At 36.8% G+C, this 72,089-nt stretch overlaps 3 protein-coding genes and 1 non-coding gene across 6 annotated transcripts in view; 1 reads left to right on the forward strand and 3 right to left on the reverse strand.

The window, feature by feature from the left end:
• Positions 1-9,917: 9,917 nt before the first annotated feature.
• On the reverse strand, positions 9,918-35,691 carry vax2 (ventral anterior homeobox 2). The gene is made up of 3 exons (XM_039658357.2): positions 34,609-35,691; positions 31,459-31,646; positions 9,918-14,981 (listed from the first exon to the last, which is right to left on the reverse strand). The coding sequence occupies exons 1-3, from the start codon at positions 34,856-34,858 to the stop codon at positions 14,505-14,507; spliced, it is 915 nt and encodes a 304-aa protein (XP_039514291.1). The 5' UTR covers positions 34,859-35,691; the 3' UTR covers positions 9,918-14,504.
• A 6,695-nt stretch (positions 35,692-42,386) lies between these two features.
• On the reverse strand, positions 42,387-63,424 carry adisspb (adipose secreted signaling protein b). 2 transcript variants are annotated; one of them, XM_089130964.1, is made up of 7 exons: positions 63,267-63,419; positions 60,197-60,450; positions 59,440-59,538; positions 51,683-51,816; positions 49,046-49,184; positions 45,940-46,065; positions 42,387-44,019 (listed from the first exon to the last, which is right to left on the reverse strand). In XM_089130964.1, exons 3-7 carry the CDS (start codon positions 59,456-59,458, stop codon positions 43,919-43,921), a joined length of 519 nt encoding a protein of 172 aa, XP_088987090.1. In that variant the 5' UTR covers positions 59,459-59,538; positions 60,197-60,450; positions 63,267-63,419; the 3' UTR covers positions 42,387-43,918. The 2 variants fall into 2 exon arrangements, with proteins under 2 accessions (XP_088987090.1, XP_088987089.1); XM_089130963.1 differs by lacking the exon at positions 60,197-60,450 and having other exon boundaries at positions 63,267-63,424.
• A 1,583-nt stretch (positions 63,425-65,007) lies between these two features.
• The window catches only part of LOC148998523 (uncharacterized), a 7,411-nt gene continuing 329 nt past the window's right edge, over positions 65,008-72,089 (reverse strand). Inside the window, exons 1-5 of one of the 2 annotated variants that reach the window (XM_089130971.1) lie at positions 68,134-68,212; positions 66,192-66,267; positions 65,841-65,933; positions 65,400-65,600; positions 65,008-65,283 (exon numbers count right to left, since the gene is read on the reverse strand). In XM_089130971.1, coding sequence (XP_088987097.1) covers positions 65,204-65,283; positions 65,400-65,600; positions 65,841-65,933; positions 66,192-66,267; positions 68,134-68,205 — 522 coding nt within the window. In that variant the 5' untranslated portion in view covers positions 68,206-68,212 and the 3' untranslated portion in view covers positions 65,008-65,203. Of the gene's footprint in view, positions 65,284-65,399; positions 65,601-65,840; positions 65,934-66,191; positions 66,268-68,133; positions 68,213-72,089 lie in introns of those variants that run through there. The other variant, XM_089130977.1, reaches the window with a different exon arrangement.
• Positions 69,277-69,349, forward strand: trnak-cuu (transfer RNA lysine (anticodon CUU)). Its single transcript has one exon. It is a non-coding gene; the product is annotated as a tRNA-Lys (tRNA).

Here is a 72,089-nt window from a genome sequence, read left to right on the forward strand (position 1 = left end):
CTACTGTTCTAGTTTTATCGTTCTGTCATTCTAGTTCTATCATTCTATCTGTCATTCTGTCTGTTGTTCTATCGTTCTAGTTCTATTGTTCTCTCTGTCATTTTGTCTGTTGTTCTATTGTTCTAGTTCTTCATTCTATCTGTCATTTTGTCTGTTGTTCTATCGTTCTACTTCTAGCATTCAATCTGTCATTCTGTCTGTTGTTCTACCGTTCTAGTTCTCTGACATTTTGTCTGTTGTTCTATCGTTCTAGTTCTAGCGTTCTATCTGTCAGTTGTTCTACCGTTCTAGTTCTCTGTCATTTTGTCTGTTGTTCTATCGTTCTAGTTCTAGCGTTCTATCTGTCAGTTGTTCTACCGTTCTAGTTCTCTGTCATTTTGTCTGTTGTTCTATCGTTCTAGTTCTATCGGTCATTTTGTCTGTTGTTCTATAGTTTTAGTTCTGTCATTTTGTCTATTGTTCTAGTTCTATCGTTCTCTCTACCTTTTTTCTGTTGTTCTAGTTCTTTTGTTCGATCTGTCATTCTGTCTTTTCATCTACCGTTCTAGATCTATTGTTCTCTCTGTCATTTTGTCTGTTGTTCTATAGTTTTAGTTCTGTCATTTTGTCTGTTGTTCTACTGTTCTAGTTTTATCGTTCTGTCATTCTAGTTCTATCATTCTATCTGTCATTCTGTCTGTTGTACTATAGTTCTAGTTCTATAATTGTTCTATCGTTCTATCTGCCTGTCTGTTGTTTTATCGTTCTAGTTCTCTGTCATTCTGTCTGTTGTTCTACTGTTCTAGTTCTATCGTTCTGTCATTTTGTCTGTTGTTCTACCGTTCTAGTTCTATCGTTCTATCTATCATTCTGTCTGTTGTTCTACTGTTCTAGTTCTCTGTCATTCTGTCTGTTGTTCTACCGTTAGTTTTATCGTTCTGTCATTCTAGTTCTATCATTCTATCTGTCATTCTGTCTGTTGTACTATAGTTCTAGTTCTATAATTGTTCTATCGTTCTATCTGTCTGTCTGTTATTCTATCGTTCTATCCATTTCAAAATTTTAAACGAGGAGTTATCAAAGCAACATTTAAAATTAGTCTTGCGTTGAATCATTAGAATCATGTTTGCTTAACTCAGAATAGCCAATTAAGTGCATGATCAAACAGACATGAACTTTCACGCAAGCATGCTAGAAAGTTTAACTTAAATGGATGTTAGAAAGATAAATTGATGAGTGTCAGATAGACTTGAATGCGTTCCTTCTGTAGTTAACGAACAGAAAACTCTGATCCATTAGTGATTAGTTCATACCACTGATCACAAAGAACTGTTGAAATGCAACAGTTGAAATGCACAAAGAACTGTTGAAATGAAATGAGTTGGTAGAGTAATGTCAATGCCAAGATGGCAGCGTGAAATCACAGCCCAGACTGGAAAAAAAGCTTTTGAAGGGATGTTGTGTAAGGGGAAACCGGTTCAGTATAGTGCATGACACAGCACTGTGCAGAAGAAGCTGAAAGAATACAAGGATGCAAGATTTAATTGATTTTGAACAAATGTTAGAGGACACAAAGCAAATCCATGGTCTCTGTGGAGGAGTCTTGATCGCACAGATGGAGAAAAAGCGTCCTTGGCTTTTATAGTACGACTTCAAGTGAAAATTGGGGTCATTGGGTCAAAAAAAATTGAATGGATTTAGGTGAGGAATTGACTTGTTCACAAAGAAAAAGTGACAATCAATGTTTTATTCATCACACTTTTGTTAACGTTTGCAGAAAGCCATGCAAGAACTTTTTTTTTATCAGAAAAATTAAATTATTATTGCCGTATTGTGGACTAAATGGGAGAAACAGAATAGGCTTATAGAAAGTGCAGCATTAGAGATATGAAAGGTTCAAGACACTGATAACTGAGAGATATTTTCCGGGCTAAATATTATGTGGATAATTTGCCAAGAATTTATGATTAATTCCATCTTAATTGGACCTCTCAAGTGCATTTTTACATGTACGTCAACTTTTGCGTTTCTTTTTATATTCCGAGACAAAGTTCACTGAACAGTTGCAAATAATAGGATTTCACGTATAAATTTCAGTATCATTTTAGCGGTTGCCTCACACGCTCAACAAAGCTTTTATAGTACCTAATTAAAGACTCATTAAAGTGCAGACTGCTTTGTGAAGGGCCACCAAAAACCTTGTCTCCATTGAGCCACCAATATCAGGAAACCGCTTTAGTTTCTATAGTCTTGCTGAACAAACAAGGTCTTTTCACCGGGTGCTCTTCATATTAATGCCGTCATTCTCTCTTCAGCTCTCAGGAGATTTGGGTTGTTGAAAGAGCAGCTGTCTGTACTCTGTTTCTCGTTCCCGTTCTCTGTGAAAGTGCTTCAAGTTTGGAGAGGTGCTCATCTCACCGTGGACCAAACCTTTAAACTCAATCCAACCAGACACACATCTGTCTCGATGAGCCATTAAACAAAAGCAAACAAGTACACAATTCTCTGCATGGTCTGTTTGTTGATGGACATCTCAAATAGTTGACATCTATGAAATGATTTAGATGTAGAAATTTGAGTAAAACGCGCAAAATGTAAAGATTGAAGAGCTCCGCGATTATTAATCGTAAAAAGATTGCAATTTCGACACCCATGAGATCTTATTCCTAAATTCACCTTAAAACATTGACAAACACACTGAAAAGTGATTATGCGTCTTGATAGCACGCAAAAAATGGAAATACGAATTGGCGCGTCATACACACGCTACTTCATGAGATCAGTCAAACAATTCTTACAATACTTCAAATAATCACAGAACTGGCAACATGACATCATGACTTTTGCGTAAACATATACGCCAGTTTCGAGTCAAATGGCGTGTTATCTCGACGCATTTTGAGCTACGTGTATGCGTGTATTTCTACACCATTAACGTCCGCGTCATTCCGCGTGTCCGTACACGCCGTCAAATGTCCAACCAAAACATACATCTACCTCTGGGGAGCTATGTTTTTTTTCCTAGGATGGTAAGGGAACAGTCATAAATGCCATTAACCCCAGTGACGGTTAGGTTTAGGGACGGGGTTGAGGTAAGTCATATATTTATACAGTAATAACGTTAAGTCAACGGCGTTCATAATCATGCTGAAAAGCGATTATGCGTGTTGATAGCGCGCCAAAAATGGAAATACGATTTGGCGTGTCATACACACGCTACTTCATGAGATCAGTCTGGAAGTGGATGAAAAGTTATTATTTCAGACAAAATACAGTAAATCACCTTTTGAAAGTAGCATCACTGATTAAATTGTTCATTCTAGAGATTCGTTCAAAAACGCTGATTCATCATCTTGGTGTGGAATTTTTAATCTTACATTGATCAGTAGTGAAGATTAGGTGGTTTGAGCCATGTGTTTCTATTGAACCTACTCATTGAGTAAAACATACATATGTACGTGCTTATGTGACGTTTCAGGAACACATGGGACAGGACCTCTCCGTAGGGGCCGTGTCTTTAAGTAGAGACTAAAGAGCAGTAAGGACCTTATCTGGGTGCGTGAATGGGACAGCGGGTGAAGAGGAACCTTGAAAAGTGTATAAAAGCTGTCTCATATGTCTTCCTGGAGGCGTCTCACTCACTCCACAGGTAACTGCTGTGTTGGCGACTGGGCCTATTCTTGCAAAAAACAAATACTTCTCTTTCTTTATTAATTTTACTCTGAGGGCCCTTTTTTAACGAAATTCACGGTATAGATACACACTCTCATATGAGCGGCTGTCGTCCCGCTGGCCCCAAAACATGTCTCTGTTATATTGCCACTCTAAAAACTGCTGGGTTGTTTCAACCCAACTTTGGGTCAAATATGGACGTACAGCCATTGGGTTAGATTTTTACATGACATTTTTAACCCAATATTTTTGGTTTGTACATGTTTGACCCAAAGTTGGGTTAAAACAACCTAGCATTTTTTAGAGTGTGTCATTTTCTTCCGGCACTTTGCAACAACGCAGCGAATTTCAGCATGCTTCTAATAACAACGCCAGACATCTTTATGTTTTATGTGGCGAGAGAAAGTCACGTAAACCACAAGAAATCTGATCTGGAAATGAATTTCCAGAAATGCTATTAAAAAATGCTGGGTTGTTTTAACCCAATTTTGGGTCAAATATGGAAGAAACCCAATTGTTGCATTATAGGGATAGTTCACTTTGAAATTAATTTTTGATATGTTTTATCTTACCTCAAGGGCATCCAAGATGTAGGTGTCTTTGTTTCCACAGTATTTTCAATTTTGACATTTTTAGGTCAAACCGTTCTTGTCTGTCAGTCATACACTGGAGGTGAAGAGGGTCCTCAATCGGTCCACCTCAAAGAGCATGCATAGAGAAGTCAAAATTAAACATGATTTAATGACTGGTAAATGTAAGTACACATTGATGGCCTAAGACACGAAACGAGCGGTTTGTGTGAGAAAACGAACAGTATTTATATCGTTTTACCTCTTGTATTCATAGCCATGACAAAATGATCTGACGGCACGGGCGCTTCGGTCTGCGTCACTCTTTGTTTATACAGAGATTTCGGAAGTTATACCTTTCACTAAACATTTTTAGATATACGGGAAACCGCAATGGAAGATGATTTCGGTATATCTAAATATGTTTGGTAAAAGGTAAAACTTCCGAAATCTCCGTGTAAATATTGAGTGACGTCACACGCAAGCGATCACTTCCGGCGTCACATTGAACTGATTCAGTTCGGTTCAGTTGGACATTGCACGTCCATGTGATTACACGAGGTAAAAACGATATAAATACTGTTCGTTTTCTCACAAAAACCGCTCGTTTCGTGTCTTAGGCCATCAATGTGTACTTACATTTACGAGTCATTAAATCATGTTTAATTTGGACTTCTCTGTGCATGCTCTTTGAGGTGGTGACCATAGACCTCCATTATATGACTGATAGACAACAACGGTTTGACTGAAAAATGTCAAAATTGAAAATACTGCGGAAACAAAGACACCTACATCTTTGATGCCCTTGAGGTAAGATAAAACATATCAAAAATTAATTTCAAAGTGAACTATCCCTTTAAAAAAAAAAAGTTTTATAACAATTTATAAATGTAACCCAACAGCTGGGTTTGTCCATATTTGACCCAAAATTGGTAGCTTGAAACGGATTTGTAAACGCATTGTGATTTTTATTTATTTATTTTTTTTTATCTTTTTTTGCCGTCCACACTTGCTAAATCTGATTGAATTTCAATTTGAATATGCACAAAAAATGGATTTGGACTGACAGCTGGACGAGGCTTACGAAACCCAAACCTCCTCCATGTACAATGACGTCATGTGACCCTTTTCCAAGAATTTCCTCCACTTTGAAGGGTTATGCAAGTTCGGTTTCACCTTTGTTTCCTTGCAGACCGAGTAGAGTGGTTGTTGCTGCGTTTATTTCTGCTGTGTAATACACCGGACGGGTAATCCATATCGAGTTATCGATATGATATAGTTTATCACCCAGCCCTTGTTATGCGATACAGTTTTATAAGGTGTCTGAGTGGTTTTTAGTACATCACTATTACTTCAATGGATATGGAATATGGTTCACATATTCCTCTTTGCTCATTGAGACCAATCTTTTCCCATGCGACAAAAACACACGATTTGAAATCATGTCCTGAAGTTTAACACTTAGGGTTAGGGGTTTATTCGAGATCATTCTCTCCTTCATTTCACGCCTCTCTTTCTGTGGAATGCAGCATCGCTCTTTCATGGCGGGGTCAGGCGCTTGCGTGAAGTCTGTCAAAACAAGCAGCCTTCATCTTTTCTGAGCTGAAGAAATCGGCTCATGCTAGGGGGCTCTGCTGAGTCGGCCGGGCCAGGGGTCTTCCTGTAATTAACCCTTAGCGCTCCCTCCTCTCTCGCTAATCCCGAACCTTCACAGCTGAACCCCCCCTCAACGTAACCTTTGACCCCGCGCACCTCTCGATGGGTCACATGACTGGTGCAGGTGTGGAGAGGACCCCGGCCCCGTTGCCCCCCAATTAGCGACCCTAATTAGTGACGAAACCTCCTGCAGGGTCACTGAACAGGGTCTAGGGCGCGCAGACGGGTAGAGAAAGGGGGGCAGAGAGAGAGAGAGAGAGAGAGAAAAGAATCAGAAAGGAAAGGGAGGGTGGCGGTGGTACAGTGATGCGTGGTTAAAGGCGTGAAGGCCAAAGCGGATTTTACACTGAAAAGGAAAATATTGCAGTTGCTGATGGACAGAGTTGCTTTAATGGGTCTCTCTCTCTCTCTCTCTCTCTCTCTCTCTCTCTCTCTCTTTCTTCCGCCAAGGTGCCGTTTGAGCTGTTGCCGAGCTGTACTTCTATTGAGTGTGGATTAAAAAAAAGTTATCTTTAATTTTTCTTTTGAAACGCTCGAGATTTTGAAAGTCCAGTGGTATTATGCCATTTTTCTAAAAGGTTTTTGTCATTTATTGATTCTCCACTCCCTAATGTCAGTTCAAAACTGTTGTTTAGTTGAAAGATTATCTTGTGGCCGAATACTGGTTTTAAGATTTGAGGGTTCAGTCATTTCAGTTTGAAATAGTTTGTGTTGCTCACACAAGGCAGTAAAATATATATTTCTAATTTGAATTAATTAAATGTATGATGTATGTTTTATCTGCTCGACTGTATGCCACCTTGTGTACAGTAAAATAAATGTACTGTAAAATACTGTAAAAATGTAAAACTACTGTAGAATAATTACTGAGTTTTTATTCAGTGAAACTAAGCTGTGCTTATAGGAAAGTACTGTGAAAATTGTTGCATACAAACATATAATTTGAATATTATTAAATAAATAATTTATGTATTACATAATTTACAATATTCTATATTCTATTGGATAACAGTAACATATATTCCCGGAAATCCCTGTGACACATCATATGACTGATTTTTTTTTATTCATTTGTTCGTTTTATTTATTTTATATGTTATGTAGATCATTTAAGTTGGTTGTCATCTAATGTGTCATGTTTTGTGTTGGAGAAACACTGTACAATGTCTGTAAACTGAAACTTGAAACTTTACAGTAAATATTAAACAATGTTCATCTGGGTGTTTTAAGAACCTGTTAAGAAAGTTTATAAGGAGGAATGTAAAATTTATTGCGTAATACTTTAATGTTTATCAGGTTTTTTTCATTTTTTCTTGTGATATGTTTACAAGCTGCTTAATTCAAAAAATTTAACTAGAACTAAAAATGAAGATTTATTTAAACTAAACCCATAAAATATTCCCATGACGGGAATGTTCCCAGCGCCTGACAGAACCCGTATATAACCATTTCTTTCTAGAAGTTCATTTAACAGAACTTTTAATGTTTTTAAATATCATTTAATGATATTTTTTGTCTTTTTTTGCAGCATTAAAGGCACGCTTACTTTGAAATGTTTTCTGGATGGAAAAGAAGACTTGAACAACACAGTTTGGGGGTGAGTAAATAATGACTATCTGTATTTCTGGAAGAACGGTTCCTATAATTAGAATAACATAATATGCATTTTTCTTTAAATTGTTTAGAGTTTCAACCCTACAATTTTGTTAACAAATCTCGCTCTAATTTAGCGATTGCATAGCTTAACTGGTGGGTTATGAACAGAAATGGCCCTTAGGTCTGTTTTATAGGTGTACTTTAAACAGTTTTGGTCTGGTGTTGGGTCGCCTCTTCATCTCCAATATAAAACCTGGATCTTTGAATGAAACCACTTCTTAAAGAACACTGTTGCTATGTATATATATATTTTTTACGCACACCAGAACCACCAGGCCACCCATCCAGTCCCCACTCCCTCCATCCATCCACTCCCGTGAAGAAAAGCCGCCAATCATTTTAATTGGCACCCTGGAGGTGATTGTCCAGGCGAGACTCTGAAAGGGAGAGCAGCGCAGGGAGGAGATGGAGGGGACTAAACATGTGGTTAAACATATTGTGTCCGCTTGTCCACCATTTCCTGAAGAAATAACTGCGCCACCCCCTCATCTCCAGAAAAGAGGGAGAAGAGCTAGAGGAACAAGTTTATTCCTGATCAGCCTGAACTCATATAATAAATATCAACAACGGTATTATTAAAAGAAAAGGAGCAATGTCTCATGTTCTCTGTACACCATACTGTATTTAACATAACTTTTATAGGGGGGGTTGACTGCTTTTTCTTTGCATGATTCTGTTTATGGGGTGCAATAAAACATATATTCATGTTTTTTCTTTTTTTAAAAGTCTTATTTTTCATAAACTTCACCTTTACTGTAAGCCGCGCTCTCCTCTGTCCTCGAACGAGAGGTCGACTTCCTGAGTCTATGAAACCACTCCCTCAGGAACACGTAGTGGGCTCAGATTGGTTAGTTTGGGCCGGTGTGTGGTGATTGGCTAAACTGTCGCTCACGTTGTCCGGAAGATTAACGCCCATTACCTTTACGGGCGAAACGGGCATGCGCTCAGATGTAAATAATGGCGTCGAACTGCAGTATCAGTATGAGGCAGAATCAGACCGAGAAAGCGGCGATAAAGGGAGTCCAGAATCTCACCACACACGGCTCTTACTAAACGTTTCTGAATGATAATTAATTTGCTACATTTTTTAACTTTATAGACGTTTGTTTTACACAATAGCATCTGACTGGCAACAATAGCAACTGACTAGCTACTAATGTTATACTCAAACAGCGTTGGCATTAGTTTACGTCCTTGATCAAATCGAAAATAACGTCAAAGCATATATACATGAAAAATACGTTTAAAACATTAGTACTTATACAAAATTCTGGTCCATAATGTTTGTACGCGCTTGTTGTAGACACAAAATAGCATAACTAGTAGCCTAGTGGCTATAAAGCCAGCGCTGGCATTTGAAAAAACTAAAACACAAGAATTATACATGCAAATGCATTTAAAATGATGAAGTCTTAGCCTACTTACAGGTTGTGGCCCAAGAACTGCTGCCTCTGGTTTTAAAGTCGGAACTGCTTCATCATGTTTTAGTAACAGTTTCTTGTTGAATCCAGCGTTGAACTCGTGGAGATTCTGGAAGCTGTCTTCCGTAAATGTGCAGCACAGAAAGCTAGATTACGATCGTCATTAACATAATCAAACATAAATTGTATCCATTGTTGTCGAAGTACAGCGTCCTTGGGAAGCCCGAACACAGAAGACCTGACAGCAGGTGAACACAACACACGTATGGTATGGCAAGTGTGCGCATGCGCTTTTTTGCATATTCTGGAGGGAGGGGTTGATGCAAATATGTGGGTTAGTGATGCCTAAAACCCAGCTGTAGTCCCAATCGAGTCGTTTTTGCAGGCAATATAAAAGACGATATCTCTGCTTACACTGAACTTTCAGCACTGCAACTTTACAGATAATGTTCATGCACCAACAGCATTACAAACTATTTAAAATGAAAAACGTGAAATCGCAATCAACCCCCGTTTAAACCGAATGTATATAGAACTTTTTGGCCATAAATAATTGTGTGTGTGTGTGTGTGTGTGTGTATACATATATATATAGATATATAGTGCTGGGCAACGATTAATCGTGATTAATCGCATCCAAATTAAAAGTTTGTGTTTGCATGATACATGGGTGTGTACTGCATATAATTATTTTGTATATATAAATAGACACACATGCATGTATATATTTAAGAAAAAATAGTTATTTATATATGAAATATTAATATTTATATATAATATAAATATAAATTATTTATATATATATATATATATACACACACACACAATACATGCACATATTTCTTAAATAAATACATGCATGTCTGTGTATTATATTTAAAATATATATACAGTATATAATCTAGTATAGATGGATATGAATCTTTAAGATTTATCAACGAGAGAGTCACAAGAAAGACACAAGTGTAGGCAAATTACATAGACATATATTTATATGCATATGAATAAAAACACATGTACATATTGTACAATATCTTGGCTTTTTAGCCAAACCAAACCATGAGAAAGGCTATTTTGCCACAGAACACAAACGTCTTTAAATAAGTGCAAATAGTTAATGAGACAAAGAATTGTAAAGCATTTATATTTTTTTCCATTCCATTTTTTTTCTCTGTAAGATCACATAATACAACATGAAAATACTGTGCAAAGACTCATATATGTACATACTGTTTAAGTGTTTTCTTTATTCGTGAGAAGCTGGTGCCATTATGTAATTTATCATTATCATCATCATTTGATGTGACACGGTCACACAAATGCTGTACTGCCAAAAAGCTCATGGCTTGCTTTACACAAAATCTTTGTGCCAGAACAAGAGCACCGACTCTTTAACAATGGAAGGAAATGTGGAAGTGAGATCAAATAAAACATCTTTCCACTCAATCACAGCAAACTCAAACCACATTTTACAATCATATCTGTGGCGATGTTATTCATATATACCGTCTTTGCTTGTTCGTCATACTGTGAAAACATATTTCAAGCGCATGTTCCATAATTAAAGGGTTGAGTTTTTGTTTTTTAATACGGTGATGGTACAGTTCTCTCTTTAAAGCCGTTTACAAAGTATCTGTGAAATGCTTCATTTAGTTGTTTTCACTCAATAATACTGTGGACAAAACGACTCAACATTTTGAGAGATATCAGCGATGTGTGATGTGTAGGGGTATGTTAAGGCCTTGTAAGCCTGCGCTAATGTTAGTGAACTGGTGTCTGTCTCCGCGGTGCAGGCTGAATGAATTATATATGATGCTTATAGAAAATAACCATGTTCGACAACAGCACTGTTGTGGGGATTTTCATACACAAGTTAAGATTAATGTGCAGTCAAGCTGCATAAGAAGCTAAAATCACGTCCATGTTTTCAGAAAGCAGTGGCAGAGCAATGCAATCATGTGCAACATCTGTTCCAGCTTGATAGCAAAGACAATTCTGTCATCATTTACTCACCCTTGTGTGTCAAAACTGCATGACTTTCTTGCTATTGGAGCATTTACTATACACCACCAGTTCAAATTTGGAATAATATTTTTAAAAAGAAGCCTCTTATGCTCATGGGAAGTACAGTAATATTGGTGCAATTTGAAATAACCGTTTTCTATTTGAATATATTTGAACATGTAATCTATTCCTGTGATTTTCAACATCATTACTCCAGTCTTCAGAGTCACATGGTCCGTCAGAAATCACTCTAGTATGATGATTTGCTGCTTAGTAGTTATTAATAATGTTTTTTTTTTTATTATCAATGTTTCCATGCAAGTATATTAAATGGGGACTGCACTTTCAATCTTCAAAAAGACTGTCAGAGGTTTTGGAATATAGTGCGTCAGTGCATTCTATAATGTTGCTCATTTGTGTTCCATAGAAGATCCAACATTCCATGGAAGTCAATGCGGGTTAAGAATGACACAACGGTGAGTAAAAGACACGCTTATTATTTTGGACTTAAAGGAGTAGTTTTGCTGATAATTTACTCACCCCCATGTCATCCAAGATGTCCATGTCTTTCTTTCTTCAGTCGAAAAGAAATTAAGGTTTTTGATGAAAACATTCCAGCATTTTTCTCCATATAATGAACTTCAATGGGAACCAAACGGTTCAAGATCCAAATGAGTTTCAAATTTGAGCTTATAAAACTTAAACTTTTTTTTTAATCTGGAATCATTTAAAGCCCTTTGAGCAGTTTGCACTGAAACTGTCTTTTGGACCTTGAACCGTTTGGTTCCCATTGAAGTCCATTATATGGAGAAAAATGCTGGAATGTTTTCATCAAAAACCTTAATTTCTTTTCGACTGAAGAAAGAAAGACATGGACATCTTGGATGACATGGGGGTTAATAAATTATCAGCAAAAGTTTTTTTAAAAGTGAACTTCTCCTTTAACTATTCCTTCAACGTCCAACCTATGATACGGTCAGAGAATAGTGATGAAAGTACAGTGATTAAGGGCATTCACTCTGACAGTGATTTCAAGGGTCAAAATGACATGCTGTAAGTGGCAGCAACTGTTGAGCAACGATGTTAAATTGAAGGATATGAGTTGAGAGTCAATGTTACTGCGTTCACCCGAGAAACTTTGCATCCAACCTTTTGAGTTCATAGTGAGGGGATGCAAAGGTTTTGCGAAAGAACGCAAAAGCATTCAAATGTTTTTTCCCCCTACGCATCTTATATTTTTTCCATCACCATGTCCCTTTATGGGCACCATAGAGTCGAGGTAATAAAATAATGCTGGTTATTAATTCTGCAGTCATATAAAGCACCAAACTGACCCAATGACTGCATAATAATTAACATAATTCCAAAGTCATAATTTGGGATGGAAAAATGTCGAAATTTCACTACTAAGTACCAAATCAATGTACTTATTTGTGAGTTTCTAATAGCTTTGATTCAGTTTCGGGTTCCATACTGCAATATAGTGCATTTAAACTGCCACTGGTGTCTGTATTATGTGATCAGTGTGAAACTGATCCAATGCACGCACAATTCATAATTAAACATAGTTTAAGATCTCCAGGGTAGGGTTGCACCAACCATTTATGAGCTGGAACGTAAAATCCCCACATAGAGGCTTAGTAACTACTAGCTAGTTTGTAGCTAATTCGGTTGCACCATTTGTTCTTAAAGGCTGAACTGCCTTTCATGCAAGAAATAAATACGTATACTTTTGACTTTCGAGATCTTCGACTTTCGACAGTAGCTAGCAGTTCGTAAACGCTCTGTAAAAGTAGCTATAATGCGTAGTCGCATAACATGACGTTTACCGTCTATGATCCAATAGCAGCAGAAGTTTAAAGCTGTGTTTCATCCTAACTTCTTTTGCCTCACGTAATAACGGTAAAAACAAGTTAACATTAAATACGATACTATTTAATCATGAAAAATATTATAGGTAGGCTATTTTATACGTACATAACATCGAGAAAGTCTATTTGAAGGATCAATAAATAAAAACGGATACAAAAAAACATAAGAAATGGCATTTATTTGTCATTTAACATGCACAACACGGACCGATTAGCCCCTGTATGTAGCTTGTGTTTGTGTTGAAGAGCTGCTAACAAATTATGTTGATGTAATGTAAAACAAGAGCTTATTGATTGCAGTTCAGTTTATTATTATTATTAATCCAACTGTTACTCCAGGTTAGAGGCTTAAATATGTAGTTCATATGTAGAGTATGCACAACTTTGCGCCTATTTACGTCAAAACAAGGCAATGTTGTATTTTACACACACAGTTGGTGCAACCGTCCCCAGATGATGAAAGACTCAAAGTGGAAGTTTTTTGGAAGTCAATAATTAGCCCTTCAACGTCAAATACATTTGGAAACAAGAAGAGGAAGCATTTTAACTTGGGGGAATGTAATGTTGAGCCAGTGGATTTGGGCATCGCTAACACTCTCAACTGAGAATTTCATGTGTTACGAAGAGGAAATATTTTGAAAGGGTGAGCAGTGCGATTATGCATTGCATGTTGATGCTATTATTAATTTTTCACACACTTAAATTGTATGCAATTAGTGTAATTATAATTCTGTCCATTGAACTCTCAATGTTACCATCGCCAAGGTCCAATATGAAGTAAATGCCACAAAAATTTGTCAGTGCCTTGTTATTGTTATTCACTCAGATAATTCTCTCATTCTCATACTTTCATACAGACACACATTTATATCGACAAGAAGCTCCTCTAGCCTATTAATTTAGAGCAGCATAAAAACGTACCACTGTTGACCAATGTATTTTTTTCGTCCATTTTTTCTTTTTTTTTTTTAAAACACCCATTTGGAAACAAACCTTCGAAATAATTTTGCCTTAGTTACAGTTACATTTACAGAGTTTTCCATCATTCACAAACAAAAAAGGCCAGTTCACACTAAGAATGATAACTATAATGATAGTTTTAAAATCATTATAAATATAAAAGAATAGCATGGCACACACCATAACTATAGCAATTTCGGCAAAGGAAAGCGATATTGTTGGAATCACTTTCAGAATGATTTATAAAAACATTGACAGCCAATCAGATTCCACCCTGCCTTACAAAGCTCGAGCATTTAAAGCGGCAGACGACAAAACTGCAACGCGTTTATAATAAACAGATCGTAATCGTGCGGACGCTACTATAGCTATCGCAATAGTTTTCGTTCTTGGTGTGAAAGGGCCTTATAGGTCTGAGGCTTTCGTCACCACACATGTAATGCAAAAATGAAAAGAAACCTGTGGACGACAAAATTTACCGAACACAGCGATGCTTAATTACAGGCTTCATCCCAAACGCTCCTCCTTACCGAATGATGGAGTCCGACTGGCCTAAATTTGGTTGTAGGCACTAGCGCTAGAGAGGCCACTGCGTCGTTCCATCTCTTTCTGTCAGTTTGCAAACCTCGGCTCCATCCGACCGGCTGTTCGCGGCACAGGTGAGACCCCTGAGACAGGTTGAGTTGGGGAAGGTACCAGTAGGTAGGCGAACACTTTTAGGAAACCGTCTTCTTCCCGCCTAACTCACCTTCCTTCCGCTCAATCCTCATGTAGGGCTCGAACGCTGAGGATCCGCACCCGTATCCCGATGGGAGTTCGTGATGGGTGCCGCCCAGGAGAGGCATGGTAAAGCAAAGTGAGGGTGGTGGCACTCCCAGACGAGGCGAAGGTGGAGTCCCACCTAAAGAAGACAGCGACAGTCCGAACGTCCCACCGTTTCCCGACCCGGGAGCCGTGGTGGTGCTACTCACCCCCGAGGAGGTGGACACGGACGGGCTGGCCAGTAGAGAGCCATTGCCAGGGTGCGTGTGAGCCAGCAAAGGGTTTGGGGGAGACAGGAGGCGGCCTTGCTCCAGGAGACGTAGGATGTTGCACGTGGCAAGGGATTCGGAGGTGGACGACGAGCGCTTGTCCGTGTCCTTGGTCTGGTCCTTCTTCTGTTTGGTGCGGCGGTTTTGAAACCACACTTTCACCTGTGAAACAAGAGCGAAGTTTTTGAATATATCCACACTACTTTTCAGAGGAAGCAATTTGTTAGACACTAACAGTTTCGAACTCGTTAAAGCTACACTGCGTGATTTTTACCCCCATCTAGCGGTGAAAAGGTAAATGACAACACTATCTCACAACCAATTCGTACAAATTCGACGAATGAATAAAAAGTGTCTAATTCGTACGACCTCACTCGTACGAATTTGTACGATTTGTCTAAACCCACGTGATGGTTAGGTTTAGGGGCGGGGTCAGGGGTAGGTCATTCGTATGAATTCATACGAGTTGGCCAATTCGTAAAATATGTACGATTTAGCAAAATCGTACTAATTCGTACGAGTGAGGTCGTATGAATTGTTACGATTTAGCCACTATTTAAAGGACAACTCCGGCGCAAAATGAACCTTTGGTCTAATTACACATTGCTACCTAGTCAACCGTTATCTGAGATTTGTTTTCATGATTGCCGAATGTAAATAGTTTTATCTCTAAAAACAGTTTAGCCTATAGTGCTAGTATAATGCTAGTATATAGGGCATGGAGTAATGACTAATAAAAATCGCTTGTTATTACCACTAACAAGGCTCAAAATAGCCCCACACCAACACGACAGCATAACAAGGGCCCCTACATTCAAACCGAAGCATTGAGAACTTTGTCAGTGTCCATAGAGTTTAATAAGAAGATATTTTATAGACACAGTCAACTTCGCGAATACAGGAAGAAGCCATCTTGGAAAAATAGTCTCTACCAGTCGATCTACGAGCGCCGATCCAAGTGCGCTGAACTGTGCAGAATCTCATATGGTCCGTTGTTTCCAGAAGAAACACAAACACAAATCGTTTACTTCTCTTCAATATGTACACGTAGCCTACTGTTCGCGCTCACCTTATCACCTTCACATCTCACCAGCGCACTTGGATCGGCGTTCGTAGATCAACTGGTCGAGACTATTTTTCCAAGATGGCTTCTTCCTGTATTCGCGAAGTTGACTGTGTGTATAAAATATCTGCTTATTAAACTGTATGGACACTGACAAAGTTCTCAATGCTTCGGTTTGAATGTAGGGACCCTTGTTATGCTGTCGTGTTGCTGTGGGGCTATTTTGAGCCTTGTTAGTGTTAATAACAAGCGATTTTTATTTGTCATTACTCTATGCCCTATATACCAGCATTATACTAGCGTTATAGGCTAAACTGTTTTTAGAGATAAAACTATTTACATTCGGCAATCATGAAAACAAATCTCAGATAACGGTTGACTAGGTAACAATGTGTAATTAGACTTAAGGTTCATTTAGCGCCGGAGTTGTCCTTTAATCATTCGTCGAATTCGTACGACTTGGTCGTGAGATCGGGTTGTATATGACCATCCAGTGAATATTAGTTTCTGTTCCTCTCAATTCCGATTTCGTTTTAACTCCTACGGTGGCCAATGTAGTCCAAGATTAACATGGCTTCCAGTTCGACCTCGTCCATGAGTGTTAACTCAAACGTAAACGCGAAAGGCGAAGCTTGAATTAACGGGTATGTCCCTCTTTGGCTAATGTACATTCGAGATGGAGGGGCAACATGGCGACCGACATTAGAAACCCTTACCTGTATGTATTTTCAATGGCATATTATACACTCACGAGAATACTTTACTACTTGAACGAAGTAAATATACATTAATGAGCACACATATTTTTTAAAGACCTAAGAAGAATAAACTAAAAGAGTTAGACTGTGTAGCTTTAAGAATCACCAAGACTGCATTTGACGTGATGCGTAACACGAAAATGAACCTCATTGGTTCTTGCTGAAGCTCAAACGTGATGCGTAACATGAGAATGAACCTCATTGGTTCTCGCACGTCAAGTGAACATGCTTGAGCATCCGTTTACCACGACTGATGTGTGAGTTGATGAATGTTTATATGTGAATAAAAGTCTAAATTCAATCGATATATAAAGAGATTGTGTCTCCGGAAAATTTGGACTAACCACTCAATTCATATGGATTTCTCTTTATAAACTTTTTGAAGCATCAAAATGTAGTTGTGCGGCTGTCAATGGAGAGAGAGAAAGAAACCTCTCAGATTTCATCAAAAAGATCTTCATTGTGTTCTGAAGATGAGCGAGTCTTATCGGTTTGGAACGACATGAGGGAGAGTAAATACTGACAGAATTTTCAATTTTTAATTTGTCAAATGATCACAAAATTAACAACACAACTTCCTACATGGTTTGAGGTCCCATTTATGTCTATCATGTATCGTACGAGTTTCATCCGTGGGTTCTGCGTTTGGAAAAAACGTGCCTTCGCAAGCACCACTGATTTGGGATCGTCTGTTCAGCAATATTGACCCTTGGGATGTCACAGCAAGGCTTCTCTTCATAAGTGAAGATCAATGAAGCATGTTGAAAAGTGCACTGAACTCATGTTAAACCTCTGCTGACCTCAGGTTAAAAAGTGCACTGAACTCTCCATGTCCTTGTCCTGCATGTTTAATTGATACAGTGCTACTTTACTGCAGAGTGTATTCTGGGTCGAGATCATAGAGAAAATCAGGCCAAATGAAAAATGCATTTCCTCCTGACCGGGTTTTTACCTGTCACCTGCTGCTTTGACCCACCCTGGGGACCGTAAAGTAGGACTATACATGCGCACAAACGCATCAACACATCGTGAGCTCTCAGAAATGCACATTCACACTCATTTTCTCACTCTTAGTGTTTAGAGCTCAAGTACATCAGATGATTGAGGTTCAGATCCCACTTCTGTGAACCACGGCCATCGAGCAGAGCACTTAACACTTGTCCGCTCTATAAGACACTTTTGACGCTTTTCTCCGTGCTCAAGAAAAAAAAAAGATTTTATCTTTGCTACAAGTGCTTTAGATTCATGGACATACAGAACAATAGCCTGTATGTGTGTGTGTGTGTGTGTGTGGAAAACTTGCTTGAGGTAATATGAAACTATATTCACTTCTTAGAGTGAAATAGAATATATTCATGAGAAAACTCTATAGGATGGGACTTTGTATCCATTGATTGAACTTAAAAAAAAGGTTTGAAACACCACCAAACCTTGGTTGAAACTTAAAGGAGTAGTTCACTTTAAAAAAAAAATGCTGATAATTTACTCACCCCCATGTCATCCAAGATGTCCATGTCTTTCTTTCTTCAGTCGAAAAGAAATTAAGGTTTTTGATGAAAATATTCCAGGATTTTTCTCCATAAAATGGACTTCAATGGGAACCAAACAGTTCAAGGTCCAAATGAAAGTTTCAGTGCAAACTGTTCAAAGGGCTTTAAACGATTCCAGACGATGAATGAGGCTCTTATCAAGCGAAACGATCGCTCATTTAATAAATAAATAACAAAGTTTAAGTTTTATAAGCACAAATGCTCGCCTTGCTCAGTTCTGTGACGCGTGTTCGTGACTCTCCTGTTCGAACTTGTTCATCAAAATTAACAAATCTTTTCTCGAAGGGTCCTAGATAAGACCCTTATTCATCGTCTGGTGTCGTTTAAAGCCCTTTGAAGATGCACTGAAACTCTCATTTGGACCTTGAACCGTTTGGTTCCCATTGAAGTCCATTATATGGAGAAAAATCCTGGAATGTTTTCATCAAAAACCTTAATTTCTTTTCGACTGAAGGAAGAAAGACATGGACATCTTGGATGACATGGGGGTGAGTAAATTATCAGCAAAAGGTTTATTAAAAGTGAACAACTCCTTTAAGAGTCCTTGATGACGTAATTTGAAAAGGAACATTATTTCATAGGAGAAGAAAAAATGAGGATTTTTTTGTTTTGTAATTTAGTATAACACGCCCTTATGAATCTTCAACCTACTTAATAAATGTTATTCCAAATTTATATATCCTGAAATAACAACAATATTAAGTAGCACTTCTGTATTCAACACTGAAAATAAATGTTTCTTGAGCAGTAAATCAGCATATTAGAAGGATTTCTGAAGGATCATGTAAATTACATTTTAAAATATAAAATTATTTAACGCATAAAGGCAGCCCTGGTGAGCAAAAACCAAACGACACCAAACTTTTGAGGGTGTGTGTGTGTGTGTATTTATCCCTCTTGTTGGTATGAACTGCATTCATTAGGACGCTATAAGAACGTTTGACCCCGGGTCCTGTATTGTTAACGTGTGTATGAGTGTCTAGTGTTGACCTCCATGATGACAGCAGCTCTTGTGCTCGCAAACGCACACAGGAAATTAATTTCAGTTCCTGTAAATCCAGAAAGTCGCTAACAGATGAATAAAACCTGGACTGTTTCGCAAGCAGTAATACAGCTGAGGTCTGTAACACTGAGATCATGGACTCAGTGTGGCCATTAGTGTGAGGATAATGAGATTGTGTAGTGATCCCTTAGAGCTTACGCCAGCTTGCTGATGCTATGGGCCCTATTTTAACAATGTAAGCGCATGGTATAAAACGCACAAAGACGAGTCCGAATCCACTTTTGCTAGTTTAACGACGGGAAAAATGGTCGGCGCTCCCGGTGCGTGGTCTAAAAGTGTTGTCCCTAATAGGTAGGTGTGTTTTGGGCGTAACGTTCAAAAAAAAGAAAATCCTGAATTTCCCTCTCACATTCCCTTTAAAAGCCAATGGCGGATTCGCTATTTACATGACGAAAATTGCAAGCAACACTTAGTTCACTTTTAAAAAAACTTGGACCAGCAGCCCATGTGCGCACAGATGCATTTGCTATTTAAACAACGTGGCGCAGGACGTGAAAATGATGATAATGTGGTGACGTTGAATTCCTGAGAACGTGCTGTAGTTCGTTTATAGCCTAATTTTAGCTTTTTACCTCTGGCAACTGCATAATGATTTCCATTAGCTACACGAAAGTAGTAATAGTAGTCCTTTTTTGATGGATAGATGGGCTTTTTGGAGCTTCAAAAACTTAATTCATTCCCATTATGAAGCTAGGAAGAGCCAAGATATATATTCTTTTATATAACTCAGATTGTGTTTGGATGAAAGATGAAAGTCCTATGGCTTGAGAGTGAGTAAATTATGGGATAATTTTAGGGTAATTACAATTTTTGGGTGAATTAACACTGTAAAACATTAATGTATTTGATAGTATACAAATTATGTATTTACATGCTCACCTTCTTTATATTTAAAAGGTTTTATTCTTATGTCTATAACATGTTTGCGGTGCTTAAAGGGACAGATGTTGCGGTTTAGCCTATAGTGGGCGGAGCTTAACTGGCCCAAGAAAACCCAGCCCTAGAACAGCATTCAGCTTTACTGCGATTTTAAGGAGGGTAAAAAAGAAAAAAAAAAAAAGTTTAATAGAGGAGAGAAAAGACGAAAGCAAATCTCTTCAATCGTACATCTACACTATTGGAATGAAATCCCCTTTAATGAGATGGAGGGTTCACCACTGGGGCAGAGATTACTGAACGCAGGATCTGGATGACCTGGATTTGGTCTCTCGCCCGCGGCGACCCAATCCACTCCGCTCCCGAACTCCGGACCGGCACAATGCACTATAACCTTCTCTGTGTGCTTACGTGTGTGTCGTTCTTCTGTGTATGTAGGCATGAATGATGGTGATTTTGTGCACTCTAGTCAGGGCAAATGGTGTGTAACGGGACACAAATGAAAATGAGGTTGCATGTCTGTTGAACAGGGCTCATTCATGAAGCATTGTAATAAAAATTGTACCTTATTTAATTTGCACATGAACTGATGCATTTTATGTTAATTTTAAGTACATTTCATGCGTCATGATTGAAGTCTCAGGAGTTTGTATTTTATATCCCTAAATTTAAAGTATACGCATACAAACTTAGATAGATAGATAGATAGATAGATAGATAGATAGATAGATAGATAGATAGATAGATAGATAGATAGATAGATAGACAGATAGATAGACAGATAGATAGACAGATAGATAGACAGATAGATAGATAGATAGATAGATAGATAGATAGATAGATAGATAGATAGATAGATAGATAGATAGATAGATAGATAGATAGATAGATAGATAGATAGAGACAGACAGACGGATGGATAGATGGATAAACGATAGATAGATAGATAGATAGATAGATAGATAGATAGATAGATAGATAGATAGACAGACAGACAGATAGATAGGCAGATAGATAGATAGACAGACAGACAGATAGATAGATAGATAGATAGATAGATAGATAGACAGATAGATAGATAGATAAGACAGACAGACGGATGGATAGATGGATAAACGATAGATAGATAGATAGATAGATAGATAGATAGATAGATAGATAGATAGATAGATAGATAGATAGATAGATAGATAGATAGATAAGACAGACAGACGGATGGATAGATGGATAAACGATAGATAGATAGATAGATAGATAGATAGATAGATAGATAGATAGATAGATAGATAGATAGATAGATAGATAGATAGATAGATAGATAGATAGATAGATAGATAGATAGATAGACAGATAGATAGATAGATAAGACAGACAGACGGATGGATAGATGGATAAACGATAGATAGATAGATAGATAGATAGATAGATAGATAGATAGATAGATAGATAGATAGATAGATAGATAGATAGATAGATAGATAGATAGATAGATAGATAGATAGACAGATAGATAGATAGATAAGACAGACAGACGGATGGATAGATGGATAAACGATAGATAGATAGATAGATAGATAGATAGATAGATAGATAGATAGATAGATAGATAGATAGATAGATAGATAGATAGATAGATAGATAGATAGATAGATAGATAGATAGACAGATAGATAGATAGGCAGATAGATAGATAGACAGACAAATAGATAGATAGATAGATAGATAGATAGACAGACAGACAGACAGACAGACAGACAGATAGATAGATAGATAGATAGATAGATAGATAGATAGATAGATAGATAGATAGATAGATAGATAGATGGATAGATGACAGACAGACAGACAGATAGATAGATGGATAAACGATAGATAGATAGATAGACAGACAGACAGACAGACAGACAGACAGACAGACAGACAGACAGATAGATAGATAGATAGATAGACAGACAGACAGACAGACAGACAGACAGACAGATAGATAGATAGATAGATAGATAGATAGATAGATAGATAGATAGATAGATAGATAGATGACAGACAGACAGACAGATAGATAGATGGATAAACGATAGATAGATAGATAGACAGACAGATAGATAGATGACAGACAGACAGACAGATAGATAGATCGATAGATAGAATTTCACAACCCTGACCAACAGATTGAAAGTCCAAAGAAATGAAGGACGAATTGTCCAGTAAAGAGGAGAGCGGTGAACACCTGTTCCTCTGCTGATCTTCAGCACTTCTGACCCGTCCCGAAGCGCAGTGCCCTCTCGCTGCCCTCCTGATCCCACACATGTGATCCCGCTCTGCTTATTCCTGACCACTATCTGACCTCTCCTCTGAAGAGCTTGCAGGTCATTAATCTCATGCATCTTTACGAGGGATTTCTGCGTTAGCCGAGGCCTGAGTTGATGTCTTTCGAAACTCTCCCGGCACGTACAGAACAGGCTATGGCACAACATAATATGGTCTGAGGTAAACACACTAGTGTGATGTTGTTTGTACACTACACACACTTTCTAACATGCAGCACAATGTGTAGAGTTATGGTTACTGAAAGGAAATGCGCATTATTGCATGCTTAACTCTTTCTCGCTCATGTTACCTGATCACCCCAGTGAGTCGCACCTGTAACCCTCGTAACGTTACGCCGTAGCCTACTCTTTACCGAAGCACATGTTCGCGCAGGTTCAGCCAGGGGTCAAACCGGTCTTACCGATGGCTGGTAGATATGGCTCTATAATCCTCCTAACAGCAAAAGCATTTGGACTATTATTAGTCCCCTTCCCCCAGCACTACTGGCTGACGGTCCCTCGTGCATGCGTGATCAGGCAAATTAGGCTTACCCTGTGTGGGCAGATACTGGTGGAGTGAACCACAGCGCCTCCAGTGGCCCACATTCAGCACTGCAGTCTAGTGGGCATCTCCAGTGGAGAGTTCGCATTCACACCTTAATTCAGATATTTCTAATGATTTCATGTACATTTAAAACACTACTTTGTCATATTTATATATTTATATTTTTATATTATTTCATGAACATTTAAAACACTGCACTTTGTCATATTCATATATTTATATTGTTATATTACATATTATTTCATGTGCATTTAAAACACTGCACTTTGTTACATTCATATATTTATATTGTTACATCATTTCAAATTATTTCATGTACATTTAAAACACTGCACTTTGTTATATTAATATAATTATTGTATATTATTTCATGTACATTTAAAACACTGCACTTTGTCATATTAATATAATTATTGTATATTATTTCATGTACATTTAAAACACTGCACTTTGTCATATTCATATATTTATATTTTTATATTATTTTATATTATTTCATGTACATGTATAACACTCTACTTTGTTATAGTTATATTTATATCATTTTATATTTTAATTATATTATGTACATTTAAAACACTACTTTGTTATATTAGTATATTTATATTATTTTAAATTTGAATTATTTTAAATTATTTCATGTACATTTAAAACACTACTTTGTTATATTAATATATTGATATTGTTATATTTTTATTTTCATTATTTTAAGTAGCTACATTTAAAACACTGTACTTTGTTATATTAATATAATAATATTGTTACATTAAGAAACAAAATAATCATTCAACACAGATGTGATGGGGTTTCTAATACAGCCACTGACCATCGTTCTCTATTCTGGCTTATATACACGCACACCTATCTGTCTATCCATCCATCCATCCATCTATCTGTCTGTTTATTCATCCATCCATCTATCCATCCATCTATCTGTCTGTTTATCCATCCATCCATCTATCTATCCGTCCGTCCATCCATCATCCATCCATCCATCCATCCGTCCGTCTATCTATCATCCATCCATCCGTCTGTCCATCCATCCATCCATCCATCCGTCCATCTGTCCATCCATCCATCCATCTGTCCATCCATCCATCCATCTATCCATCCATCCGTCTATCTATCCATCCATCCATCTATCTATCCATCCATCCATCCGTCTATCTATCCATCCATCCATCTGTCTGTCTGTCAATCCATCCATCCATCTGTCTATCCATCCATCCATCCATCCATCTGTCTGTTTATCCATCCATCCATCTATCCGTCCATCCATCATCCATCCATCCGTCCATCTATCCATCCATCCATCCATCCATCTGTCTGTCTGTCAATCCATCCATATATCTGTCTATCCATCCATCCATCCATCCATCTATTCATCCAGCCATCTGTCTGTCTGTCAATCCATCCATCCATCCATCTGTCTATCCATCCATCCATCCATCTATCTATCTATCCGTCTGTCCATCCATCATCCATCCATCCGTCCGTCTATCCATCCATCCATCCATCTATCTGTCTGTCCTTCCATCCATCCATCTATCCATCCATCCATCCATCCATCCATCCATCCATCCATCCATCCGTCTATCTATCCATCCATCCATCCATCCGTCTATCTATCCATCCATCCATCCATCTGTCTGTCTGTCAATCCATCCATCCATCCATCCATCTGTCTGTTTATCCATCCATCTATCCATCCGTCCGTCTATCCATCCATCCATCCATCCATCTGTCTGTCCATCCATCCATCCATCCATCCATCCGTCTGTCTGTCTGTCCATCCATCCATCCATCCATCCATCCGTCTATCTATCCATCCATCCATCCATCCGTCTGTCTGTCAATCCATCCATCCATCAATCTATCTATCTATCTATCTGTCCGTCTGTCTGTCTGTCTCTCAAACTTCTCTATTTGTTTGTCTCTTACACACACGTTCATCCATTAAATCCACAGCTTTCTCGTGGATGAACTGAAAGCAACAATAGATGGGCGTTAAGCAAGCCAAGGGATCTTGGGGAAAAAAGACCAGACACATTTAAGTGCTTCATATTCAGACAATGAACCCATTCAGTTCATGAATGTTCATCGATACGTTCTTAAACGTATTAACAGGTTTTTGTTAATAGTATCAAACACAGTGCTTTCAATAGATTATCTGGCTTGGATACACAATCAAAGTAAGCACAAAGCAGAAATAAACCAAGTTGGCAAATCAGTTTGGCATTGGCAATTCTTCACCAAACGGTGTATTCCCATCTTAAATCCCATTCGGATTGATACATTTCACTTGTGGTAAGAGTCCTTCTGCCCTAGACTGGAAAACGGCAATCTTTGGCTTGATTAACACAAACCCAGCGAGAAAGAGAGAGACTCTGGACAGTGATGCAACCCTCTTTATATAGTCTATCCTACTACTGAGTGAAACAGGATGATGTTTATTCTCCCAAAACATTAATGGAAACCCCTCATTTCAAGGTACAGAGAAACACAACCAGCTCATAAGCAAATGGGGAAAAATTGCAAAAATGGTATATCATTAGCACAAGAATGCATGTGCATGAGAGAGTGTAAAGAGAAACACAACAGGTTCAATCGAGTGTTCAACTAGAATAAATAAACACACAAATGGTGTTCCTCTATCTCATTAGCACGAGGCGTGTGGTGTGTGTGTGATTGTGGCCACATGCTGCTGCTGTATTGATGGAAAGATTGAGCACAGTCTCAGTCGAGACTCACAACTACCCATTTATTTCTATAAAGCCCCTGTTTAACTCCGCGAGTTTGCGAGATTCCAGCTTTGTCCTCGCCCAAACAACGTCCTGCCCATGTTTATTCTATCCAAATTCGGCCATTAAAAACCTAAAAAATCATAATCGGAGTATGTGGCCTCTCCTGGACGGGGCTTGTGTGTGTTAAAAACACTCATTGTGCTCCTCTCTGAACTGCCACTCGCTCGCCTGATATAAAGCTCTCCTTTTAAGAAACAAAGTGCTGCAGAAAGCTGTTCATTTCCTCGAGCTTTAAACTCAGCTGTAGTTGTTCTTTATTTCACTTTTCTATCGTCTCTCATTCAGTGATGCCAGGCCATTAAAGCACCGTTGAGATAAGGATAACGGTTTAACTGACAGCTTCGTCTGCACCCACACACACACACACACACACAGCAGCATCTCGGATCATGAATATCTAGCAGATCTTCTCCGTGATCAATGCGTCACACACTCGTGTGCTTCAGGTATCCTGCTGTGTTACGCTGGAGCGGGGAGCCACCTGCTGGGGACGGGCTCTGTCCAAAACACACATTTCCAAGGGAATTCCTATGGTTTTTAATACTTTACATTTAGATAGATAGAGAGATAGAGAGATAGACCCACCCAGGGCAAAACTGACCCGCAGAGAAGCGACAGTACACTTCATCTTCATCAGGACACTCGCACTCATCAGCTCTATCAATTTGTAATGCTGTTCATCAAATTAAAAGTTGAATAAACTCTTTAAAAGTCCTCAATTGATGCATGTAAGAGTGGTTTATATACAGTTACAAAACTATGATGGTGTCATATGTAAATATCTGTCCATCTATCTATCTCTATATGTATCCATCCATCCAACCATCGTTTATCTGTCAATCAATCAATCCACCTATCATAATCTATCAATACATCAATCCATCATCTATCTATCCATCTATCTATCTATCTATCTATCTATCTATCTATCTATCTATCTATCTATCTATCTATCTATCTATTATAATCTATCGATACATCCATCATCTATCTATCTATCTATCTATCTATCTATCTATCTATCTATCTATCTATCTATCTATCTATCTATCTATCTATCTATCTATCTATCTATCTATCTATCTATCTATCTATCTATCTATCTATCTATCCATCCAACCATCCATCCAACCATCCATCTAACCATCTATCTATCTATCTATCTATCTATCTATCTATCTATCTATCTATCTATCTATCTATCTATCTATCTATCTATCTATCTATCTATCTATCTATCTATCTATCTATCATCCATCTATCATCCATCTATCATCCATCCATCTATCATCCATCTATTGTTTATCTGTCCATCAATCAACCAATCCATCCATCTATCTCACTTTGCCTATATTTTTCATTAATGCTGGCCTATATATTTCCTCTAAAGTGTAAAGGTAAAAAGTTCAATCTTAAAAACCTGATCGTTGAATTCTGTTTGAATACGAGTCTCTATTATCTTCTAGACTGACCGGTTTCTGTATTCTTATTAAATCACATTGAGAGAAAAAAAATATAGCTATATATATCAAAGACTTGATAATTACATTCCAATCTGATGCGAGAAATAATAAATCGTCACTTTTCTCACATAAGTCCATCAGAGCCACACAGACTGAGATTGAAGCCAACACAATAAAAACAGTTTTCGTTTATGGCCGTTTAGCCTACATTAATAATTGAACAGAGATCGTGTCTATCATTACGAAGTTTCTTATGCACATTTTCTTTTTCAGGAGAGATACACAAACTTGATGAAAACTTCATGACGATGTGTGTAGAGAGAGTCGTGTTTTAGTGCCAGTGGAAATGTCTCCACAACTGAGGCGCAACAAGTCTCGTGCGCGCGCCTGACGGGAGATGGCACTTCATTTCTTACTTTCTTTCTTTCTTTCTTTCTTTCTTTCTTTCTTTCTTTCTTTCTTTCTTTCTTTCTTTCTTTCTTTCTTTCTTTCTTTCTTTCTTTCTTTCTTTCTTTCTTTCTTTCTTTCTTTCTTTCTTTCTTGAGAGAAAAGTGACGATTCATTATTTCTCGTTAAAGGCATGTATTTCATAACAATCAAAATGTGCAAAACTCGGGCGCGCGCGGCTACATTATTCTCTTGTAAATTGTAAATCTTTAATTAATGGTGTTGGATTAAATAGATTTGGATTCAGATGTAGGCTATGCTGAATTATTGAATGTTGCGGTGTCCTTCAATATCGTTGGAAACATAACACCTCCAAATATGACAATGAATGCGCATTAATTATAAAAAGATTAAAAGACCCGTTAAACGTTAAACGTTTATACATGTGCATCACTCTTCGGGTAAAGTTGTAAAGAGAAATCTATGTAAAGAGAAGTATATTTACACATTACATTTTATCTGTAGCCTAAATATCTCAACATTATTGAATAAACTGAAATGCAGATAGCCTAGATTTTGTACAATCCGAAAGGGAAGATTGATCCACCCAGGGAATTTGAGCATGAATGAATATGAATTAGTATTAGCACTTACAATCTGTGTTATAGCCTATGCAAATTTCAAAAGCAATTTCATTCAAATGAAAATGCTTTTTGTTGTATTGAACATTATTTGTTGAGTGTCTCCAAAGTCTTGAGTTTTGCTGCACGCATCTGTTCAAAACAGAAATTATTTTAAGGAAACGATTTACACGCTGTTTTATCTTTTGAAGTTCAATTAAAACTTAATCAAAGCAGAATATGCAGATTAGTTTCTTCGATGAAATGATTGGTTTTGCCTCTTTATTCATCATTTAAATACTCGCTGCTTTGACAGAACATTTCACACGATTACATTTCTTTAGTTTTGATTGCAATTAAGACAGTCTTAATATTCGTGATTACAAGAAATTCTATAGAAATATGTTATACAATAAATCTATTTGCTTATTTTGACTGAGCCTACACAGTTTAAAGCTGATGAGATTTGTTTTGATTCGTTTATATCCTTCTATTTGACGCATTTTCATGGATCATCGAGAGATTAATGACTGGACTGATGGTCACTTCTTTTGTTTTTCACCGTTTTAATTTTATATGATCCCGTATAGTTTTAAATAAATAAATATATATATATTTAAAGAAAAAAATATTACATTTCACATAAAGTAGCCTACATCATAGAGTAGCCATATACTCGACCAAAACGTATAAAAACAGTTTTTTAATTTACCAAAATACTGTTGTCTATATGTTTCACCCTCAAAACTCCATGTGTTTGTATGAAAATATATCATCGTAGTTTACTAAATCCACTTTAATATTTCCAGGTGTAATAATGACCTCAGTCATGCGCCCCTAGTGTTCAAATTCTGACCTCTATATACTAAAAATATTTTATTTTCTAATAGAAAACCTATTTAATTGTACAGTAGTCTATGCTATAGGGAATTTGGAATCGGGTTTTTATTAATTCGTTTCAATTCATTAATTTGTAACAATGTGCCAGTGTTTTACGCTCCTATTAAAACATAGAATATAACAGGCGGGAAAGAGGCAAGGTTTGAAACCATGACAGGAAACATCATAATATTTATTTACCATTACAAAACATTTGAGTAGCAATGAAGTGCTCAAACTAGAGTTTGAAATAAATAATAACCAGTGTATATTTACATTGTTGAATCATTTTTTCATGGCGATCTAAGACCCGTGGTCTGTGCAAATACATCGGAATTGCTTTGAAATTACATCATTGTGTAGGCTACTATTCATAAAAAATACCGCATTAAACTGAAATTGCTTGCGTTTTGAAAATTGAGCCACCATGCACATGATAGTGCGTCTACACACGTTTGTGTGATTTATTGAGGTGAATTATACGATATACATATTCTACGTGTAATTTGACACATGCCTGATTTAGTCATGTTAGGCGGATCCGTGAGTGGGCTAACAAATTAGTCGTTTAATCGTAACAATTTTGTCCGAGGAAAGTTTTTATTCGATTTTTAAATCACTTGGATAATATCATATGGCTAAAATAAATGCAACTTTATGAATTCTGAGAACTTAAAAAAACGAGACAAGTAAATATTCAATCTGGAGTGACGCAGTTCGTAATGCATGAAAGATGACTGGACAACTGGGCCACATTTTTCTTTTTCTTTTTTTTCCCTTCACGTCTGGATAAAGAAATGCCCCGCCCACTAACGCCCACTGTGCGAATACTAATTATGAGTATTGTGCTCATAACAATGGAAGCTGACATGCCAGCATTTGCAGGAGATTGTTAACTCTCGCGCACGATTTGACGTTTACACACTCGTTAGATTTTTGCCAGTTTGCCACACCACTGTAATCAGTAGCAATTGCTTTGACAAAACAATTAATTTAATAAAACGAATTATTTACTTATTAATTTGTTTGTTCATTCAGTCGTTTGGGTTTAGATTTATATTATATAGGATATATCCTATATATATATATATATATATATATATATATATAGGGCAATTTCATATATATATATATATATATATATATATAGGACAATTGATTACATTATTCAGAATCATTCAACGATCGCTATGGTAATTTCTTTTTTCATATCCCAACTTATATAGGCCTATAGTCTATACATAGCCTAGGCCTACATAAAAAACGATATATATATATATATGTGTGTGTGTGTGTGTGTGTGTGTGTGTGTGTGTGTGTGTGTGTGTGTGTGTGTGTGTGTGTGTATACATTATTTTATTTAGAATGTAACGATAGATATGGTCGTTTATTCATGCCATCTTATATAGGCTAGGCTAATTATTATTTAGCCTACTTATTTAATCGTTGGTGCGTTCATTTATTTATTATTATTTTATTATTATTTATTTATTTATGTTGACTTATTTTCCGTTTATTATTAATTCTATTGGTCAGATTCGACGGTCGATTTAACGTCGTTTCTTCATATAGGCCTACAAACTTATTTATTTATTTATTTACTATTTATTTATTTTTTCTTTCGCCTATTTGTCACACACAATGTCCTTTCAACTTTTTCAGCTTTTGCATTTAATTTCATAAAGCCTACTGTAATATTGTATTTTCTTGGCGTTCATTGTATTTTGACATTGTCATTGAGGATAATGCTGTCACGTAAAAAAAAAGTCTGTAAGACTGTAAATAGGTTTTGTGTTACTCGCACTATAAAAATCAAGAACAATATATTTAGAGTCATTTTTAAATAATAGTCTTCAAAGGAAATGTTGAAAATGGACATGGTGCTGGTGTAAATGCTTCTTTTTCAATCTACTGATGCATTTTACATAGGCCTACAACCATTAATTTAGGGCTAAATCTGAACATTGGTGCATTAATAAATAAAAAAATAAATAAAAAACACTTGAAGTTCGAAAAAGAAACGATGATCTGATGTCATAAAACATATTACATGACTCTGAGGAATAATTCTGTTTCACAAAAACACAATCAAATTGCAGTTTGAACTGTTGTCAATATTAACACAACATAGTTTCACCTAGGCTATATAGCCTAATAATAATAATACAAATAAATTCAGAAACAAAATATTTTATAAAAAAAAAAAAACATGCATTTATGCATTGCATAAAAAAAAGCAAATACGTAGCCTAATTCAGAAGTGAAGCGCACCAACACGTCTCTAAAGCACGGTTTCGTGTCGTACCTGTGTTTCCGACAGATTGAGCTGTCTCGCGAGCTCCGTGCGCTCGCGCCCGACCACGTACTGACAGCGCGTGAACTCGAGCTCGAGCCGGTAGAGCTGCTCCGCCGTGAAGGACGTGCGCGTGCGCTTCGGCCGGTCCAGATCCAGGCCTTTCGGCAGCACGATCTCCCGGATAGTGCCCTTGGCGTCTGTTCGGGACACACACACACACATCATTTAGGCTACTTATTTTGTGTTGAGATAGAGACACATCTCCTAGATTATAACGAGTGGGAGAACCCTAAATATATTGTGACGCGTTTAAAAAAAAACGGTATGAAAATAAGTGTTTAGATATTTGTTTTTCATGACAGGACACTATGAACTTATAGTTCAACATAAAGGTTGGTATTCCTTACTCGTTTAACTGGGTAATGATAAAGCAGGCTAGTTTAATCGAGATTTTATTTTTATTTTACCAATATGCAGTTTCTGCACACAACTGAGTTTCCAAAGGACTTGCAAAGAGAAGCACAGTATCTTGATGATTTTGCCCTTCTGCTGAGGTTTGGCATTATGTTACATTTGTGGACATTTTCTATTGGTCTATCAAATCATAAAATAATAATAATAAAAATAAAAATGTTATTCATCCAAGCAGACCAGAGCTTAGAATTACATTTGGCAATCATTTTCAGACATTGTTTTTAAATCAGGACTGACATGACATCAGATCTCATGATGTCAGATAATATAGTAAAGTAAATGTCTGTGCTATAATGCAATATACGTTCCATCAGAAGGATTATTGGATTATATATATATATATATATATATATATATATATATATATATATATTGGAAGCCATAACCAAAGCAACATTTTTATTTATCATCATAAGTTGTTTTGAGTGTGTGTGCATGAGATGCAACAATATCATTAAACCCAACATTATTATCCTCAGGTAACTGAATTAAACACAACTATTCGAGATAACCGTTTATTGATGAAACCAAACATATTAAAGATATTTTTAAAAGATGTTAAACACATTGTTTCTCTCATCTTATCATTGGTTTAAAGAAATTGAAAGAAGCCTAAAATAAAACCATACCAAAACTGCATTATTATGAAATAAAGACATCATACATGGCAATGAATCATATCTGTCAGGGTGGGAGTACAAGATACTTAACTTTCCAGAACTTTAAACCCGGTCATTATTAAACTATATGATATTATTAGAATGGATTCAATCAGCTCTGTTTTAAAATGATGTGGTGTTAATATTTAGCCTGACATTCATAGCTCCGCCTATCTGGATGTCTGCCTGGCAACCATGCAAGCTCAGTATATAGTATCACACTTGGATGAACTGTAGGCTGATATCACAATAAGATGAATGGTATTTGTTGATAAAGAGCACAGATGTTAATGGCGAAAGCGTCTGTAATTGCGTTTTCCTCGCGGTTTAATATCAGCGCGAGCTCATCGAGCATGACGACACAGACGAGCTGACCTCTCCGTGACCCCGGTTCTCACGAGGACTCCGGCGCATTCAATAGCAGCTTTAAAAACAAATAGTGACACCGGGGATTATGTTGGGATTGTGGGCTGACTGAGACACTATTGCACGACAGTTTCAATTTCACAAAGCATTTTGTGTCCATCTGAATCATAATTCTTGGTATTTAAGAGCATTTAATCATTTCATTTTAATAATTTCATTGCCACAAATATGGCTAAACTGAAAACATAAATGCACTGAAAAGTCTAAGTTCAAAACATTGCTATTAACAATACATATTAAAAGTCGTTATACGGCTGCATGATGCAAACCATTCCGATGACGGTAAAATATTTAGTGCATTGATATGCATGTATTATTTAAACATTATTACCACACCTGCTCGTCTTTTCTTTTTTTTTTTTAAACAGAAATGGGAACACGACAAAATGCATAAATGTTAATTGTAAAATTATTTCTGGTGACATTGTTCTATACATTAACGATCACGAGGTTAGGCTATAATATAAAGGCTATATACACTGCTCAAAAAAATAAAGGGAACACTAAAATAACACATCATAGATCTGAATGAATGAAATAATCTTATTAAATACTTTTTTCTTGTTTTTGCTTTTTACGTGTTGTTTAAGTGTTGTGTTCCCTTTATTTTTTTGAGCAGTATAGGCCATACATTCTTTATAATATATATATATATATTTTTTTTTTCTGCATGGACCTATTTCTTAAATTTGTGCTCTATCTGTTATTCCTTTTTCTCGGTTTAATAATAGCAGGATTTCATCTGTGTGGAAAAATATGTGCTCTTCCAAATACAAATATAGCCTTCTGTGAATAATGTTCATAAAATCACATTTTAAAAATGGACCACATTTTGAGATATTTTGAGTGAATGTAGAACCGGCAAGTGTTTGCATTTTTATGTTTTTACCGTCTTTGTTCATGTTATTTTAGCTTATTTGTTTTTACACTCATGTTTGATTTACCAGTATGACGTTAAATAGGTAGCTACATAATCCATTTCATAAATTCCAAGCAATATAAAAGACACACCTCTCGAAAACAATGCACTTTAATATTTATAATAGCTTATTTAGAACATATACATCTATGATATTTTTCACTGCATAAAATTGTGATGTTTTAAAAATATTATTTCATTTAATAGGCATCATTTTAATATTGTGTTTTGGGCAAGTTTATTTTGTGCATCAATAGCTATTTGTATTAATGTGTGACGTTAATTGTAAAACTAAGATATTTAGCCTATACATTTAATAATCTTAAAAATAAAGGTTATTTATTGGCATCTCAAGCTCCATGAAGAATCTTTCCATTCCACAAAAGATTCTTTATAGTGGAAAAATATTATTTGGATTTTTAGAATGTTCTTCACACTAAGAAAAAAATACGAAAATTCCGTAAAAATAATAATATTCACTCTTTTATGGAACCTTTCATGTTTAACGGTGTAACTACACAACCAATCAATTGTTTTGCATAATTTTAAGCGGATTTTATTAAAGACATTAGTAGAAATATATAGCATATAGCTATTTTTTGTTTGTTTTACTAAATAACGCCTGTTTAAAACCAAACAGGAAATGATGTAGTCCCGCTAAAATTTACAGCGTATTCTCACCTCTGACCAGAATCCTTCGACAGTAGTCCGGATCGACTCCTAAAAGTTTATCGTGTCCATCCTCGCTGGATGAGGTCGGTGTGGACGCCGAGGTCCCCGGTGTGTCGGTAGAGCTCTGCACAGGTGACCGGTTCCCCACTTCAGTCCGGCTCTTCGAGTCTCTCCCGCGCTCACGACACAATGCGTTGGATCCACAGTGGTTTCGATCCTCGGCTATTCCATCGCCCATACTCGTGGCTTGATCAAACATCTAATAATCGAACTGTTTTAGGCTATGTGTCCGCTTACTTTTATTGGGCAATTTTCAGTTTAAATAAATAGGCCCAGTCTGCGTAAATTGTTTCCTGACAGAAATGGGGAGGTTAGATAATTCCCAAAACAACATCAAATTAGAATCCAGCGACGGAACCGAGTTTCTGCCCAAATGTTTTCGCATGTTCCGGCATCGCATCCATTCAGGAGGAGATGTGTAAAGAAGGGAAGGAAGGTGGAGGTGGAGGGGGCCCTGTGGGCATGTGGAAGGACCCTCCTCAGCTATAGGATCGCGCTCAACCCAAAATACATTGTGCATATATGCGCTGGGCTTCAAGATCTGTGACCGAGGCACTGGGAGGCGCTTCACTGCTTAACCACGTAGAAGTAATTCCACACAACAAACATGGACCCGAGCAGAACAAACTTTCCCTTTCTCCGTGCATGACTTATATAGTCAATTTACTCGATGACTACACAAGTTGTTTTTTTTCTTCTTTTTTTTTCGTATTTGCTCTGGGCTGGGTTACAGAAGCTCCGGAGGAAGAGCCAGCGGATTTCAGGATTTCTTCGGGAGGAGGGAGGCGCTCATTTTCACGTGGGACGAATATAATAAACGACAAAATGCAAGTAAATAAATAATATCGGCCTATTATCGGTGTATACTCTCAACACAATCCGCTGGCTTCAGCCGTCACGTTAACATGTAATTCCAGAGTTGTCTTTTATTTTTTTACTTTGACTGACGGCACTGACGTCACTTCCGGACTGTAATCCATCAATTGATTGATAAACAGAGACGAGTAAGAACACGAGGTGCTTTCAACGCGCATTATAGCTTCAGCGAAATGTGAATAAAAATATCCCTGTTATTTTTAGACTTTATGCTGCTCGGTAAGTGGAATAAAAGATTGTTTTTTTTAATTCTTTGTAATCGCGTTTAATTATTTTGCGCTTGCTGAATAACGGCCAAGGCAAATGTGTTCGAATGCGTCATTGTTATAAAGTAAGCGCCTAAAAATACGGCACTATTATTTAATTAGGTTAAGTCTTTTTGTTGTTGTTGTTGTTGTAAACTAAATCATCGGGGAGAGGAACACGCCGAGGGACAATAACATTAATTCATTAATGAATAAACTATGAATAGCCTAAACTTGAACTCTTTTTGAACTGAAGAAAATACAGCCAAGAAAAAAACTAAAAGAGCTTATATATTTTGCGCATTGACACTATTGTTTAAGCTAGGCTACTTTTTTTATTTTTAATAGGCTATTGACAAATGCACAGATAACGTCCTCAAAGTTTGTGCACGGGAGAATGTGCATACAAGTGTTACAATTCAGAGAAGGGTCGGTTTGTACCGATATCAGCGATGCGCCATAAGAACATTTTTATTTCAGTGAACAGTTCCCAAAATAACAATTTTTCTCTATAGTGTGAAGAACATAAAGAGCATTTTTATGAAAGATTCCATTTACGGTAAAGGTAGGCCTACTTTATGGAACCATATGCCAACAAAGAACATTCCTATTTTAAGAGTGTAAGATTGAATACACATTGTGCGCGTTATTGTGTCTGAAGTCTGAACGAGGGGTTTATTTGTGTTTACCTCACAGTACACGAACCGCAGGTGTTCATCTCATCATTGAACCGTTGCCATAATACACAAAAAACTAAACAAAATTAGAATCTTTTATCTGAGTGCGCAATCCCATTACGGAGGCCGCAATGACATAATTGCAGTTTTGCCACTTTCAGCAGTGTTTATCACTCAGTGCCGAAATGGCTCATTATTGAATTCAGCTGCTCAGCACAGATTAAACAGTGAACGTGATGAATGGAGCTGTCACTCACTTCCTCAAACCAACAGTACAGTCAAGAGATGTTTAATTGCCTCCACTGCTCTCTGGCCCCACAGTCTCACACACTGGCCCTTTCCTCCACACACACTAATGTTGCAAAACAGCCAAACACACAAACAGACCTTCTCATTTGGGTTTTACCTACATGCTCCAAGCTATGGTAGCCTACATGCTCTCTCTCTATCTCTCCCACACACACATTATATATAAAAAATATAGGCTATATTTATTACATGATTTATTACAACTTTTTATCTTTTGTCAAATCAACTTAAATACTTGTGTAACTTAAATGTGGTTCAGATAACACAATATTTTAAGTTTATATTTATTTTTTACCAATCTTCATTGTAAATATTGGTTATAGGCCTCAGTGATTCTTGGGAATTTGGATAAAACAGGTTTTAATTTTGAAAATAAAAAGTTAGTTAAATTACAAAATCTGAAGGTATATCATTATAAAGCAAGGTCTTGGCTGTTCAGCAATGCACCGGTGCAACCTCCTCATTTTGTATTTTTTTCATAAAATAGGCGTTTCTCCAGTTATCACTTTGTTTTTGTCAACACCGTCAGACAAAATAAATAGCAAATTATTTTTTATTTGTTTGGTCTAATATGTATTTAGAGTTTTTAAATCATTATCTGGCATTCTTGGTACACATATATGCTGTTAAATGTTGAATATTCACTTTTGTTCATTTTTTATACTGTTTTGCGTGTACTCCTTTAAAAGATATAACATCATACAACATTTACTTTAAGCCTAAATAGAAAAATTAATGTTGTTTTATTTAACAAACATATTTTTGTATTAAAAGAGACTATTACTTTAATAACTCAACAGCACTGAAGAATCATATTTCAAGTATATTCATTTAAAACCAATAAAACTCCCTCTGACGGTGGTGACTTTAGAACTGACGGTGGTGACATTAATCTGACGGTGGTGACTGTGGCCTCTTTACAACATACAATTCCACAATGTATACCACTCAAGTCAATCAATTCTTGCTTAACAACTTCATTTAACTCTTTGGTCCAAAAAATAACAATCTTGAGCACTGTGATAAACATTTTTTTCCTTTTATGAGGTATTCCTCATTTAACTTTGCCTCACTGTGTATTTTCTCTCTCAGCTTTTTTTGGTATTCCCTGTTTCTTCTCCTTCTCTCCTCTACAGATAGCTGCTGCCTAGCCATAACTTTCGAAAATACATAAAGTCAAAGTTGAGTGTAATGACTATGAAATTGGGGGTAATTACAGCGAATGTTAGATTTGTTTAAATGATGTCATGCCATTTTCATTTGGCTTTAGTCATTGGAGATGCATAGCCTGGAATGGATAGTGCATACTATGTGCTGTGTAGGTAGGCAGTAGCTGCACTATGTGCATCCTTAGTTCTGGTTAGTTCTGGCAGGTCACGTTATTCAAGCTCGCATCAGCCGACTATTAGCTGATCCACCTCCCCCTATAGGAATATGACGCCTATCACTGTACACATATATAAGCTCCTTCAGTATTATCAGCAGCTATCACGTTTATCAGGAGCTCATTACCCTCCTCCCTCCCCAGCTCCACTCGTCAGTCAGGACTTGACATTCTGATTCCCCAAGAATCTGAATAAATTCTCGAATTATATTGTACTTTAAATTTTGAAATAATCTGCAAAACATTCATGTTGGTTCTGTTCTGTTTACCCCAAGGGGGTTATTGCTGCTCCTATCCATGCTAGGCTTTAACAAATTTTTAGTGTGGGCAAAAATCTAAATGAACGTCATGAAACACAATTTAATCGCATCAAACGTGTTCAGATTAGAACTGCTGTATTCCTGCAGCTGAACCACAGCCGTGAGGATATCAGGAAACATCCTCACTCTCACTCGCGCTAACAGTAGCATGCAGTGTAAGCCTGAATGGAAGAAATATAGGGGGAATTAAATAAATAAAAATATTAAAGAGGTGAATGGAATATTACAGGATAATATATTGGTATTTATTGTGATCAACAATTATATTCTAGCCTCTGTTATAGACCATTTGGGGGGTTTTGTCACCACCGTCACACGGTATGTCACCACCGTCAGATAGAAAACCTGACGGTGGTGACGTCTGACGGTGGTGACAAAACCTACTCTTTCACATGATATGCATGAGTTGTTCACATTATAGCCATCTTGTTTCCCCTCTGTTGCTAGCTACTTCAGACCTCTTCTTAAAAAGTATACAATTATGTCATAATCTAATCTAATATTTTCTATACAAAAGAGACGGTGTTGACATGTTATGGTTGTGACAGTAGCAGTGCCCAAATATATGAACAAGTTTAAGAGAAAATAGCAAAATTACGGGAGCTTGAGTGATCTTGAAGCATGCTGTAAAGCTAAAGGTTTGAAAATGGGGTATGGAGGAATGTAGTTGACCTTGTAGTTGCCTGATTTTATTACTTTTTATAAATATCTGACGGTGGTGACGAATATGTGGGACACATTTTGAACAACCACAAAATAATAGTAAATATTGTTCAAAACTCACTGTTTGTAGTTTTTAATACATATTGCAATGTACTCTTTTGTGTGGTAAATATATTATTCAATTCAATTATTCCTTTTTGTTTTTTTAATCAAGTTGAAATGATTATCTCCTATCCGAGGACAGCTGATTTTGTAGGCAATGGGCCAGCATATAATCATTAAAATAATAAAAATGAAAAATAAACCTATAAAAGAACCTTACATATGTGCAAAGGACCCCCTGATTATAAACTTGATTCTTTTCATTCATCAAAATGTTATTAATTTCCAACAGAATTAGCACTTTTTTTAGTGGGACATGTTTTTGCCAAAGTTTCAAGAATCAGTGGCCTATATTTAATTTTAATGAGCTAAAAATGTAGGTAACTTACTTTTTTAAGTTAAACCAAAACTATGTTTTACACACACACACACAAGCCTCTATTTTTTATTTTTTTTGTAGGCTAATATAAACAAAAGCACAAAACCACATTTTAAGTCTTCTCACAGATTTTAACCAAAAGTCACGATTAAGAGAATACTGCTTAAAAAAGGTTATTTTTAGTAAAATGTATTTATTTATTTATTTATTTAATAGTCAAGACTTTAAGGTTTGTACAGAAATCAAGTGTGACAACTAACCCCGGTCTGCGTTCAGCCGCTTCTAAAATGTTCGGTCGGGTTACAATAACATATAATTGGAGTCTGAAATGTGATTGAATCAGACTCAGTCAACCACGAGAACAAATATAGTAACCATTTGCTTAGTAAGACCGCAACTTAAGGGTCAAAGCAAGTCGCATGTTCTTAATTCTGAGAAAAACATGTGGACCAAACTTAGATAGGCTATTATTAAACTGTTCATTTCCTGAGTTTATAAGAAAATTAAAGAACCTAAAGAAGACAATAATTCAGGAAAATTTGATTTTCCAAGGTGAACTACTAAGAACGACTAAATTACAACAACAAATGCAATGGAAAACCATTGAAACACGTAAACTCCATTCAAAGCGTCTTGTTGGGAAACACAAACAGAATCAGTAGCCTACTATGAAAAACAGTAACAAATGCATTAAATCGAAAAAAAAAAACGTAAAACATGAAACATAATAGGCTAATACAGACATTTACAAAACAATTAGTTTTGTTAATGTTAGTTCATATTTTCGCACATTTAAGTTTCACTTGAGTTTCTTTTTTTGCTTTAATTGCCAATAGTTTAACGCGTATAGTCGCATGTTTCGCGTGCATGCAGCAAATTACGTGTGCCATTTATTAAAGGGAACTTGCGTGATTGTGCGTCGATAAAAGTTATGGGATAGTACACCTCAAAACATGAAAATTCTGTTATTTACTCACCATCAAGTTGTTCCAAACCTGTATTAATTTCTTTAGAATTTATTTTAGAATTAAGAAGATATTTTGAAGAATGTCGGAGACCAGTTGACGGTATAGCCATTGACTTTTTCCCACCCATAATATGGAAGTCAATGGGATCCATCAACTGTTTGGTAACAAACATCCTTCAAAATGTATTCTTTTGTGTTGATCAGAACAAAGAAATGCATGGGCTTGGAACAAGCTGAGGGTGAGTAAATGATGACAGGGTTTTCATTTTTTGGGCGAACTATCCCTTTAAATTTGCGTTTCAATAATGATAACCAAAGCAGCGCAAAGGCGCTGGCAGCTCAAACCAGCTGTAGATCATGAGTAACCTGTCACAGATTATATGAGTTCATTTGGCTTTAAGCAGAGTTTTCTGCTTCAGTCCATCAGTGTTATATCACTGAGACGCACAAAGGTAGTGACACTATAGGGCATAGAGACAATACTGTTTCCCTGAGGGAGAGATCTGGACAACAAAAACCTTGACGTGCCGATTCGGGCTCGAGATAAAATACGATTCTGTCTTTGACATTGGACAGGTGAAAATGAGATGTTAGGCCGATTTGGAAAAATTGAAAAACTTTTTTTTTTCTCCGCAAGTTTTTGCACGCAGATTTTTTTAAGTAGTCTACATTTCTGCGGAGCCCCCAAGCGGACATGGTGTTGGGAGGAAAAATATGAGAGGGGTGGGAAAATAATAAGTCAATGCTTTTGCCTTCTCTCGTAAATGTTCTGCGTTCCCTCGAGAAACTTTGCGTTCTTTTCGCGTGGACGCAATACGTTTTTCGGGGAAGGCAAATAGTTTGAAAGCGAACGCAAACTTTCTCGGGCTAAGGCAAAACATTTGCGAGAGAAAGCATAAGCATTGACAAATAACTTTTCCTCTACTCTCATATTTTTTTTCACCATATGTCCCAGTTTATTTCACAATCGAAGTTAAGTTAAAACAAAGAAAAATAAACAACTTTAACTTGGCCAGATTACTTTGCAATACTGTTTCAAGTAGGCTACATTTTACTCAAACAATATAACTTTAAATTAGACCATGCTTTTAAAGTTAATGCTTTACTAAAACATCCAAGTAGCTAAATAAAACGGTAGATTGATGACCCGAACACAGAAACCTCAAATAAAAGTAAAACAATCAAAAGGTAAAAACGCAGCTGGGAAACATTGAAATGAAGCTTATTAACTTTTCATGCTAGTTGCATGAAAATTGCATGGGAACAGTATCACAAAGTCGAGTAGATTTTATTTAATTTTACGTTGATATTTACGCGCTGATTTCTACAGGTTTAAATTGAATAGGCTATAGAATTTACTTTGTTTAAAGAAATTTGCTGTAGTATTTATTTAGCCTACTTCACCACAGAATTATCAGTGCATGATTAAAAATAATAGGCTATACCGCGGAAATGCAATAACCTAATTTGTTTTAAACTAATCTGATTTGCCACTAATTTAGTTTTGCTTACGTGAATAATGGATGTTTGCACTCTAAAAGTAACTATACCCACAACTTATGAAATGAGGATTATACTGTATTTAAAATTTTTTATTTCGCACGTATCCTATGAATTGAAAATAAGTCTGAAATAAAGTTAAAGCTCCTCCAGAAATAATGGTTTCAGATGAAATGAACACACCTGTCAGCTTTTCATCACATTGAAAAAAGATCTTTCTCATCTCACCTGTTCTTACGAGACAATGAGCTTATTTAGTTTTCTGCATGGATATTTCACTAATTTGGAAAATACATGGACATTGGTGCATTTGTATATTATTCATTATTTATTTGATTATCAAGCATGATCAAACGCAGTAGAATTTCGTTTTTTTTTTTTTTTTTACATTTATCAATTACCAATACAACACTTCACAAGTTCAGTCCTAAACTGTGAATAGATCCATTAGTTAGAGTACACTGACCACTAGTGGCTGTTCAATGCAATGATTCACTAACTATTACTCCACAATACTTATTATAAAAGCATTAAGTCAACTTTATTTGAGAGTAAAAAAATAATAACAGTAAGACACAGAAACAAAGCTCTCAAAAGTGAAACCAACCGGAGTTTTGCTTTTTTCTGTATAGACTTTTTGAGGGGGTTTGACGCCGTTTTAAAAGAAGCATTCACTTCTACATAGATCCATCAATGCAATTCAATGGACAAACAGTACACGGACATGGTGAAGGGGAAAATATGATATGGTATAAACACTTATGATTGCGTTCCTCGGAGAACTTTGCATTAGCTAGCAAATAACGCAAACGTTTTGCGCGCGAAGCCACGAAAGCTTCTCGAGGGAACGCAAAACATTTGCTAGAGTAAGAAGCCCTTATAGGGACACGGTGAAGAAAAAGAGATGGAAGAAAAAATGTCAACGCTTTTGCGTCATCTCTCAAATGTTTAGAAATGTAGAGTTCGCTCGCGAAGAGCTAAAAAGTTGGTAGCAATTTTTTTGCGAGGAAACAGAGTTACTAGCGATTTCTTTGAGTGGAAACGCAAAAGCATTTACGTTATTGTTGGTTCTTCCACTAAAATGACCCTTTGGGGCTCCGTACGGTTGAACACAAAAGCATTGACTTGATTGAATTCCCATCTCATATTTTCAGCGGCTCCATACAATGCTACGCTGCAAACATTCAGTGTTAAATGGCTCACATGCTGGCATCAGTCAAATCAACTAAGAATATGTTTATGATTTCAGGCACTTCGGCTCTACAAAACAGACCAATGTTACACATAAAAAGATTTATGAACAGCCCTTAAAGTGACGTTCTTATTCAAATATATCAGGGCAAACATGGATGAAAATGAAATTTGATCCGAGTAAATAATTATCAAATCAATTTCAGTTCATGAATCAAAACATTCACACTTTTAAGCCACAATGCGATAAAGTTCATGGTGCAACGTGTAAGTTTGATGTTGTGGTCAGCAGCGCCCCCTACTGGTACAAACAAGAGGCTGATTCACAGTGAGCACAGGCATCACCCTAGATTGAGTTTAAAATCACACAGATTCGAGCAAGAAAGTGCAATAACGCAGACATAAAAGCATATTATTTGTTTTATCTAAAAGAAACATTCAGTCATAATACTTGAATTCTGAGAAAAACGCACTATTTGATTGTTTTTTCCCCTCCAACCCTGAAAAACGACAAATCACAGAGAGCGAACAGTAAACGACAGATCATTCCTGCATTCCAAAAGAAGCTATTGACCACAGTGTGTTTTCAAACACAGTATGTGCCACTGAGAGGGAAGTGTGTGTTTGTGTGTGTGTGTGCAGGCGTTTAGTCGAAGCCTTGCCAGTCGCTTTGCTCAGAGTCGTACTCGAGTTCGGCTCCCACACACCGCACGCCTTCCAGCAGCATCGGGGTCCCGTGGAGACGGTCTGACCGGGGAAGAGAGTCACTGAAGTCAACGTCATCAATTCAACAATATCAATTCTGTTTTTACTTTTAAAATGCTGCCGTCAGTACAAGCTAAGCTCAATTGCGTGCATTCGTGGCATAATATTTATTACCACAAAAAATTATTTTGACTTGTGCCTCCATTTCTTTAAAAATTGGCAAAAATCTGGAGATTAATCACTTACATTGGGTCCTATTTTTGTCAAAAGTAAATAAACAATATGCGAGCTAACATGATTTTAGTGAGGGAAAAATCACTTACAAGCCATCTCGGTCTAAAGTTTAAATTTTACAACCCCATAAACCCTAAAACGATTACAAAAAGATGAATCCTGAAAAAAAAAAAAAAAAAAAAAAAAAAAAAAAAAAAAAATCACAGTTTTCACAAAAATATGAAGCAGCACAACCGTTTTAAACATTGATGATAATCATAAATGTTTCTTGAGCAGCAAATCATCATATTTATGGGGTGCCGTTAGTAAAGCGTCTCATGCTTAAAATAACAGCAACATTGTCACATTTAGCTTCAAACTATGTTTAAAAAACTGGTATGAATTTTTGACTGTCACTTTTTTGCGCATTTACATCTATATTTGTCAACTTAGAGATATTTAAAATAGTTAAATCTAAATATTAAATGTTACATCTAAATGTTAAATCTAAATATAGATGTTAAATCTAAATCTAAATATTAAATCTAAATGTTAAATCTATATCTAAATGTTACACCTAAATGTTAAATGCTAAATCTAAATATAGATGATAAATCTAAATCTAAATGTTAAATCTAAATATTAAATCTAAATCTAAAGCAAATGTTAAATATAAATGTTAAATATTTATATTTAACATTTAGGTGTAACATTTAGATATAGATTGAACATTTATATTTAACATTTAGATTTAGATTTAGGCTAACATTCAGATTTAGATTTAACATTTAGACTTAGATTGACTAAGAGATTTAGATGTAACATTTAATATTTAGATTTAACTATTTCAAATATCTCCAAGTTGACAAATATAGATGCAAATGCGCTAAAAATTACCGTCAAAAATTCATACCAGTTTTTTAAACATAGTTTGAAGCTAAATGGGACACAATGTTGCTGTTATTTTCAGTGTGAGACGCTTTACTAACGGCACCCCATAAATATTGGAGTGATTTCTGAAGGATCATGTGACACTAAAGACTGGAGTAATGATGCTGAAAATACAGATTTGATCACAGGAATAAATCACATTTTAACATATTCAAATAGAAAACAGTTATTTGAGGTTGTAATAATATGTCACAATATTACTGCTTTTTCTGTATTTTGGTTCAAATAAATGCTTCCTTGATGAGAAGAGACTTTAAAAATCTTACCAACAGTGGTGTAATATGCATATTTTACCTGAAGAATTAATGTAAATACTTTTAAGAATAACACATTTATGCTTTAAACCCTTAAAAAGCCTTTTTAAGGTGTTTGCTTAAATTATTAAACAAGTTGAAATTATTTTGTGCTGATGAACATAATGCCACACATTTTCTTAAAGGGATAGTTCACTGAAAATGAAAATTATCTCATTTCCTCCCCCTCATGTTGTTCCAAACCTGAAAGAGTTTCTATGTCCAGTTGAACACAGAAGAAGACCGTTTTTAAGATTGTTGGTAATTAAACAGTTGATGGCAGACATTCAAGAAAGAAACTCATAATTGAGGGTGAAAAATTTTTTTTTTGCAGTGAACTATCCCTTTAACTTGAATTCCTCCTGGTTTTTACACCAGTAGAGGGCAGCAAACAACCTCACATCTGATCTCCTTCATTCAGGGTGTCATTAAACAGTGTCTTAAACTATTATAACAAACAAAACTCTGTTAATAGCCAGTTTGGCTGTTCAGATCCGTCACTTACCCATGACACGGGCGTGAACTTTGACCTTCACACACACGTCCTCTTTGCTCTCACTAAGAATCTGCACCTCCTCACACATCACTCCCTCCTGATGGGCCATATATTCACACGTCACCCTCAGACCTCCTGAACACAGATAAAGAGGAGCATCATTTACACATGTTCATCTCCAGCCATTGTACAGGAACGATTTTTTATCTCACAGACAAAACGTTTGTGTGATGACGAGACTCGCACTCATGAGTTCAGCTGGACATCTCCTGTCTGATGTTTATTTATCATTTCCTGGAATCATACACACCATCTTTCATCTATTATCGCAATGGAAAATGCCTAAAACTGATAGGAGTTGTCATTTCAGTGGACAACAGGTAGCCCCGCCCCCAAACTAACATGATTGGTTGAGACAGAAGTTGACATGTTGGGACTCTAACAGTGTCAAAACACTTTAATAAGTCAAAATAAGTCAAAATTAATAATAATCCAAGTCATAGTGCTAATGTTTTAGTAGTGCACTGTTTTATCAATTGTTTGTCTGTCAATGTAAATATGCACAAGTTTTTTTTAATGTTTATTTATTTGGTGATGCCCAAGAGCTCTGCTAATCTTCCTGGGGTCCACATAATACTTAAACATTATTTTAAAAAATTACACATAACATAATAAAAACCTGTCACTGCCGAATCAGAGTCCAACAACAACAAGCTTGGCATATATTCAAGATTTACAACCATCTGTGAACATACAAAAAAAAAGTCTAACACTTATACAACTCCTGCCACTGTCTAGCGTCTCGTGTTTTTAAACACGCACGTATTAACCACTGAAAATGACACACTTGACCTTTAAATTCACCAAATGTTGTGCATATTTGCCTAAAAGCTACTTAGCTGCGCATTGAATAACCCAAAAATGCTTTGTTACCTGTAAGTATGTTTTTAAAACATGGTTTTTATTTCGTCAGCAGATCGACAGCACTTGCCTAAACACACACTGAAGAATCTTTTGTGGTCATACATTCCTCATAGAGCACTTCTTCACATTAAATAAACTCTTAGGAAGAACTGGTCGGAACCGGTTCTGAGAGCCTTTCTCTGGAATATCCTGTATGGCTCTCGTGAGATTTTATTCTTAAGGGGACGTAAATCTTGGCCATAGTTTACTTAGAGTCTGAACACACTTAAAAATGCTTTCATAAAACACACTTGTTTATGTGTCTTAAGTAAAAACAAAAAAAGTAATCATAACAATAACATGCCAATAAACAACAACATAATATAAATATACTATTTACTATCCAATCTTTTTTCTTCCAAAAATAAACAAATAGAAATCCATCCATCCAACCATTGCTCTAACCATCCATCCATCATCCATCTAAAATCCATTGCTCTAACTATCAATCCATTCATTATCCATCTAACATCCGTTGTTCTAACCATCCATCCATTATCCATCCAACATCCATTGCTCTAACCATCCATCCATTATCCATCCAACATCCATTGTTCTATCCATCCATCCATCCATCCATCCATCCATCCATCCATCCATCCATCCATCCATCCATCCATCCATCTAAAGTCCATTGCTAACTATCAATCCATCCATTATCCATCTAACATCCATTGTTCTATCCATCCATCCATCCATCCATCCAACATCCATTGCTCTAACCATCCATCCATCCATAGTCCATTACTTTAACTATCAATCCATCCATTATCGATCTAACATCCATTGTTCTAACCATCCATCCATCCATCCATCATCTATCTAAAATCCATTGCTCTATCAATCCATCCATCATCCATCTAACATCCATTGTTCTAACCATCCATCCATCCATCCATCCATCCATCCATCATCTATCCAAAGTCCATTGCTCTAGCTATCAATCCATCCATTATCCATCTAACTTCCACTGTTCTATCCATCTATCCATCCATCCATCCATCCATCATCTATCTAAAATCCATTGCTCTAGCTATCAATCCATCCATTATCCATCTAACATCCGTTGTTCTATCCATCCATCCATCCATCATCTATCTAAAATCCATTGCTCTAACTATCAATCCATCCATCATCCATCTAACATCCGTTGTTCTAACCATCCATCCATCCATCATCTATCTAAAATCCATTGCTCTATCAATCCATCCATCATCCATCTAACATCCATTGTTCTAACCATCCATCCATCCATCCATCCATCCATCATCTATCCAAAGTCCATTGCTCTAGCTATCAATCCATCCATTATCCATCTAACATCCGTTGTTCTATCCATCCATCCATCCATCATCTATCTAAAATCCATTGCTCTATCAATCCATCCATTATCCATCTAACTTCCACTGTTCTATCCATCCATCCATCCATCCATCATCTATCCAAAGTCCATTGCTTTAACTATCAATCCATCCATTATCCATCTAACTTCCACTGTTCTATCCATCCATCCATCCATCCATCATCTATCCAAAATCCATTGCTTTAACTATCAATCCATCCATTATCGATCTAACATCCGTTGTTCTATCCATCCATCCATCCATCATCTATCCAAAGTCCATTGCTCTAGCTATCAATCCATCCATTATCCATCTAACATCCGTTGTTCTATCCATCCATCCATTCATCATCTATCTAAAATCCATTGCTCTAACTATCAATCCATCCATCATCCATCTAACATCCGTTGTTCTAACCATCCATCCATCCATCCATCCATCCATCCATCCATCCATCCATCCATCAGGCTCCTAAAGGATTTAGACACACTTAAAAGTTAATTTCATTGCATTAAAACTGTGAGGGAACTGCAGGGCTGAAGTGTTGTCAAGTTGCTAATAATTAATATAAAAACCTAATGATTAATGAAATCATAAAAATGTCAAACTAAAATATTTAAGATAAAACAAATTGGAAAAAAATAGTTTACCAGAATGTCATGTGACCATTAAATTACTGAAATATTAACTGAAATATTTTAGATTGAAGTTTTGGAATCTCTTCAATAAGCCACCGAACACCAGAAATAACTTGACGTTTCTTCATCAGCATGTTCAGCCATGTTGGGTCAGAGAGCAATGGGACGTACCATCTGAGGACCCGGTTAAATTAGTGATCCGCAGGTGTGGATTGGGGATGGGGGCTGGACACACGTCTTTCCCGAGCTCTGGCACCTCAGGCAGTGTGAACACGATCTCATATCGGTGCTGTGCTTTCAGGAAGCCCACCTGAGGAGATCGAGGGAAGCAGAGAGGGTATGAGTGGGTGGCACCAGGTAATATTTCGAGTCAAACTGTGCGCACTTGATCTGCTACTTTTGATAAAGATCATCGTTTACTGTGATAAAAAAGTAATAAGAAGTTCACTGTTAATGTTAATTAAATCTTGGCTGACTGATGAAACCATTGTATGAATCATACACTGTAAACCCGAATAAGTAGGCAAAACTCAAATAACTTGATGTAATCGGTTACATCACATTTTTTAAGGTAAAAAATTTAACGTTTAAGTAAGCAGAACTTGCAGATCATGCATTTTAATGGCTCTTTACTTTAAATATTTAAGCAAGCTTATTCACACTCAACTTAAAATTATGATGTAATCTCGACTTAAATATTTTTAGTAGTGGAAACTTGGCTAACTTTAACCAGCTAATTTAAAAAATGCTACTTTGCTAATTGGTGACCCAATGCTTTGATAGCATTAGCATGGCACTTGATGAAGGAGTACAGCAATTGAAAACATTTAACATAGATGGTTCTCAAAACAAGCTCATGCCCCCAAAAATATTCTGTCAGATTAAATGTTCATTACTTGTTGAATATCTTTTTAACCAATAAAGGAAATGGGATAATAATTTGAGGGTTAAAAACTAATGAGCACTGGTGGAAAAGAGAGTGACAGAACTCAGGAAACATTCAAACTGCATCTGGGTCTCTGAGTCCTCGTCAAAACATTAATAACCTACAAGAGAGACAGTCCAGAGGTGCAGGTGTTCATACACTGCTGTCTCCATGGCAACACAGGGCAGTAACGGGGCAGTTAGGTGGAGGGAGCGGGAGCATGTGCGATGAAAAGAGTCAGAATATGACACCCACTGTGGGGTGAATGTTACGCGAGAATGCATGTCTATCTTGTCTCAGATATTTGCGAGTAGGAGGAATGAAAAGACTGAAATGTATTCAAAAACTCACTGTTCTCACAACAAGTAGCTTGTGTACAGCGAAGAATCACAACAAAACAGACCCATTTACTTTTATAAACCACATTCATCTATTAACATCCATCCCTCCATCCAACTAACTAATCATCCATCCAACTAACTGACTAACCATATATCTATCTATCTATCCATCCATCCATCTAAACCATAGATACATCCATTTATTCATCCATCCATCTATCCATCCATCCAGCTAACTAACCAACCGTATATCGATCCATTTATTCATCTGCCCAACTAACTAACCAACCATCCCTCCATCCAGCCATCTATCTATTCATCTATCTATCTATCAAACCATATATATATCCATTTATCCATCCATCCATCCATCTAACTAGCAAACCATATTTCTATCCATTTATTCATCCATCCATCCATATATCTATCCATTTATTCATCCATCCATCCATCCAACATATATATCCATCAATCCATCCATCTAGCTAACTAACTGACTAACCATATCCATCTATAGTTATTCATCCATCCAACTGACCAACCATATATCTATCCATTTATCCATCCATGCATCCAACTAACTGACCAACCAACCAACCAACCATATCCATTTATTCATCCATCCATCCATCCATCCATCCATCCATCCATCCAACTAAGCGACCAACCAATTAACCATATCCATTTATTCATCCACCCATCATCCATCCATCCATCGATCCATCTAACTTATCATCCATCCACCCATCCATCCATCCAACTAATCATCTATCCACCCATCATCCATCCATCCATCCATCCATATAACTAATCATCATCCATCCATCCATCTAATCATCTATCCACCCATCATCCATCCATCCATCGATCCATCTAACTTATCATCTATCCACCCATCATCCATCCATCCATCCATCCATATAACTAATCATCATCCATCCATCCATCTAATCATCTATCCACCCATCATACATCTATCCATCCATCCATATAACTAATCATCATCCATCCAACTAATCATCTATCCACCCATCATCCATCTATCCATCCATCCATATAACTAATCATCATCCATCCATCCATCCATCCATCCATCCATCTAACTAATCATCCATCCATCCATCCATCCATCCATCTAAAACGAGAACCACTACAAAAAATAATAATAATTCAAATCGCTTGATGGCAATCCACTACACCAAAAAGTTATGGAACAACTAATCAGAGATAAAAATAGTCTCATCACAGCCATGGGCGAGTGTTTAGTGTCATGCTCTGACATACTGACCCGTGCTGCTCATATAATGCAACCAATCTGGCTTGTGTCATTTCCTGATCCCGTTCGCTCTCTTCAAATTCCAGATACAGCTTTCGGCACGAGTTCTGTCAATGCCCTCACATAATAAGGCATAATAAAAAAGAAACTGAAGATCTGATATGAGCTGGGAAACTCAGTGTTCTCCCTGTAATATGAACTCACATTCTCAACTAAAGACCATCAAATAAGGCTAATGAATAGCATCAGCAATATCACTCGCTCACCTTAACCAGGAAGTTCCTGGTTGATTCGGGTATCACCATGACGACGGAGTCGTGCAGTTTCTCGTCAAAATGCACATGCGAGTGAGCGGCGGCCGGTTCCTCCGCGAAGCGAACACCCCCCGTCTTAGACGACGCTGCAGAAGAACAAAAGCAAAGCACTTACAGCTGGGCTAATTACACACTGCCCACAGATTTACACACATTGCGCTGAATTAAACATGCTCAACAAGAACCTTTCAAAGTTGCAATTATTCAAATCGACCTTGCCATTTGACACCCAAAAACCCTGAAAGTCTAATACCAGAGATCTTTCATTTCTTTAATCAAAGAAAGTTACAGCAGAGTGGGCTTACAATTTAAAATTTCATTTCCATTTAGAAGTTTTCTGCCAAAATTCATAAACTATATTTGAATAGACTGATCTACTTTAAATAACTAAATAATTTAATTTCTTAAATTGGGCTTACATTCAATGTAAAGTGTTTTAAATCAGTTTTAAAAAAAACGTGATGTTTTTAATTTAAGCTTTGGATCAAACAAACATAGAATTAAAAATGATGCAGACGACAGGAGATAATATCATGACACAAGTATTGGGGCTATTTTTACTTTTCAAGTTTGTCTCTCAGTCTCTTTCACACAGGATTTATTAGGGATTGAAAACTGGTTTTAGGTTCACCCTGTGTTTTTAGGGGACGTTATGATGTGTTCACGCATTCAAAAATGGCTAGATGGAGCGCAACAGCAAAATGAAACAAGAAAAAAGGAGTTAATTAAATTAGTCTTTTCTGAAAGGGTTTTAATGTGCAAGCTGTCTGTCTAACACCTTCAGCACATCCAATGTGGCAATTACAGCACCAGCACTAAAAATATCAAAACTAAAAAAAGAGAAAGAGAATCCCGAGCAATGTTCTTCCTGGCTCTGCTCTTTTACAGTCTGATTTAATAAAGCAGGTCGTCAGGCCTTCAGGGGTGTGTTTCTCACACACAGATCAAACTAGGCCTTGAACTAAAGTGCAAGATCAATGCTAATTCTTCTTTTAAAATCCATTTGTGTTGCAGGATTAGAGTAAAACTTCTTACATTATTGTAGTAAATTCACTTTCATTCAAAAGTCGGTATGTTTCTAAAAGAAGTCTCTATTCTTCTCACCATAGCTGCATTTATTTGATGAAAAGTGTTTTCTATTTGAATATATTTAAACATGGAATCCATTTTTTGTGAGTCACATGACTCTTCAGAAATCATTCTAATATGCTGATTCGTTTCGATTTCTAATTATTAACAATATTACTGAAACAGTTGTTTTCAAAAATGTTGTGCTGCATTTTGTGGAAACCCTTTTCTCTAGGATTTTTGATGAATATAAAGATAAAGATAAAGAGAACAGCCTTTAATTGAAACATAACATTATTAATGGGTTTACTGTCATTTTTGGTGAGTTTAATGCATCGCTTTGAATCTCATACTAACCCTAAACCTTTGAACGGTAACGCTTGAGCTAAACGCTCACATCTGAACCAACAGGGCACAAAGCCCACCGTAATGAACATCAGCTTTGGGGATTTGTCCTTCATTTTCAATCTAAAATCCTTCAAAGCCTCTGCCCAAAAACTGCTTTTATTGTATTTTGGCAATAAGACATTGCAATTAATGTCCTTTTTTTGTGTGTGTGTGTGTGTGTATGAAGTTTTTTATTTTATTTTGAATCTAAATTAAATTATCAAGTAACTAGATTACATTTCCTGAAAAACACACGCTAACACTTTTTCTCATGCTAACCGTGTCAATTCTAAGGTGTTTGCCAGGGCATTTCTATGTGGTTGCTAGAGCCTTCTGGCTGTTTCTTACATTTACATTCATGCATTTAGTAGACGCTTATCTAAAGCAAATCAAATTGCATTCAAGTTACACAGTTCATGCATTGCCTGGGAATCGAGCCATGACTTGCTGCACTGTTTGAGCTACAGGTTTCATACTTGTCAAAGTCAACAGAGCCCACTTCCAAGATTTTCTCTTTTCTAGATAGGATTCAATAAATAATCATTAATTCCAGTCTAAATTCCTGAATGAACCTATGAAGGTTTGTAACAAATTTCCATAATGCAAGTCTATGTTGTTCATTGGCTGCCCGCAAACGTCTACTTTGGCCCTCAAACACTGCAGTTGTAGCTGAGACTGGAAGAGTTTGGTTTGTGTTGTTCATGTCAGAGAAGATGCTGTGATAAACTTCAAAAGGAGGAGGACTTGTGCTGGAATTGATCTAGGAAAACCAACGCCCTCATTCGTATCACTGTGTATCAAGTGGGTTTCAGACATGCACTATATGGGACGATAACCGGTTTCACGATAAACCGTGATAAAATGTACTGACGGTTAGTATTATCGTTTAAAATTTAATTATCATTAAAACCGTGTTTGATTATCGCGATTTTAAAAACTCACTGAATCCTGTCGGTCAGTCTGACGCAGGCGCGCAGCACGCAATATTTTTTTAAATTACTATCGAGAAGGAATGGTGGAAGGCAGTGACCGTGCTCAGGAGATTTTTCAGCCTTTTAAGAGGACCAAATCTGAGGTGTGGTCATATTTTGGGTTTTACAAAAGTCCTGAGGGAAACTTGATCGAGGATGGTCACCCTGTCTGCCGAACAAAAAAACGCTTCAAATCTGCCAAGTCGTCTTGTGTGATCATCACCCGAACGCAAGGCAAGTTAACTTTGACCTTAATACCAAAACTACGTCTGGGAAACAATTGGGCACGAAATGTTGTTTTGAGTTGAAACATTTTATGTCACTCACTTGAAATAGACGTCAAGCTTCCGCGAAGAAAAGTTCGTAGCAAGTGGATTTGAGCCAAAGACGAACGAACAACTTCAAACAAGACTATTATTACGAGTGATATTTTAAGGGATAGTAAAGTATAGATACATCACGTATTAAACCGATTTTATTTTTACCACATAATTACGGGGACATATTGAATTGATAATGAGATTACCTAATGTTTTAAATCTTACCTGTTTATGAATTCATTTTGTAAAACAATCGTCCAGACAAGATATATCACACCAATATTATCAAACTCCGTAAACAATAAATCAACTCTGATTTCATTTTTGCAATACAATCAAAAACCGGAGACGCAAGACGGCAAGTTGTATTTGAATGAAACAAGAGCGCGCGTCCGTTGTGATATGGATGTGCGCTGTGTAATAATGCGTTGCTATTGACGACGGGCATTATAAAGAAGCAAATGCCATAGAATAGAATCTTGCTTAAAAAACTGCATAGAGAGGCTTGTTTTATTTGTTGTTTGTTGATTTTCAATTATAAAACTTGTTGAAATGTTTTCAGTGTGAGCATCAGTTCTTTTTGAGCACTTTCATACATTTTTAACAAAACCGTGATAATATTGATAATCACGATTATTTTGGACACTATAATCGTCGTGATATGAAATTTTCATACCGTCCCATCCCTAATGCACTATAAGCGGTAGACCAGACTGGGCCAATAAAACTGGCAATATTACAGACATTAGTTATAAAGTATTCAAATAAGTGTCTTATCACACATGGCGATCGCACAATAAACACTATATGCTGTTAGAATTGAATGGGCTACAATGTAGCGTCGGCACTGGGGACTCATCTCATGAAATGACCGGACATTGACAGACATAGTGCTGATTACATCAGGGACTCTTTGGATCCCTGCGCTATGAATAAAAATAAATGACATTTTAGATTCAGAGGAAGTCTAGTGAGATAAAAACAATAAGATGGTGTCGCCAAGATACTTCACAATCACACTCAAACTGGCTGCAATAAAAATGTACATTTACATTTCATCCAAAGTAAAGTGCGAATGAAGAGCATCACCAACAATTTGTCATAAGAGCACAATGCCAAGTTTAGAGTATGAGAATGATCATCACACAAACTGGAGGAGAAGTGAAATGCAGAAAAGAGAAGAAAGAGCCATTTTAAGAGAACTATATTTGAGTATATTTGAGTAGGAGTATATTTTACAAATAAAAAAAAGATATGAATCTGTAGGGTCAGTGTTGGCCCTGTTTGCCTGCAGCTGTGGCACTGAGGTAAAATTACACATAATGTAATGTAATCTGCATGGGACAGGACGACATTTGTATGAGTGATCATGTAATTGACCTCATTACAGAGGTTATGGGACTCCAACAGTTTGCCAAATGTAGAGACTATAAACACTCTCACACATGACTAACAGACCTGCCAACTGGTGTCTCATGGTCTAGATGACCAACAGAGGATATACACAGCATTAAAATACTACTATCCTGGAATGGAGAAATCTAGATTTAAACATCATAGAGACATTCATATAAATTTTTACCTTACAGTTACTGTATATCTGGCCTCTAGTTCATAAACGCCAGAGGAAAACTGGCCCCTGACTGAGCCTGGGTTCTCCCAAGGTTTTTATTTTCTTTGGGTTTTATTTTCATTGGGTCACCTGATGGAGTTTTAGGACACCATTGGGTCACCTGACGGAGTTTTAGGACACCACTGGGTCACCTGATGGAGTTTAAGGACACCATTAGGTCACCTGATGGAGTTTTAGGACACCATTGGGTCACTTGATGGAGTTTTAGGACACCATTGGGTCACCTGATGGAGTTTTAGGACACCACTGGGTCACCTGATGGAGTTTTAGGACACCACTGGGTCACCTGATGGAGTTTAAGGACACCATTAGGTCACCTGATGGAGTTTTAGGACACCATTGGGTCACCTGATGGAGTTTTAGGACACCATTGGGTCACCTGATGGATTTTTAGGACACCATGGGGTCACCTGATGGAGTTTTAGGACACCATTGGGTCACCTGATGGAGTTTTTGGACACCATTGGGTCACCTGATGGAGTTTTAGGACACCACTGGATCACCTGATGGAGTTTTAGGACACCACTGGATCACCTGATGGAGTTTTATGACACCATTGGGTCACCTGATGGTGTTTTAGGACAGCATTGGGTCATCTGATGGCATTTTAGGACACCATTGGGTCACCTGATGGCGTTTTTGGACACCATTGGGTCACCTGATGGAGTTTTATGACAGCTTTGGGTCACCTGATGGCATTTTAGGACAGCATTGGGTCACCTGATTGGCGTTTTAGGACACCATTGGGTCACCTGATGGCGTTTTTGGACACCATTGGGTCACCTGATGGAGTTTTATGACAGCATTGGGTCACCTGATGATGTTTTAGGACAGCATTGGGTCACCTGATGGCATTTAAGGATAGCATTGGGTCACCTGATGGCGTTTTTGGACAGCATTGGGTCACCTGATGGCATTTAAGGACAGCATTGGGTCACCTGATGGCGTTTTAGGACACCATTGGGTCACTTGATGGCGTTTTAGGACACCATTGGGTCACCTGATGGCGTTTTAGGACACCATTGGGTCACCTGATGGCGTTTTAGGACACCATTGGGTCACCTGATGGCGTTTTAGGACACCATTGGGTCACCTGATGGCGTTCTAGGACACCATTGGGTCACTTGATGGAGTTGTTCGGTTCCTTGCCACTGTTGCCTTTGGCTTGCTTGCTACACAAGTAGGGCCAGAGGAGTTCATGTATTTATGTCCATGACTTTCAAGGCCCAAATTTCTGATAAACGCCTGAAAAGGTGAATTGGTCTAAATAATTTTTGTTCTTTATGTAAATAATCTAAAAGCAATTTGAAAGCAGAAATGCTGCAGTCTGGCAGGGACCAGAGATCGACAGACTCTCCATCAAGTGAACGCTCAGTGGTGCCGTATAGAGGTTTAGATTATGAACCTCATCTAAAACTTCACACCGTAGCCATGGCAACAACGAGAAAATCTGGCCCTTGAGGAACACGACATTTCCTAAAAGCTGTTCTGGGGTCAGTTTTGTGCTTTAATACACAACCACACAGCCTCGAGCCGGCTGGGATTGGAAGATGCTTTGTGAATGTCGCACAGCTGCCTGAGCTGAAGAAACCGTAGATGTTCTGGTGCAACAATACACAGCATGACAGAGCCTCTGCCTTCATCCAAAATGAAACTTTATCGCATTCATACACAAAAACAAAATGGAGGCCATCTTTGTGCCTCCAGGATGGATTGATTACCACAATAAGTGGTGGAAAGACAGCAGCCAGACATTATCTTTCGGGAGTTTTTTCCGACGGTTTCGCAGACAGACGTGAAAACAGACACGAGCTCTTTCTTGCACATTTCCTGATGATCAGAAACAGCCCACATGTTTAGCAACTGCTGAGTCACCACCAACTGAGCAAGAATTCATTATTGTTCTTGCTTTATTAAAATCTCTGAAGCCTCATTCCTGAGACTGAAAAGCCAGCAGGTTGTCAAAACTCATGATAAGCAGATTGACATTTTTGAAAGGCAGTTTAAAGTCAGTGTGGTGGGAATCGGGATTATTTATTTATTTTTTAAACACATTCAACTTCCTAAAAAGCATTTTTAAAATTTGTCATATTCAAAAGTTTGAGTTTGTAATGTTTTTGAAAGAACTCTCTTATGCTCACCAAGACTGAATTATTTGACAAAAAATGTAATATTGTGAAATGTTATAAAAATTTAAAATAACAATTTGTTATTTGTACGGAAGAGGATTAGGGCCAAGCAATAATAAAAAATAAAATCATCTGGAGATTAAAGTCATTATAATGTGAAATTAAACTAGTTAAATTTCGAGAAAAAAAGTTGAAATACAATCTTGAGAATAAACTCATTAAATATCAAGAATAAAGTCGTGTTTCGAGAAAAAAAAACGTGTTAAATTTCGAGAAAAAAAAGTCTAAATACAATCTTGAGAATAAAGTCATTAAATAGAAGTTTTTTTTCTCGCAACACGACTATTCTCGAAAATTAATGAGTTTATTCTCAAGATTGTATTTCGAGTTTTATTTCTCTAAACACAACTTTATTCTCGAAAAATTATGAGTTTATTCTCAAGATTGTATTTCGAGTTTTTTTCTTAAAACACAATGACTTTATTCTCGATATTTAATGAGTTTATTCTCAAGACTGTATTTCGAGTTTTTTTTCTCGAAAAACTATTACTTTATTCTCGATATTTAGTGAGTATATTCTCAAGATTGTATTTCAAGTTTTTTTCTCAAAAAAACAATTACTTTATTCTCGATATTTAATGAGTTTATTCTCAAGATTGTATTTCGAGTTTTTTTTGCAACACAACGACTTTATTCTCGAAAATTAATGAGTTTAATCTCAAGATTGTATTTCGACTTTTTTTTCCTCAAAATTTAACGAGTTTAATTTCGCATTATAATGACTTTAATCTCGAGATGTTTTTATTTTTTATTATTGCTTGGTCCTAATCCTCTTCCGTATATTTGCAAGAAACTGATTTAAAAAACATTCAGGGTTCTTTAAAGAACAGAATTTTTTTTTTTTATGAAAAAGAAATCTTTTGTAACATTAGAAATGTAATTTACTGTCACTTTAATGCATAAACCGCAAAAACGCAAAACCGAAGCAGCATAAATAATTAATGTTAACGTTCATTTATATATTCAGCAGTGGAGCGGTATATACAGCATGTGATAAATGGAAGTGAGTTTCTTTACCCCCAGAAAAGAAAAAGTTCACATTTGATTTATGGCCAATTTGACGATTTAAACGTAAAACTGCTGTAAAAAAAAAAAAAGAAGAAAACCTTCAGCTGTGAGTGTGTAAAAGACAGACACACACCTTTCTTAGCAGTGGCCATTCTGGCATCAATCTGGACCGAAAGCAGGATAAGCTTGTGTTACGACCTCATCGTAGATATCATCTGACCTCAAAACAACCCTGAGAGACAAAGCAGAACAACAAAAAAAGAAGTCAATAAACAGAAGCTGATAGAAAAAAACAATTGTGTATAGATGGATTTTTTAAAAACTAGAGAGGGGGAATAATACTCTTCTAAAGCAGTTAAGAGGCTTTCATTGCTTTTGTTAAAGGAGCATTGCGTAAGTTCTCAAATTTCTAACCGTTACTGACACCGGTGGCCATTGGAGAAACTGCAGCCAGTCTCATGCTCGTTCTCGGTGCGCACGCTATTGTTTGACAGCACGGGTCTGTTTTTATACCCAGCGCTGACCGGAGCACAATAAGAGAAACTCAAAGCCTTGATCATTTAACACTTCAGCACGATCATCTCAGTGCGTGTTTACTGCTATGACCCTCGTGGTCTGACTACCCAATAAACATGCAACATGAAATGGCGTATTGATCAACGCAACATGTGCTAAAACTTAAACCTACTTTCCTCAAGCTCAGTTTCCAAGATTGCCAAAGCATTTCTCAAGCCATGACCGTGTCCATATTCTCCTCTTTCACTTCTTCCTATTTTTCAGCACTTAAAAACCTCAATTGCCAAAGTCTGATTTGTTCACCACTAGCTCACGCTAATGACGTTTTATTCTTCTATGTTAACTTCATCGTACAGTCTACATGCATGTCATACCTGAGATTATTAGATGCATGTCGTTTAGTGTGAATTGCATTGATCTTTGATTGCCTTCCAACTTCCAGATGCTGTTTGAACAGTCAGTGTTTTAAGTTTTAGTCTTTGTCTTTCAATTTCTCCACCCATATTCCTCTGGGTGATGAAAGTGCCTTTATCGGATCTCGATAAAGGAAACCGCTGTGACTGGAATGAAAGAATATGGAGGGACTTTCTAATTCACCAGGGAGCTGAGAAACCCGCTATAGCCTAATCTGCAGGAGAGAGAGGGAGAGAGAGAGAGAGAGAGACAAACCTGTGCAGTATCGTTCACTAAAACCTTCCACTCTTCTGTCAAACACACACTGCAAGAAGCAGGGTGTCAAGATGTTAAATGCACATCAGAGAGAAGAAAGCTTGATGACGTAATTAAGTGGCAGAGAGCTCAGATCATCATAACCACAGCAGACATTCAGCACTGGAACGTACAAGAAAAATCTCATTGCTATTCTCATTATGACAAAACACCCAATAGTAGCCATTTAAGAACGATTGTTCCTGCCCGTTCATCCGAATAATGAAAGATTAGAGAAACTGCAGAAGGGAAAAAACAATAAAGTAAATAACGTGTTACTTTTCTAAGCAATCATCCTAACATTTTCCCCCTTAGCAACCACATAGCAACACAGTGGCATTGTAGCAGTGACTAATGGCGCTTTACCACTGCATAGTACGGTACGGTTCGGCTCAGTACGCTTCGACTCGGCGCGGAACAGTTCGGATCGCTTTGCGTTTCCACCGCAGTAGTACCCCTTCAAAGTGTGTGGGACTGATCGTTATTTGCGCGCGCCTCTACTGCCATGACATCATCTTAAAAGCGCCACATTTTCAAACCCACAACACAGGAACAATGGAGACTATCGAGGGGATGGTGTTCCTGATTCTCGGTATGTGGTTGTTTTTAACTGACGGAAAAATGTGTTTAAAATGAGGCTGATGGCAGCAAAACAAAAATACTGATAAAAAAAGTGTCTCGTGTCTCGTGTCGCAAATCCAATGACGCTAGTAGTGACGATTCTGTCTGACCAATCAGTGATCTGCAGTGTTTCACGTCACATTTTAGTACCGGTACGGTACGCTTGGAACCTCAACAGACCAGGTACCATTTAAAGCGACCTGAAGCGAACCGTACTGTACCGTACCATGCAGTGGAAAAGCACCACAAGTGAGCCGTACCGAACCGTACCGTACTATGCAGTGGAAAAGCGCCTTTATGCATGGGCCGAACACCACCACATTTTCTTATGAGCGTAAAATTTGTATTTATGCACTGCATTTGGTGCACACTAGGGGTGTCACGATTTCGATATTAAATCGAAATCGATCGAAATTAATTCAATGGTATCGAAATCGAAATAAAAAATGGTATCGTTGATACTGCCACGCCCCATGTCGCGTCCGTGATGGAAAGTTCGGATCGTTTTACTGACTCTATTGTTCAATCTCGTTCATCAAAATTAACTAAACTTTTTTTCTAGTCATTTCAGGGGCTTTAAATGTTATACTATTAAGTTATGTTACTTGTTTTTGTTATATTTTAAATTTGGCAATGGTGCAGTGTACATTGTGAACAAATTTATATTGCATAATGCATAAATGTGTAGTCTAAAAATTGCATAGCAATCTGCGCTTTACATTTTTTTTTTTAAATCGAGAATCGAATCGAATCGTGACCTTAGAATCGATAACTTAATCGAATCGAGGATTTGGAGAATCGTGACACCCCTAGTGCACACCGAGGTGAAGTTATTGTACCAAATGCAATAACTGTTTTTTTTTTTGTATACCAAATGCAATAAACTTGTATTTAATACACCAAATGCAATGGCTAATTCTTTTATGCACCAAATGCAATAAATACTTTTATGCACAAGATGCAATCGTATTTTCTGTGCATCAAATGCAATAACTCATTTTTATCGTGCACCTATGCAATAACCATTTATGCACCAAGCACAGATTCATTTTGTGCCGTAAATGTTATAAGTATTGTGCACCAAATGTATTACACATTTTAAGCACTAAATGCATTAACAATTTTGTGCACAAAAACTGCAATAAATTATTGTGTGCAATCAATGCAGCAATTATTACATTTGATGCACAACGTTTTTAGTTATTAGCTAATATTTCGGTGCTCCATATGCAATAATTAAATCATACTTTTCAAAGGGTGTGGTTGCTAATCCCAAAGTCCACAAAAATGCTATCCTTGACTCACTCAGTCTTTTTACTCTAATATTATATATTATAATAGACCCAAACTGAAGTTGAAGATGCAAGGAAAAATATAATGTAGAAACTACAGTAAAAAAGAGAAAAAAAACATGCAGCTTTGGTTGGGTGTGCCCCCTTGGTCTATATTCACAAATGACTTGATAATTTAGAAAAAGAAGTGCAGAAATAATAAACAATTGCACACACACTCCGATATAAAAGCACAGATTTCCCTCCATCACACACTTCTGCTGAAGTGTCAACACAAGCGCTGCCACAGATATGAAGCAGTTACAGTCTGTACTAACATGGCACATGAGAGAAAACTGGGTCAGTGTCTCATATGGACTGATTTATATGCACATGTTCACCATTTACAACAAAAACATGCTCGGCGTGCATCTTAATCCTGAAAGCCATCTGGAAAAACACGAAACCCAGGAGAATCTGCCGTGGCTTGCTGTCATCATGCATTCTTCGCTAATGGTACACCATAATTATCCTGAGGCAAAATACTTTGAGAAGAATGAGCCCTAACCTGAAATTATAGGTTGCAAGTGGCATATTATAAAAGTAAATCAAGCTCAATGGCGTTCAGTCTGTTGCATTACAAAGTGCTTGATGAAGCTTTCAACCCCAGCTTGATGTTGAGACAGAAACGCTGCTCTGTTAAACAATGAAACACTGACTTCTGTCGCGTTTAAAGCTGAGCTGATGGAAAGAGAGCGATGCTTGGTGGATCCTCTTCTGATAGTCGCACACAAACTTATGCAACATCGATCATTTTTAAAAGGAAATGGCTTGACATACTCACTTGTTCTCACTGATAATGGATTCTGCTGTGGATTACAGTCTATAACTTCTCGAGATGTTGCAGAAATGAAACAAAACCCAAACCTCCAGTCAGAACAACCCAACCGCTGGTCTGCGAGTGACTGATCCACTTCACACACACACACACACACACACACTTAACAGAGGCGTAACTTCCGCGTTAATCACGTGGTTTCTGCTGTTTTACTGTGTGTTAACAACGCCCGAGTTGTGAATTTAATGCTGGGGATTTTTAATCATAACACCAGTGTTGTAGTACTCGAGACTCGTCTCGGACTCGCTCTCGAGACCATATTTTAATGGTCTTGATCTTGTCATGGACTCGTGTGCATTTGGACTCGGAATTGACTCGTACTCGAACATTTTTTTTTTAGGACTCGGAATTATTCCCGAGTCCACTCGAGTTCAATTAAAAATATTTTTCATGATTATTAATGTATGTTAATAAAATATTTCTTTTAATTGATTGACACGCCCAGTGATTGGTGATTTTAGTGCGCAACTGCGCATGACAAATTGTAATAAAAAAAAAAAAAAAAAAGGATTTCTCTAAGTAAATAAAAGTAAATTAGGTAATCAACCCTTCTCGGTCTCGACTCTGACTCGACCGTCTCTGGTCTCGGACTCGACTCTTTATGGACTCGGTCTTGACTCGGACTCGACTCTCTCTGGTCTCGGTGTCGACTCGGACTCGAGTGAGGTGGTCTCGACTACAACACTGCATAACACAGTTATAACTCGGACTTTTCGGATAACGTTTGTATATCACAAAAAGGGTCAGTCCTGTTATTCGGTGCCTTTTGACCATCATAAAATGTAGAAAATCAAACTCCGTTTTTAAAAGAGGTTTTTGTGTAGTCATGATAGGATGATGGAAAACATTTGAAAAATAAATACATAAATAGCGTATTTTGGTCAAGTTCGGGTAAATAGGGGCTAAATGTAACTATTTATTAAATAGGATATGTAAAAAATGATCACCCTGGTAGAGACAGATAAAAATGCTTAAAAGGAAGTGTTGTTTTTTGTGCGTGTTGATTTTTATAAATTTATTGTTAAAAAACAACAACTGCTTAACAGAGTGGACAAACTAATAACAGTGTTCACTGTTGACAATGGTATAAAGAATGGATGAGATACAACCAGTAACAATTTACCTTTGGTTTGAACTGGATTTAGATGGTAAACATGTAAATCCAAAAAGTTGCCAACAAACTTTAAATGCACTACTACTTCAACTTTCCAAAGCCTTTTTTTTCCATTTAATTTTCTACAAATTACTTTTACAATCACTATGTAAACTTTCACTGATATAACAGGGTGGACAATCATTCCTACAATCAGCCACATCAACATAGATTTACCAAATAAAGAATTGTATCGTCTTTTAAAACTGTAGTTAAACAAAAAAAAAAATCTACTAACTTTTTTCATATTTTCCTTAAATGGGTGGACGTGCCATCAGATTTAAAAGATAATGGTAATAATAAAATAGACAGCTAATATAATCAAGGTTGTTTCCCTTCAAAGAGGAGACTTCATAATGATATGAAGTCATTTAATTTATAACATTCATTTAAAGGGATAGTAAGCTTTCATCCGCTTATCGGAGTCTGTTGTTGGACCGATTGGGCGGGGCCTTACTACAATACTGTTTTTCACAACATGTCTCAAGGCAAAATCAAGTAAAAAAAATATATATTAAATTAAAACTGCTGAGGTAAGACAACACATATTTATTTTACAATATGGAGAATATACATTGTACGCAGAAAAACAATACTTTTTACAATACAATGTACCATTTACAATGACACCGTTTTAAATCCATAGCACTTGATAATGATAACATGATTGAGCTTAATTGACATTTCTTGTAGTGTAATTGTGTATCCAGATGGATATTCCAGGCATGACTTAGGCATAAATCAAATTCAATGTGGTTCCTCTTCGTAGACCATAATGGCACACATTCTCGTTCCCATCCAGATATTTTCCTGAAAACAAATAATGCCAGCAATTACTGATTTGCAGGCTCACTCATCAAACTGAAGTTTTTAAGCTTGGTGCATCAAATCAATCTCAAGAAACAATTTACGAATGCAGTGTTTACCTTCATAAACCAAAGCCATCCTCTCTGGTTTCTTCCCTGACTTGTCACAAGCCTCCTTTAGTAAAACACGGATATTTTCCATTGGGAACACGTCCACTTCCATGGTCTTCCCAGCACATTTTACATAGAGGTTGATCTTCTCCACTTCAGCAATTTCATCAGGGTCGGTGTTTGGGTAGTACTGAGACGGGATCTGATGAACTGAAACGACAGAGTAAAACAATTATATAATAACCTTGAGAACGCATTGGCACTACATCAAGATCCCAAAAGGACATTGTTCATCATAAATCAGAGAGGACTCTGAAAAAAAGTTCAAGTAAAAAAAAATAAAAAAAAATATGGCATTCGTAATGTGTAATATGGGACATATTTGTAAGTGATACTCAGTCTTGATTTGATCTAATGGGAACTTCCTCCCAGAGTGCACTGCAGACAGACCTGAATGTGAGTTTCCGGTGGGTTGTGCGGGACTGTTCCCCTCCTGGACCACCGACACCAACGCTTGAGCAGGTTTTGTGACTGGGATGTCATCTGAAAAGAGAAACTTTTAGATTCAGGATTCTGAGGACAACCGTATTTTATTTGGAATAACATGAGACTGATGAATTGTGCACAATTAAGCCATGAATTATGAATTCATGTCAACTTTAATACTGCAGTTTCAGGGTCTAAACTGCTGTGAAATTCAGTCCAGCGTGTCCAAACCTTTGAGTTTGACTGGTATAGTATTATACACAAACACAATGAAGATAATAAACTATAAGTGTATGGCCTAGATGTGCACCGTACGTTTGTCAGGACTCTGCGATGGCTCCGTCTGATCAGGTGATGAACTGCTGCTTCCCCACCAGCTGATCTTCTCCAACTTTAAAACATATTTCAAATCAAATAAAAGGTTTGCATATAGGCTTCTACTTTTTCAGTAATCATTTGGACAGAAATGTGAGGACAGATTTGCGATTTCCACAGAATTGTAGCTTTCTCTAAATTCTACACATGCCCATAACTTGCGCCTCTGTTTTAAAACTTTTTACACTGTAAGTGAAAATGACTTCGTCATATTACAGTGGTGGGTTATTAAATAACAGTCCCAAACTAGTTTTTGGTAATAGTTGGTAATTTGAGCAACCACGAAATCTAACTGAAAATAAAGCGAAATTATTGCGGTTATGGAAACAAAAGTTCCCGTGGTGAATAGATGAACTGTTAACGAAACATAACTACTCTGATGATTAATATAATAAACATACCTGCATAAAAATCATTGGTACTTTTTTCTAACTTCATGACTAATTGACAACATAATTACGACGTTTCTTTTGCGCTTTGTTTACATCCAGTGACATCCAGCGCGCGCCACCGCGTTTGCGCATTCAGTTGAAGAGCCCAACCTAATAACACCAACCGCTGACATGACTTTTAATTTCGTAAGTAGTTACGAAAATAACTTTAGCCATAAAGCCTGACAAAATCCCACCTGACCACAGACACGTTTTCCTCAGGCACTGTTTACTTAAAGTTCACCCACAAAGTCATCACTCAGCCTCAATAGTTTCAATCATGTTTAATTGTATATATTTCTTTGTTCTGCTTAACACGAAGATATTTTCAAGAATGATTGCAAGTAACCAAACAGTTTATGAGTCCCATTAACTTCCATAGTATATAAAAAAATAAAAACAAATATATAAAAAACACTATTGCCCCACAACATTCTTCGAAATCTTCTTTTGTCCAGTTTTGAAACAACTTGAGGGCGAGTAAATGATGACAGAATTAAAACATTTCGGTGAACTATCCCTTTAAACTCAGATCTGACAAAAACTTTCAGGATTTTAGAAAAACAGATACGTTTGTTATCGTTTCTTTGACTAAAACCCCGCTACCCACCAGCTGAGAAACACTCATATACTAAGGATGGGCAAATGCACCCTCGTGAGACTTTCCCATGAATGTTTCGGGAAAAGATTTGATCATGCACACAAACTGTAAAAAAGCATCAAGAGTGTCGAAAACAGCGCCATCTTGTGGCAGTCACATGGCAGCCATGTTTATGAGCACGTGAGCGCGCAGCGCCGTTGTTTTCTCAGAAAACTGAACGTTTAGCGTTGCCAGGCTTTTACTTGATAATAGAATTCACCTATTAAAGTGTGCCAATAAAATGATTGTAACAAAGTTGCTTGATGCAAGTAAATGTTGGTCTAATTATTTAAACGATTTCTATGTTGTTTAAGTGTCGGGATATATATGATCATGTAACATAGGCTATGGGCTTATTTAAAGTTAATAAAAAATGTTATTAAATCGACTTAAACTTGAAAATCGACTTAAAAACCTGTAGAGTAAGCCGTCGGGTTCACATATTCCGACAAGCAAAGTGAAGCATTCATGTCGAAAGGTTCATTTCTCATCGATCACGTGTTTCTCTGGAAACAATACGAGCTTCTTATGAAATTTGCGCTGCGTAACACCACTAACAATAACTTATACTTTATAATATATGATTTTGTATGACTTTTGTCATATTACAAACATTTTTAAAATGTACTTAAAACCAGCATTTTTAAACGTTATCATCATAGATTGTATAACATATGATGTCACCAGACACCACTCATTTTGCAAGTAAAATGTTACCCTAATATACACTCAGCTCTGTTCTATACATTATACCATAGTTAAATCCAATGCAAATAATCTTGTTTGAGATTAAAATCCATTATAGTCTTACCAGACTAGTGATGTAGATCCAAGCCATGTCTTCTTTGTATAGAGTCTTATCCTTACTGAAGCATTGCAGCATGCTCACCTGTATATTTATAGAGCACACAGCAACTTTCTCTTTCAGCCCACGGGCTTCCCCTTAGAAATACCCTATTTCTAGGGGGAAGTCCATAGGATTCTAGGATACCCTAGGATTCTAGGATCCTGCATAACTCATTTTATGCCTGCAAATTAAACCTCTTAAAGGAATAGTTTACCCAATATGATTTTTATTTATTTTAGTGTATAAAAAGAATCACTTATCCTTCCCATAAAACTAGTTTAAAGTGACCAACACATTATTAAAACTGCAAAAAGAGTTTGCTAATTGTTTTTAGTTTCATAAGGAAAAATCATTATGTAGAGGTGCATTTGTTTAAGTATTGAAGATACTTTTTAAATCATCTTCATGTTTTCCATTACATGATGTTCATATTTAGAGGATGTTGTAGTTCAAACATGTGTTTTGTCCCTCCGTAGAGTGCCTGAAATAGGAGAATACTAAACAGTTTTAGTTTCAATTTTTTCACAGTTTTGTCCTTAAGTTTACAGACTGGAAGGCCTTGAGTATGTTGTTTATACTGACATTTTGTCACCATGATAAAGGCCCAAATTCAATTTGGGCGATTGGTGATATACGGAGACGTCAGTGCCATTGACGCAGTATTAAACTGAGCTATTGAAACAAAGAAAAATGTACGTCTTCAAAACAACACTTTCTTGACCTGTTTGGAATTCACCTAATCTTTATGACATCTTCTCAGGTTTTACTTTCACTTCATTTTGAATGTGTTTGTCAAGTTCATTACAGCATTGCAGTCTATTGTCAAGTGAGAACCTGGTTCATTTTCTTCTGCCTGATACCTATAAGAGCTTCTGAATTATTTTCCAATTTGTGTTTAAAAATGCTGTCTAGTTGAGGAGTTCAGGAGGGCTTTAAAAGAGCTGCGGCACGGCTCAGCACGAGACTTGTATTGTTAATCATCCATCAACAATGCAGGGAAATACAAGGAAGAAGGAAACTAAAATGAAAAATAAAATGAAAAAAAGATAAATGTATATATCATTAACATTTATTTTGGAATTTTGGATACACACTGAAGAATCATCAGCCCGGCTAGCTCAGTCGGTAGAGCATGAGACTCTTAATCTCAGGGTCGTGGGTTCGAGCCCCACGTTGGGCGATACATTTTAACTTCTTAGTGCATTAAACATTTGTTATGTAAACATTCAGAAAAAACACGAATCGACCCCTTTAGAGGCACATTGGCCTCAATAATAATTCCCATAAATTATATGATGCACAATGTGCAGGCGATTCACATGCCTGAAACTTAATTTCATGTGCACAAAAGGCAATTCACGTGCACAAAATAAAATGATATATTCATAAAATACGTTTCACAAACACAAAACACCACAACCCAAACGTTTCAAATCCTTCACTCAGGAGACAAAATTACCTGAAGCCCTAAAATTATACTTACTTTTTTTGTATTTCATTTTGATCGTATTTTCTTATTTGAATTTTCTATTTACCTTTTATTACTATATTACTATTTAAATGACTATATTCAGTCAATGAATAATAAATCAATAGTAATTTAGTCATTTAAGCACATTCCTCAAATTCAGTTCTAAATAAATTTTAATCTTTAGCTTTAAATCTCTTACATTGTGTCTCTGTGGATCTTTTGTGGAAAAAAAATAACATGATATTTCATGACTCTTGCCACTAGATGGCCTTATAGCTCAATATTGAGCAAATGAGCTGTTCCCCTGGGTCCTAAAGTCCGTTTCCTCCAGGATGCATTCAGATACACATGTAGACATATATATATATATATAGACCATTTCACAAGATGTAAACAACACTGGTCCAGAAGCACTTCCTGTTTCAGTTTGTAACTGTTTTCTTTATTTCACATGTAAAGAAAACATCTTAAAGATGTTTGTTTAACTTTTTTGATTCAGTTTTAAATGTTCTGTTGGTTGCATTTTATCCCAGCTTTTATGTAGTGTTAAAAAACTGAAACAGGAAGTGCTTCTGGACCAGTGTTGTTTACATCTTGTGAAATGGTCTATACAGGGCCGGATTGGGACTCATTTTCAGCCCTGGAGTTTCATGCCTTAGACCGGCCCACTTTAGTTCCCGACTGACTATATTAAAATAATGTAATTAAAACCTCAGTATATAAGCAATAGCGTTCTGTACACCCTTGTAATTCATTGTATTTTTCAAAAATATTATTTTTTATTCAGTGCAATAGCCGGGTATGCTCCCTCGGGATGTTTTATTATTTTTTTTTTTTGTGAAAGTTTTGAAGTTTTGTGCAAAGAAATATAGAATAAAAGTAGGTCTAGCAAAATCTTATATTTCTGCAAGTCACACAGAATAAACAAAAATATTCTGGTTGAATAGATTGCTAGCTGAGAAACACTGCATTGTATTTATAATGACTTTGTGAAATGTTAACTAAACAGCATGAGCCTCTGCAGCTGGCCAGTAAGGTTATTTGGCAAATTTCATTCTGTAACATACAGATCTGTATAATGCTATTGTTTTTGATAGTGTTATAGCCTACATTTCTTACAGAAAATCACGACGATCATTGCGTTTGTCTTACCGAATGTGGTAGCTTTATGCAATAGCAGTTTGTCTATAAGCTTTTTTTTATTTTTTATTAACGCTGACAGTAAAGTGTTGCCAGATATTGCTGCGAAAAACAAGCAAAACAAAACAAAATAATAATAATAATCCGAAATTAGTTACTAGCTTGTGTTTTGGAAATAAGATGAATATATCACTAACCCTAACATGCAACTTTCCACTTTAATAACTTTTTAAAGTGTCACGTTAAATCAGAAAAAACAGGTCCAGGAGATTACTGCACCTCTCCATTAGGTGGATCTGGCAACACGGATGATGCACTCACGCTCTCATTCACAACGTGCTGTTCACTGCGCTAGCTTCTCACAGCAACATGAATTGGAAACACTCATGTGAGGTGGTTTAAACATGCCTAATTAATCATTCAAAGAGCATGAAATTTTATTGTTGAATGTAAAAAAATGACCGAGGTCCGAACCTCGGTGACCTCACATCTGTGTTAAATAATCCATTGTAATAAAGTTATTCTCATTCTGGGCACAGTAGGCAATTGCTCTTCCTGCTTCTCCTTCTCTCGTTCTTCTTCTCTCAGTCTCTTTATCTTTACCTGTAAATCTCCCCTTCCCGAAGTTGAGCTTTGATTGAGTCTTTGCAATCTGATTAATGTCGGTCGTTTAAAACTTCTATCGTAAAACAGCTGTTTAGTTTGGCCACTTGCATCTTATTATCTTGGGAAGCGTCGCGTTGGGATTCGTGGTGCGTGGCTCGCGCTTCTGTGGAAATAAATCCTGCTTTGATCGGTCATCTCAAATATTTTGCCATTGCCGACGAGCGGTGTTTGAGTGCTGATCTATGGTGCTGATGATGAGGTCGGTTCTCGTTGAGTTATGGTGGTGGGTACGGCCCTGACTCGTAAGCGCTGCTATTGTCCATGTTTCGTATCTCTTTTTTTTTTTTTTGTTCGCACATCTCTAGCAACTGACTTTTTTTTTGTGGGGCTGCGAGAAAATAATAATGAAAATAGTGGGGCTGCGCTGTGACTGGAGCCTATTAGGGAAAACATTCACCCAGTGCCGTGACAACGCCGGCCCTCCTAGCCAATAAAACAGACCGGCCCACCGGGAATTCTCCCGGTGCTCCCGATTAGCCAATCCGGGCCTGTATATATATATATATTTTTGGTAAAGGTTTGCCATTTTTAGTTTGAATTTTGAGCATTTTTAGGTTTTTCGATGTGTACTGAAGCATTCCTCGTTTTCATTCATTCCTATAGGGGTCAATGTGACCCGTGAGCTAAGGATGATACTTTTTTA

The sequence above is a fragment of the Pimephales promelas genome, chromosome 1, assembly GCF_988280905.1.
Source record: "Pimephales promelas chromosome 1, fPimPro1.hap1.1, whole genome shotgun sequence".
Lineage (NCBI taxonomy): Eukaryota > Metazoa > Chordata > Actinopteri > Cypriniformes > Leuciscidae > Pimephales > Pimephales promelas.

Excerpts from the sequence above, each read along its gene's own strand:
- adisspb (XM_089130963.1), bottom strand. Across the intron at positions 49,185-51,682 it reads CCAGGAACTTCCTGGTTAAG|GTGGGCTTCCTGAAAGCACA; the intron begins GTGAGCGAGTGA and ends CGATCTCCTCAG. Across the intron at positions 44,020-45,939 it reads AGTTCACGCCCGTGTCATGG|ACCGTCTCCACGGGACCCCG; the intron begins GTAAGTGACGGA and ends TTCCCCGGTCAG.
- vax2 (XM_039658357.2), bottom strand. The coding sequence starts at position 34,858 with ATGTTTGATCAAGCCACGAGTATGGGCGATGGAATAGCCGAGGATCGA. Across the intron at positions 31,647-34,608 it reads TCGAAGGATTCTGGTCAGAG|ACGCCAAGGGCACTATCCGG; the intron begins GTGAGAATACGC and ends TGTCCCGAACAG. Across the intron at positions 14,982-31,458 it reads TCAATCTGTCGGAAACACAG|GTGAAAGTGTGGTTTCAAAA; the intron begins GTACGACACGAA and ends CTTGTTTCACAG.